At 36.6% G+C, this 72089-nt stretch overlaps 1 long non-coding RNA gene across 1 annotated transcript; it reads left to right on the forward strand.

Annotated features, from left to right (window-relative positions):
- Window positions 1–19474: 19474 nt before the first annotated feature.
- LOC136290525 (uncharacterized) lies at window positions 19475–35929 on the forward strand. The gene is made up of 3 exons (XR_010721176.1): window positions 19475–19524; window positions 19692–19755; window positions 35827–35929. It is a non-coding gene; the product is annotated as an uncharacterized lncRNA (long non-coding RNA).
- Window positions 35930–72089: the final 36160 nt, after the last annotated feature.

Raw genomic sequence — 72089 nt, forward strand, 5'->3', positions numbered from 1 at the left:
CTCCTCCTGATTCTTTATATTGTGAAAGTATGCTGTATTGAGCATATGTATTTTCTCTCACTCCTTTTTCTGTATGTTTCCTTTCTTGAGGTTTTCCTGTCCTCAGATTTTCTGATGCTAAATATTTGAATGCACTTTAAAAGATCACAGGACTTCTCTTCTTGCTTCATTCGATGATTTAGTCTTCTTAGGTTAAATAAAAATTACGGTGTGGGGGGTGATAATCAAAAAGAATAAGTGATGAGGAAAAAATAGAAAAAAAATTAAAAACTTGTATATAATGGAATGGATCTGTTGAGCAACATCTTTTCTGCAATGTCCAGGGAATCTGGCTGTGAAAATGACTGCGTTCAGTCTGTCCCTTCTCCTAATCGCCTGATTCAGAATACTTTAAAGAAACATGGTAAAAAATGGTCTTTGAACCCATTGATCTCTTTCCTCCTTTTATGAGTGAATGTTGTGTTCTGCAGAGCTGGGTTTATTACTCTTCTCCATTCTGTATTCCTGTTTATCTAAGAGGCTCTTTTCTTCATGCTGGATAATCCAGTTGGACTTCAGAGGCATCCTACTTTCACAATGGTTAACTTTTAAAACATACCACTCAGGAAGCAAAAGACAAAACCAGAAAAAAAACCAAACAAACAAAAAACAAACAAACAAAAAAACCCCACAAAACCAAAATCTGGAGTACTTGATTCTTTGCTTTAATTGCACATTAGAAGTTGTAATTTTAAATTCCCAGAAAAGTTATCTTTACCGTTTAGCTTAAGTGTTTCTCCCAGATTAATATCTAATTTAGGAGCAGCTATCATTTTCCCTTTGTTGAATTTTTTTTTTTCATAATAACAGCCTTCAAAGTAGCTAAAAATATCCTTGTGATACAGCGCAATAAATGTTTGCAGAGATGAATCCCATTATAGTTTATGGTGATTAAAACATGAAATAGGACTAGGTATTTGGTCTTTGAGAGTTCTGCTGTAATTTGAAGCACACAGACTTAACAGCAAATAATTGTATTTGTGTCTTTTTTACCACAGGTCTTCAAACTGTGATGGGGATGACTATCATTTTTTCAAAAGGATACTTAGAAGATATCAGATATTAGGTTTGCTGTTATCATCCTCATTACTGTGAGTTTCACTAACTGTTCTGACCAACACACCAGCAAAGAAGGGGCTGAGATAGTGGATGCTGATGCATTTCCAGGAGAAGAGGAAACATGAGAGCATCTGTCTTTCACAGGGTATCTATTTTTTTTTCTCTGCAGCAGCATAAACACAAAAACATTAAATGTATTGTTTAAATTATAAAGACTGCAACAAGCATCAGACTCCTATAAATCAGATTTCTTAGTTTATCTTTTGGTCTTTTTTGTTTGATTTGTTGTGGTGTTTTTTAATTTTTTGTTGTTGTTGTTTGGTTGGATTTTGGTTGGGGTTTTTTTTTGGTTGGTTTTTGCTGTTGTTTTGGGGTTTTTTTAATGGAAAAAATCCATATACATACCTCAAAGAAGAACCCAAAGGATCTGTGCCAGCTGTGATCTCAGGAGAGCCTTAAGCATGTCCATCAATATGTATCTATTCCAGGCTGTAACCAGATATAAAATACACTGTACAAAGAAGGTCTTTCTGTTGCTAAGCCATTCTTAAACACTCCCACAGAAGCCTAATTAGAAGATTTCTTCCATAAATGTTCTGAGATAAAAAGTGATTTCATTATTCATTTATGCAACTTTTATTTTGTACTGGGATGGAGTAGAACACCTTGCAGAGACAGACAATTAAATGTGATTATCCTAAAATTCTTGATAAATGACTTTCAGATTTTTCAATTGACCATGACTGTGGAAATTTATATCTTGGTTAGCAGGTCCGTTTTGAACATATATTTAGTATTTTGTGGAACAAACCATAATTTCAGGCAGAGGGGTTCAGGCAGGCGCACCTGAACTTATCTCTTCTTTCCGACAGTGTAGTGATAAGTGGATAGGGGCTTTATGAGGAGGAATTTAAAACAAACAAACAAACAAACAAACAGAAAAAACCCCAAGAGTAAACCCTTTGCTAGCTGCACAGTCACCACATGAAGCAGCTTCTTGTGCTAAGGGCTCCATGCCATGAATTCTCACTGGAAGGAGGTGGGAGTTTTTCAGGCACTGCCAGACAGTGTTGGCATGGCCCCAAAACCCCACACTTGTGGCGCTTAAAAATACCTTGAACAAGGAGAGGATTATGGCAGCAGCTCTTTTAGACTCAGTCCAACCGACTCAAGCTGTGATAAAGGAATCAGTTATTTCCTTCATCCAAATTCATGCACTCAGGATAAAGAGAGAGAGAGGGACAACCCTAGGATGGCTAAGTGGGAAAGTTTTAATTCTCCATGAAACACTAAAATGGGTAATTTTTAATTCTCTATGAATTCTTCACTTCACACTATTTCACAGAGAGCTCCAGTCAATGCCAGCACTTACTTGTGACTTTCCATCTATTTTTATTGGAACATAAAATTGATACCAACATTTTAATACAAAGTTCAAACAAAGTTATTGACCTTTTTAAATATAAATAGCTTAAACCAAAGGGAAGGAGTTTCAATAGGTTGAGGAGGATTTTTTGGTTTTTTGGGGGGTTTTTTTGGTTCTGTTTGTTTGTGGGTTTTTTTTTTTTTGTTTTATGGTTTTTGGTTTTTTGGGGGTTTTTTTTTAATGAAGCCAACATGGATTTGAAGTAATTTTCAGTAATGCTGAATTTCTTTAAAAACCATGTTATAATCAAAAATTTCAATTTCAATGACATTACTTTTTCCAAAAGACAACTGTACACCCAAAGGAAAGCAATATGAACATGTTTAAGGACATGGTCTTTTAGTGAACATGGCAGTGTTGATTCAATGATTTAAAAGATCTTTTCCAACCTGAAAGATTCTCTGGTTTTATATCTTTGTACAAGTAAGATACTTCAATGAGAGGATGCAGAGTATTAAACTATTTCTTACTGTGCTCTCAGAACTTTCTTAATGAATTCTTCAGCTTTCTTTCTCTCAGTTTTATCAAGGGTTATAAAATCACATTGACAGTGGTGTTTATTTTAATGGACACCCACACAGAACAAAACTGTCCCAAGTTCTCTGGGTATGGCTTATCAGTGTCTTCAAAATCACCGGAGGAAAATAGCCTCTATAAGGAAAAGGAAAAATTCTCATTCATTTAAGAGTCTCTGTTCATCATGACAGTGAGAAAAAGTACATTAAAAGCTACAGTATCAGCATTCAAGACATTGTCATTAGAAACAGGTAAACTGCATTTTGATGGATGGACTTATTTTTGGGTAACTGGTCAAGAAAACAAAATCCTACAAGATGAAGTTGATTTTTCATGTGCCAATTTGGCTGCAGAACATCAGCATCTGGAAAGTTTTTTATGGGGCTTGTTGGAATTCTTTTCTCTCAGGAGGTCCTCTTGCAGCTAATCTGGAATCTGGTTTGGGAGACAGGCTGAGATTTTTAAAATATAAATATTTCATAGTTGTTGTCTTTATTGTGTTGGATTTTTTTTGGTTTTTTTTTTTTTTTTTTTTTTTTTTTTTTTTTTTTTTTTGTGAGGGGGGGAGGTTATATTTATTTCTGATAACCTTTTATCCAAGCAATTGCAGCAGACAGTGATCAATATGCATGATGATTATTAAACGGCAGTTGTTGCTACCAGGTCATATCTTCTCCTATACAAAATCCCATTAAATTTTAGTGCAAAAGTATGCCAGATTTTTTGGTAGGGTAGATTCTCTCCATTCTCATAGAAACAAATGACTTTTATTTTAAGTTAATTAGTTCAAGTCTGAGATGCATTGAGTGATTTTAGGATGCATCACTGTGGTTCTCTGTGCTATCAGATCCATTGTGGAAAAGGCTGTGTGTAGGCAGATAAATCAAGGAAGGAGTTTTTATTATAAATCTTATAAATTTACCACTTCATCAACATGTTGAAAGGAATATCTGCAAAAACTGACAATATTTAACAATATTTCAGTTTATGTTGTTGGCTCATTCACACCCTGCCATGTTCAATACTTCAGTTTTGGAAGTTCAGGTTGTCAGAAACAGATAAAGTCCACGTTGAATCTGCACATCCTTGCTTATTGGCTTACAAAAAAAATCCTATTGTTAAATCCAGAACTAGTATTTTTGCCAAAAGTGTAAGTGAATAATCTGAGATGGAGAAGACAAAGAATTCTGAAATTTAAAGTTCCTATGGCAACACTGACTTGGACAACCTGCCGCAAAAAACTAATGCTTTCTCTTTTCCTTTATGGTAGGAGGTGCAGGTAGGGAGAACCCTGCTGGAATAAACATGGTCAAACACCCCCAGCCTTTCTGATTAAGTATGTTTTGAAATCAAATACAAGCCCATCAAGCCCGTGTTTTTAAATATGTTCAGAAAACATGTGAATAAGAGGCACAGAGTACTAATGCACAAATTCTGGGTGTTATCCTCTCATGGAGTATAAATCTGTTCATACACAACCAGCTTAATGCATTTACTTGCCATTCAATTCCTACACTGTTTTTATTACAATTATACAGATGCTTTTGAAATCAGATATAGAGTTTGCACTCTTCTTTTAATCATATCTGAAAGCCTGTAGGATCTGTAAACCTCCTCATTTGCCCGCATGCTTTTTATCCCTAAACTCTACAGAATTTGGGGAATACTCTGACCTTGAAATTTAAGATGAAACCTCACAGCCCATATAAGACCTTGAGACCAAGCCACAGATGTGATACAAATCCACACAAACTTTGTCCATTTTAACTGACCCGTTATGATATACATCTAAATATTGATTTTGTAAGATCCCTTTTCCAAAGGCTTGTTTGCTCCCAGAGCCAATATTCTCCACTTAAACTGTTCAAACAACTTGGCATTGTCTCCCAGTAGAAAATCATCTTTGCAGGATTTATCACAATCCGTTAATTTGAGACTAGTGAGAAACTGTGTAATCCAACAGGAAAACGAGTTGTGAAACATTGTACCTGGGATTTTTACACCTTCTCCAAAGGATTATTTCTGCAGGATTAAACTAAGGCTACTGAAGTGCAGCAGTACAGAAGCTCGAATTCTTGTGTCATCTGAGGACCTGGATCTTTTGCCTGAAGTTTTTGCTCTCCTTCCCAGAAGTCTCAGCTGAAATGAACTGACAATTCCAAGGGCACCACTGACTTACCAAATGAACAAAAGCCCAGCACTGTAACTCCTGCCCGTGACTGCCAAGAAGACCAACCTAGGTTTTCTTGTATTTCAGTAAATCCTGAGATCTATGGGCAGCTGACCTTCAATGAAAACTGTCCCTGCATGGATGGAAGATCTACATTTACCTCCATGTTATTTCTGGATGTGAGAGAGTCAGTTTAAGAGCAAACTAACCTTCCTTCACTGTTTCTCTGCAATGGCCCTTGTGGTGTCTTCTAGAGCAATCTCATGGCATTTGCCAGGAGGGGGAAAATATTAAAATTTTACAAGTGGAATTCATTTGAGAGTGTCCTCAGAAGTGTATTCATATTATCTCAACATAACTCATCTTTTGCAGACAGAGAGTTCTTTCCTGATAGACCACAGTCACAAAAAATCATCCTGACACAAACATACAGGATTTGTGGACAGCTGCAACACAAGCAGTTTGAACTGCATATGGAGACAGGCTTGGAGGTACAGGGCTTTAAAGTTGTTCTCAGAACCAGGCTACACCACAAGCACTGCTTCCAAAACTTCAGGTCACTTCAGGCAAGAAAATAAGACCTATACCTGTTTTCAAACGTCTTTCTCGCATAGAAGAGTCAATTTCCCTTGCTCTAAAGGATTACAATCTGCAAGGCAAAGTTTGAAGAGGCAATCCTTAAAAACACCGGGTACTTGAGAGAGTCAACACAGGAAATACGAAACGAGGAAGAGAGGAAGAAAGCACGTCCTTCTTGGTGAGACAAGTGGTTTTCTGAAAAGCAAATAAAAATTTTCAAAGCATTTTCTTGCCTGAAGTGTCTTTTCGACTGCTCAAATGGTAAAATCTCCTACCACTCCTTTAAATGTTCGAGGTACTAAGCCTCAGATATACAGATCACATTAGATATACAGATCCAGCTACCTTAAAGTGTCAGATCTTGAAACAACTTTTGCCTTTAATATGCTAATATTCTTCAGCAACATGAGCATGGACATAATCCCAGTTTCCTTTATACCTCTCCTCTTTTCCTGTGCTTTATTGGTTTCATGAGTTTTGGATGGAGAATGTAATACAAATAATCATTTCAAAGAAAATCTGCTCCGGCCACTTCCAGTTGATGCAGAGGTGTTTTGAGGTACAATGTGTGGCTTCAAAAGCAATCTGTATTGTAGGACGGGACCTTTTAGAGGGACCTGTAAACCCAGCTTTACAATTGCCCTGCAATGTCATTTAGCTTCTCAGTACCTCTCCAAGTCCTTGTAGAAATAGAAGGCTGATCAAAGGTACAGGATTATATCAGCATGATGAGTGTATAATAGACCAGCTCTTTTCAGCCTGGAAAAAAAAGAAAAAAAAAAAAAGAGGAGGGAAGAAGTACACGACAGATGCCATCAGTGGCACAGAAAAGATAAAAAGATAACAAGTCGTTCATTGTCTCTTTCAATGGAATGAAATATAAAGCAGGCAGGTCCAAAATAAGCATGCATTTTCAAAGTGAAGAGCTAAAAGAGTACTCCTTGCCACAGGGAGTTGTGCATCAAACTTTTAGAAGTATTGAAAAGGAAATTGATGAAGTTGAAGATAATAAAATAAATAATTCACTCTGGGCTATTAAGTAAAGGCACTTCTGCTGGTTAAAGGGACTCTAAACAGAAATTTCATCAAACTGGGAGAAAACATTCCAGAAAAGGATCATAGCTGATTTCTCTCACTCCTATATTTTTTTTCCATTTACTAAATATTGGTCATATCAATCATGTATTGTGTGACAGAATACAAGGTTAGATGCATATTTCCTCTGGTACACTAAAGCCATTTTCTTAGTGTAACGGTGTGGAAAAGTACCATATTCTACCTGGAAAATATAAGGAAAAAAACCCCCATATTTTCATGTCAGGAATAGATTTTTCTGAACGCTTTGCAAACACATTTGAAGTATGAAATATTACTACTGCTTGCTCATTGATAAAGAAGCGCACACTCCTCTTCCCATTTTGTCCTTGTGTATTTTCTGTATGAAACAACCTCACCAGAAAAATTTGCACAGTTAAGACTGTTCAGGATTTGGAAATAGAGTGTCTTAATCCAGGAAAGAGATTATTTCAAGATCTTTGTGATAGCCTTGTTGTAAACTGGTTAGGAGTTTCTTTTCAATATTAATGATATGCAATTCCTAATTCCAGAGGGTGGCAGAACCAACATTAACTTCCTAATTTCTACCTTTAAACCTGACAGGTGTTTGTAAGGTCCCAGAGACCTCCAACAAGGGGATCCATCAGGTGTTGCTATAACATTTAACAAGTTTGTTGTCATACTCTACTGGTACCAGTCAGAAACCAGAACAGCAGGTTGAACTAATACTTTTGGTCCTGTCACCAGGTCTTGCTAGAAAAGAATTGCAAAGGAACTCCCAAAATAAGACTGAAGAGGTATGATGTTGAAAACTGAAAGCACAGAATGAAACACCATCCCTACTTTCACGAGTGTGTCACTTTTTTCTCAAGAGATAGAATACACTTGGAAATTCAATCAGAATTTGCAGGCATTCAACAAAGTTACAGTTAACTGAGATCAAGAAAATCTCATTTCCAAGTGAGAAGAACCCAAGATCTTGTATTTCTCCTTTATAGGAACCCAGAATTTTTTAGATCTGCCTCAGGACTGTCTAAATTACATGAGATGAAAAGTACAGGGTAATACCAGTACCTATTGTCCTTTTTGCTTCTTTTGATTGTTCTTTTCCCCAGTTCTCTAAGTGGCTTTATCTAGAATAGGTCGATATTGGGTTAGATTACACATAAGTAATTTTCTAAAAATTTTTATTATTAAATAACTTTTTCTTCATATTTCCTGGCCCAGCAACTGCTCATGACTTTTGGTTTCTTGCAGGGCAGGTGGAATTCAAATAATGGCTAAGCTGGAGACACAGTCACTGCATGTTAATATGCTTTTTCTTGTGAATGTAAGTTAAAAAACTATCACCTCTATCACACATAACAAACTCTAGGTAGAGCCATTGCTCAGTGATGGAACTGAAAGTCCTCTACGTGGTTAATCTTTAAAATTTTATATATATATATATAAATATAGATGCATATATATAACTGGTAAAATTGTAGTCATCTTGTAAATAAAATTGGGTCATAAGTAAAAATATCCCTTATGTCTTAAAAAGTCCTCTATTCATATGGTAACTGTGCACAGACTAAATTTATCCTGCTGAAAAAAGGATACCAGGACCCTGGGAACTTTAACTAAAGGATTTTGTCATTACAGAATACAGCAGTGCTGATATCAACCTTAATATGTCTTCTTGTTATTTGAAAATATCTGAGAAAAATTTCCCCAAATTGGATAAAAGAAGAATTTCATATATCTCCATTTTTCTGTGCAGAAGGTTATTCAAATAGGTGTCCAGCTACAGAAAGTGCTAACAAATTATTTAACAAATAGCTGTGACTGTGCATCTGAAGTTTTCCCAATGCCACATACTCAGCTCATGAACCAGTAAGTGATAAAATTATTGGACCTAATAAAGAAGCATTAGTTGAATTTCCAGGAGCCAAACTGCAGAGAACAATAAATCATCATGAGGTACCCTTTGGCTTGAAGAACATGTTTAAATTTATGAACTGTCCAGATAACAACTCAAAGCTAGCTCTTCAGGCTACTGTAATTTGGATATTGGAAATGATAGACCTGCTCTTTAAAAATGACTCCATTTGCATGTACATGACTTAAAACACCTCAAAGAATTCTGATGAGAAGGAGGGAGTTTATTCTTTACAATACCTTGTATTGTAAGAATAGAGCTTGAGCCCAAATGGCTGCCTGAAACATTTTTCAGTATTACAGTATTGACAGAAACTACCAGAATCTAACTTGTGTTGTTACTATGAAGGCCAAAAGCTTCAGAGCCCTTGGAATAATTTCTCATATCTTTACTCCCTCTTCTCTTTTAATTTTCCTACCATTTCTCCTCTTGCTCTTTTAATGAATCTTTAATAGTTGAGGAGTGAGCAGAGCCCCATTCAAGGTTTAAATTTCTGCATAAAAATACAAAAAAAAAAAAAAAAAAAAGGTCATAATACCAGTTCTGTGCTCCCTGACCAAAACCCAAAATAGCAACCTTCAGCCTAGTCTGTCCCTGGACAAAAACTAGATCTTTTCACGTTCATACATTGTGCATGGATCAGTTTTATTTTTTAGCAGACAGGTAGATTCTTGCATTACAGTTGAAGTGACAATTCCCTTAGCATTCAAAGCAGATACTTATGGAATTAGCTGACAATAGAGCTCATGTTTATATGCATGGGATGCATTTACACTTATAACTATGTCATGATCTACAACATCAGTTAATGTGAAAATTATGCATTTAGGTTTAACACTGTGTAAATGCCAGACAGGCAGAATGTAAAAGTCCATTTAGCTTTTTAAGTACAGCCTCCAAAGGCAGTTTAGAATTTTTAGCTAGCAACTATATTAACAATTTTTTTGTTCTTTTATTATAGAAATGGGTAGGAAAAGCCATTTGATACTTGGAATACACAGAACAATTCCACCTGATCTCCACTCTTCGCTTTTATTGCAAAAGGCCGTGCTTTTATTGCAAAGCTATTTACTGCATATTGCCTTACTATAACATCCTATGTTAGTGTCTTTGCTATAATAACTAAGGATGTTCATGTCACTACATTAAGCACCATTCCCTGACCCTGAAGGGTTGAAAGTCTCTCCAAGACGATGTATTTTTCTTTGTACAGAAATGATAAGTATAGTTCTGCCTTGCAAGAAAGAAAACATATTCCTCTGGGCTAACTTGCCTCATCATAGTATCCTAAAAAAACCACCAGTCAAGCAGTTTCTATCCCGATCTTAAAGCATAACTGGTTTTAGGAGTTTACCTATAGGAGAATTGACAGAGAATGAGGTTTAGATAATTCTTTTAACCCATTCTGTCAGCTGTAGAAGCATAAGTGAAGGAGCCAAGATGGCACACTCCCAGGTTTGGCAGCTGCTAATAAACCAGTGGGATTTCCATTATTCAGGTGAGTACCGGCACAGGTAACCACAATTGTGATGCAGCATCTCTCACGCATTAAAATCTGTGTGCAAAGGGAACAAAATGTCGATGTCTAAACCAGTCTGTAAGACAAAATTTAAAATGGATATTGTAAGAATATTTCTGAAATACTAAGCTACAGTAGAAGTGTCTACTGCAGGATTAATAGTAAAGAGGACTCTACTGGACATGAGTGAAGCTGCAATACAAGTGAAAATGTTTCCAGGAAGAGAAACAACAAGTACCAAGCATTCTGGCTAATTCACCTCCTACAAAAAGGAAGGGTCAGGGGAAGCTAATCTGCCACCTGTGCCAGTCTCAGCCATTGTGCTAACCGGTCACCTGCAGAGTAAGATTGTTTAACTCTTAAATAAGTCTTAGCTTGCTTATGCTGAATAATTTTTTGTATCAATGTATCAAAATAATTTAATGCAGAATGTCTTGGTATTTCACCATGATTCCCTCTGATGGCCACATCCCTTTAGGGACCCTACAATAATCTGCTGCTGCTACCACCACTTGTTTTACCTCTACCATTTACAGAAGTAAAAGTGGGTTTGGGTATTTAAGCAAAAATCATGACTGTATAATCTAAGTACTGAATTTCTCATCTGGAGGGGAAAGTCCTGGGAACCCAGTCCTCTACCAGTGTTATTTACCTGATCATTACTTCACGGAACATGGATGTTTATGGAAAAAAAGACCTTTCTAGTAAAAAATGAAAAAAAAAATCTGAGCTAGTACCTTAACTTCTAATTCATATAAATATTAATTTCAATACCTACAAATGAATAGTTTTTGCAATGTTTCTTGCAAAAACTCTACAATTCCCTGTTTGCATGCACACATGCATGGGCATCCTCAAGACAAATAAAACATTCTGTTTCATTTATTTATATATTTTATGTAATCTCACATCTTTTATTTTCAGTTAATGGATAGTAAATCCACATCTTTTTGTACTTATGTTAGCGCATAAATAAACAAAATAGTTCCTACTTAGAATTCCAATTCCTAGAGATTTAAAGAATTCCCTTCACAAATAACCTTGATTTCAAGGCAGTTAAATTTAACCAAAGGTTGCAAAACATGCATTATTTATTTTCCCTACGAGTGCTAAAAGTGATTTAATCTGTTTATAAAGGGGGCGTTCAATTTTATTTAACTTTTCTTAACAAAGATCCCTCTGCTGCAGAATGTTTTACCTTGAAATTGTCACCCTTGCCTCTTAGACAGAATCCAGAGAGAAAAAAACTCTCCTCAGATATAACAGCAGTCATATATCATTTATTGTTGGGCTTTATAATCATATTTTCTACCCATTATTAATTCATAATTAAGAAGCAATGAGCAAAAATTATTACAAGGTTTCATTTCTGCCCCAATTAACATTTTGGATTTTGCTTTGGGGTCTTCATTACAAACAAGTTGTCAAGCTAAATGATGTGGCAAGTTATCTATATTTAGCAACCCATAATTTTAGCTTGTGTTTTACTGGTTGAAAACACGAGCAACTGACATCACTGCAGACAACAAGAAAGAAGAATGAACTAATATTAAAATCCCCAATAGCATTCATTAATCTTCTGTGACTAAAACCCTCTGCCTGGCCTTTCTTTGAAAAGACAAAGATTTCCAAACTGATTAAACCTAGAGGCAAGGCCGTTTTGCATATATCTTGTAACAAGCTCCAAGCTACCCTAAACTTTAGTCTAAAATTTAGCTGCAATCAAATTTTTCTTAGATAGTCATGTACCAGCTTGGAATTCTTCCAATTTTATTCCTCAAAATCTGCTAAACTTGGAGTCCGGTTTTTATAAATCAAAAGTATACTTGGATTTTACCTGATCTCATCAGATGTTCTAAAATTGTTCTAGAAAACAGGGTTCTGTTTATGCTACTGAGTTCAGTGAGCTTTGCTGTTAGAAAAAAGCCATGGTACATGTCTGCTCTGAGTGGACAATGTTACACCAGGAGTACATTCTAACAATAACTGGCAATTCATTAAGCTTAGCTATGCCATCAATTAAGTTTTATTTTAGCTAGGTATCCTCCAATGTACTCACAGGCACAACCACATATCTCATTGCTTTAAGCCTTATTCCTACAACTTCTGAAGTACCAAAGAGCTCACAAATACATGGTGGGTAAAATGCAGGCAGAAACAATCACAAGCAACTTTGATGCCAAGGGAGCTCGAAAATCTCGGCAGAGGTTAAAAGCAACTGTTTAGATCTGGAGAAATCAGTTCTAGTCTGATTAATCTGGAGTCACTGCAAGCTCCACTCCCACCTTCAACACCACAAACACTGAATTAAAGACTACATCTGTACTCAACCTTTTCCCAAGCTGCTGGAAGGCCTTTACATGGCCAATACAATTCCCATCATAATTTTTCCTCAGAACTAAATAAATCTGGAAGTTGGTTTGAAGCCTCATTTCTGAGAACAGGGACCATACTTTAGGTCAAGGGTTGCACTATAATTATTCCAAATGGGAAGAAATCATTCAATTTAAGACACTAACAAGAGTCCGAAATCCTCATTGGGTCAATAGCAGGACATGGCACTACTCAGTGTGGCTTACTGAACACAAAAACGTCTTATTATTAAGTGACTGATTAGCATAAAAAAAGAATTAAAATTATTACTGGTTGGTATATTTTTGAGGTGGATTCTGACTTTTCTTTCCATCTGGAGCCAGAATATATCCACCCTTGATATCAAAGAATATTACAAAAAACCCTGCTAAATATAGAATTAACATTGAAACTGTTTTTTTCCCATTATTACTTGCAACTAGTATAAGTTGACAGACACATGGGAGATATCCAGTGTTTTTCCAAATACTAGCTTTAATACTTTGTAATAAAACTGTTTATGTGAGATGTTGACATAATTGCTTGCAGATACAAATTAAGAAGTTATTTCCTAAGCTGTGCTAAACTGAAATCCTATGGCATAAAAGTAGGAAGTAAATAAATACTGCAATACATTTTGTAGAACATATTAATGCACTCTGTGTCCCATAAATCAGAAGAAATGCACTACTTTCCTTCTCTGGATTTAGTCCTACAGAAGATAGGGCCCCCTAAACTTCAATAATGCCCTGAACTTAATCCTTTGTATTTTATCTCTAAAGGTCTCCCCAAGTGTATGAAATAAGACATTGAATCATCCTGGGGATGATGGGGAAAAAAAGAGCTTAAAAGCTAGAACTGGATAAAGCTAAATCAAGCCAATGAGCACCATAAAATCTGCTTGAAGTCAAAGTGCTTTTGCCAACCTTTTTGGCAGCTTAATATTCCAACTACTCAAAGTTGGACCCTTTGAAATACATAGAAAATGTCGCCTGTCCATAGCCAGATTTCATAGAGAAAAGTTGTTTCTTTTTCATGCTGGTAATGCTTAACTCTCTTGATCTACCTAGCTGCAAAGATCTGAACTTCTCTTCAGAAGAGGTTTGTGAGACTTTCATGAGTACAATACTGTGTTACTGAGTGGTTGTTCCCACAAGGTTCCCATTGCCCCTGAAGAGCCCCTTTCAAAAAGCAGGTCTGGCTTGCTGAACGGTTGTGGATTTATATTTAATAACAGACATTTTGCAAAGCAATATAAAATTCCAAACAAATCAGACGAGAATGAGTGTTTGACTTTGAATCAAAGCACCCTAACAGAGTTTCTGTCCACACACCCAAACTCTTTTTTTCCTCGGAACTGTCAGAATAGATTTTCTTTCCCTTTTGAACCAGTAATAGTGCTTGGCAGTAACTCTAAGCTGCAATTCTATGCAGGATAGAGCCTCTCTAGAACTCAGTCTCTCTAGGAAGCCTCTTTTAAGCTCGAGAATGAGCTGGTCATTCAAAATTTCTGTCATAAAGATACTTCCAGGCTTTTTCTGTAGATACAATGGCCAAAAGAGCAGTGCTGAAGGTCTCATTACACTCAAAGACTTCTAATTCTAGCAATGGAGCAATATCCAACCTGTATCAACTATCACAGTTAAGTTCTACATACCGTATATTTCCAGCGTTTGGACCATCAACTTGGCTGCTCACAGACCTCAAGATAATGAGAAATAAATTGTATCCTGATATTCCAAGTGCTGTTCCTCAGGAGCAGCACATTTATACAAACTTCTCATAAAAAATAAGTTATTTCTTCATAAGGAAGCTGCTTTGCTAGTGTAGAAGAGAACAAAAAAGTACTGAAATATCCATTGTCTGCTATTTAATGAAGAAAAAGCAGTTAAAAACCAGATATATTTACCTACACGTCGTTGTAACCATGTGCTAGAACAGCAAGGAGATGCAGAGATTGAGTTACAATTTCCACTTAAAACATTGGAAACCAATCTGGCAGGAAAACTGGGTTTTCTCTATTTTGTAGTTCTGACTATGCCCAAATCAGACTAAAGAAAAGAAAATAATTGCTAGTAACTGAAAAATAAAAAAAAAATCTTTTTTTCCTAGAATATTAACATCACCTTTCAGAGTCCTTGAACTGCACTTTAGTCCCCCAGACCAGGTTTTTGAAATGATCTGGATAACCTGACCAAACTGCCCATTAGATGGTGATTCACAATAGACATATGTTACTAGGAGTGATGAAAACTTTATTTATGTAAAAAATTTAAAGGAGGTTAGGACACTGACCTGGGTGAAAAAAAAAATAAATGACATTACTATGAACTTGCTTCACCCTAATACAATCAGGAGAGGTATCTCCAAATACCATTTCACAGAGAAAATTATGACATTCCACATATTCAACAATGCCACCTGCAACTCTAAATTTCTTATTTTGGTTGCCCAAACTAACAATTCAAATAAGCTATTTATGGAAATAAGCTTCAACTAAATTAGGTTTTTGTAGTTATTTGATGTTTCCTAATTAATACAGTAAACCAGGACAAAAAAATTAATCAAATACATTATCTTATAGAGGCTATTTTACTCAGATCATAAAAAAAAAATTAACCCAATTACCATGAATTAAGCATTAGATGCACTTTTCCTTTTGATTATGCATCTGCTATCCAGTTTGATAAGACAAGAATCATCAGATACAAAGGCGTTATGTGGAAAATAATTATAATTAAGTTTAACATAGCCAGAAGCCAACTCTTCATTACAACACTGAAGAAATTTCATGTTAATGAGAAGGCACATCTAAACAGACAGTTTCACAGCTTTGGAAAATAAGAACTCCACTTCCTTCTAGGCAAACAAACAACAATGACAAAGTAATTTTCCAAGTTGAGGTCCTGCCAGGACCTGCCTACAACTACTATATCTGAATTACCAGATCACTTCCCTTGCTTAAGATTTGGATTTCAGACTTAATTCACTTGTAGGCACACATTAAGAATCTTGTTGTTCCAAATGCTAGTTGCCACTTCATTCTGCAGTCTTATTTCTTATTTGGATATTGCTTAAAAGACATCTGCAAACTAGGAGTAAATATAGCATGCGATGGATTATTACTATATGCCTTTTCTTGGTTCTTTGGTGGTAGAATATATAAAATCATAGTGTTTAATATGAATTATTCTTCTCATGATATTTTCACTATTCCCACATTCAGCTGCAATACATTGTTACCCAAACAGCATATGAAATTTTCTTCATAACTTGGTTGTGGATTTTTGTTTGGTGGGTTTTTCTTTTGCCTTTATTCCTGTTTTGCCGGTTTAGAGGGGTTGTTTTTTCTTTAGATTATAGGCAAAAAGAATGCTATGGAAGAACATACTGAAAATTTAATGAAGTCAAGGTAGATGGCATCCTAAAAACAACCCCAAATAATTTTACCTACAACTTAGACTTAAATCCACATTTCCCATTGGCAGTCACCTTCCTTTTGCTCATGCACCTGATTTTGACTTTCAAGAACACTAATTACATGCTTTTCCAAGGAATTGAAATTTAAAAGATTTATATAATTTTCACGTCCTTTTTCTGGCACCTCACTCGTTAACAAGGTGAGTGCAACAACTGCCGTTTTTCAGTCATTAAAATCCTCCTTATCTCCATCTCTTGGTTCCAAACCTTATTAAATAGTGGCAGACCCAGTCATACCCGAGAGATTTAAGTTTTATACAGGAGTATCTCTCTCATTAAAAGAAATCTCTCAGAGTTGTTGCCCTTTATCCAGTTGGTCTGCAGATAGACTGCATAACAATAAGGTTAAAAATTCCTACCTGTAGAATCAGAGAATGGTTTGGGTTGGAAGGGACCTTAAAGATCATTTCCTTCCAACCCCCTGCCATGGGCAGGGGCACTTTCCACTAGATCAGGATGCCCAGAGCATCATCCAACCCAGATCTGAACACTTCCAGGAATTCACTGCTGTTCAATAATACAGCCTTTTCTGACCTGCACCACTCACATAAATTTTTTGGGGGAATGATAAAGAACAGCTGGACCTCAGTAAATTGCTTTTACTAAATAAACACAGAACTCACAATATGAGACCACACTGCCATTTCTAGACAGGGAATACCTCTGCTGTTATTGCCTACAAAAATAGCTAATTATTCTCAGAAAAAATTCAAAAGACTAAAGAAGCTGGTGAAATTCTCTTAGTTAATTTTTTTTATCCTTTTTCATAGCCCTGATAAACAATTTAGTACAACAGGAAATATCACATAGGCACCTATTAAGATCTCACATGTGAAAGAGATTAGATTTAGATAAATGAAGATTAAAGCACATTTTGCAGACACTGATCTACTTTATATTTTGAAAGGAGCTATAGATCATAAATACCCAGGCAACACAGAAATATCTCAGGATTAGTATACTACTACCATTCTCAGTTATTGAACTAAATTTCAAAAAATGCCAACTATAACAAATTACAACTTCCTGAATAACTACCATTGAAACTAAGAGGAAAAAAAAGGGAAAAAGTAAATCTCATAAACTTCAGGCAGAGATTAAGGCAGTTAGATTTCTACACCTGACTTCTTTAGATATTAATCTTTAACCTTTTTCTACTAACAGAACAAGACTTTCTAAGGAAATACAGACTTTTGAAAAGAAAACACCTACAGGAATACACAATAACTTCTATGTTTTATCTCTTTTCTTCTCCCCTCTGCTAGTTTCCCTAAGTGCTTAAAAAAAGCTTTAGTGAGCTGCTCTGTATTATATAGGGACATCGACTTCTCCCACTTGCAGCAAGCTCTACTTGCTAATTAGCCCTTAATTAAAATGAGTTGCAGCTGGTTTGAGACACTCCCCTCTCCCCAACCTCAGTGCCCTGTTTCTAATTTCAGATGTAATAAAAATTCCCACAAGCCAGTCTGGTCTGAGTACTTTACTTGAGAGAGTATATTCAGCATTTCTTTAGTGCTCTTTCCTCTTCCTCTCCTCTGTTTGTCGTCTAAGTATATAATTTTAAGAATAGATTTTGCTTCTTGTTTTTTTAAATTTATTTTTTTAATTATTTTATTTTTATTTTTACTTCCCTAGTGGTTCTCTGCTGTTTAGGAAGTATTGTAGTAGTGAATTATGTATTTTTTTTCTTTTTCCTAACTTTGAAACTTGTTTCAGTTGTTGATTTAATAAGGCTTTAGGTTTGAATAGACTGAAAGCCTGGCAATAAAATCTTGCTAAGGGGCAGTGCAGATGTCTTACAAGGTTCCCAGATACTGCTGCCAACACATTTAAACTGAGGCTTGTGATGTCTGTTATTCCTGCCTTTCCACCCAATTGAATTAAATTCCATTTGGATTTTGTGATGAGGACAAACATCCACAAAGGATGAAACCAAAGCTCGCAAACTTGATTTGACCTTCCCTGGATGTGCAAAAGTCCACAAGGATGAAAGGGCTGCGCAGCCTCTTTTCTTTCTGTTGTGACTATGTCCCCATGTTCCTGAATAAATATCACTGAACAAACCTCATTTTAGCTTCCTTGTTATGTTCTGACTCACCCTTCTGAAAGTTAATCTGATATAAGCCAAGAGACACATTAGAGTCTCCAGGAAATGCTCTGAAATGGTTATTGTACCAGACAAATAGAGATGTGGGCAGCGTTTTAAAGAAAAAAAAAATCTGGAAGGGAAAGTAGGGGGGAAAGGAAGTTTCTGGGAAAAAAATAAAGAAAACTTCCTTCTGAAAATATACGAATGCAACAACAACAACAGTAATCCATCTTTATTAAACCCTGATAAATACTTCCTTCCCCATGTGTATTTCTATCTATGAATCTCCTATGAGTTCAAAAAGTCAGAATAAAAATCCTAAATAAAAAAGATTATTTTAAAATGTTTTTTGAAAAGAACCTAACTTTGAAAAACTGCAGGTTGAGGGATGCCTTCACATCAGGTTTAATTTACAGGTAACGTTTCATGAGGCAGCACCAAAGGCTTCTAAGTTTCCAATTAGCTTGCTAAATAAGTGCAATGTATTTTAGTATTTGTCATGCAGAGAACCCTTTTTATCAGCATTTAATGTTCAAAATCCCAGATTTCACCCTTACTGATGATCATCAGCTGTGGTTATTTACTGCTGTTAATCTCCATACCTCATGAGATTTTGAGTCTGAAGTAAAAGTGTTTAAAGTTGCATCTAGAGCCAGTTTGGTGTTGCCAGTGGTAGTTCTAACGCAATTTCCCCTTATCAGGAGGTGTTCAAAGGTTGTTTCAATTTAAAATGTCCTCAGAAAAGGAAATCCCAGATTTCTCTGTGACAGGGCACACTCCAGAAGTGTCAAACCCTATGCAGTTGTGTGCTGACTTTTCTCTATAATACCTTTCTCTTCTTCTACAGCAACTGATACTTTTGGTAAATTAACTGAGATATTGTAATATCCTCTAAAGATACTCATGTCAGATGATATTGAACCCTGGGTGTGCAGTTGACAATGCACTCCCTGCCTCACATCCAAATATCCATTGGGCTGAGGAATGTGCTTTCCTGCTTTTCCTTCCCAGAGACTTCTTTACAAACACATCCACTGGATGAAAGATCCTGCTGGGCTGCAGGGAAAAGTTTTACTGAGAAAACTTTGAGCAAAGACTCTGCTTTCACATTCCAGAAGACTCTTTCCAGAAGTTAATCCTAAACTTTGCACTGTTAAAGATAAATTCTCTGTAGGAAGTTGACAGGTTTTAGACATGCTCTGTCTATCTGAAGAAAATTATACGAGGAAAAACACTCATGAATTTAGATCTTTATTAGAAACATAGAAGAAGAACTTTGAATAGAAGACCTTTGTGCTTCTGAGAAAAAGCAGAACTTGTAAGAAACAGAAATGTCTCATTCTGCAGATGATTAAGCTTCCCATTGGATGGGAATGAAGAAAGATGTTACAATCAATGTTAGGATTTGCAGTGAATACACAGCTGAGATAAAAATGTGTAATGGGAAAATAATATTTTTTTGTTTCTTATTTTTTTTTTCCCCAGCACTCTGAACTTCAGGCAGTGAGCTAGAAAACACAAAAAGATGTAAGACTGCCCTACAGCTCCGGTAAGTTTAGTCTCAAGTTACTTTGCTGTAAATGTCCCTGAAGGTACAAGGCAGCGAGCAATCAATTCAGAAAATTACTAGATTCACTTTGTGTCGCTAGAGGGGCATACTTGGTTAAAAGACAATGAGAAATAGAAAGTGCAATGAGATCCTATGCTCCTATTTTAGCCATGCATGTGATGGGAAAATATTAGTACAGTGTGAAGGAAATAGAGAAAGAAAATCACTGTAAATATCGATGCAAAAATAGCTTGGGTGAGCTGATTTATGTCCAAGGGCAGTCATCATAAAATCCATGAGAGAATTCATTGTAAAATCCATGGAAAAGAAGAAAGAGGAAAACATTAATTTCTTTATGTACAGGCAGCAGTTTTTTATTTTTTTTCTTACTTGTACTTGGCATATTCTGTACTATTTTCATACATTTTACCAAAAAAATGGGATTTAGAAGTGAGTTAATAGAACAATATTCTGTCTATAAGGAATTTGTATATTTCAATATATTGCAAAATTCTGAATACCTTTTGGATGGAAACCAGGATGTGTTACGGCCTTGTTTATAGAGTGAAATTAGTTATTAAGTGGTAAAAAAATACACAGGAGGAAAACTTCTTGACTTGGACTGAAGTAACAATTTATTTTAGAAGAGTGTTGACATTGTGAAGTAATGTGGTGTCACAGGAAAGGCAAGATGTGGTTTGTGATTCAAATGTTTTCAGGTTTGTTCTCACCTCAGATTTGGGGATCAAAATGCATTTTACACATTAGATCTGGAGACGCGAGTCATCACACTTTCTGTAGAGGACAGGTCCAGCACATGATGAGAAATACAACTTTTTTTTCCAGTCACATGAGAAGTGTGGCACACTTTTTAATTGACTTAGAGTCAAGTTTAATTGGCTCAGGATAAAGTTCCAAGTGAGTTAAAAAGCAGTACTGCTTTAATATGGGTTCAAAACAATATAAAAGAAAGGTATATTATTCTATTTTCCAAAGAAAATATGGTATAATCTTAAGGAAAGAGAATGAACGTGGCTGAATAATCTTTCCTGCAGTTATGGGTGGGTTTATCTGAGGAGATTTCTTTGCTTTTTCTTTACCCAAGCCTTTCCTCTTTACCTACTTTCTAACCAAAATTATTCTGCCAAAAAGGTCTTTTTAAAATGTCTATTTCTGCATTCAAACCAAGGCTGGTGTGCAACACAGATTCAAATAAATCTTAGAGAAAGTGTTCATGTTCCTGGAAGCTGATAACTGTGTTCACTTCTTGTGTGTTCCTCAATGGTCAGTCTGCAACAAATTGCCAGTTGAAAAACTGGAAATTGGAAGGTTTCCCTTTCTTAAAGGATATCATTAGGCAAGTCCCTTTAGTATTTTTAGGCACTCAGATGCACACAACCACTCATTTGGAGCCTGCTGTATTTCCAGTACAGCACTTGTGCACTTAACTAGAGTTTGGATGGAAATCACCTGCCATTTGGCATAGAAAAGATACTAAATGAGAAAAAAATCTTTTCTGATGCTAAGTCAGGTCACTAGGGAAAAGTTGACATCCCACTTAAAAAGATCAGAGAAAATATGATCAAGGTCAGGGTGATAACATTTAAAAGTCTTTTTCCCTGTAAGGGATGTAAAGAACACAGGGAAAGATGGGAAGGACAGGCGGAGATGGTTTAAGTGGTGGCATTTAACAAAAGGATGTCAGGCAGAAAGCTGACATCTGTTTTCAAGCCCAGTGTTATATTTACCACATAAATGTTTAGATGCACATAGAACAAAAGAGAATTTCTAGAAGAGTTGGCTTGATGGGTCTCCTTTCATGCCTCTTAAAAGGATAATCAGGCTAAGAAAAGAGTTAATCCCTAGAAAACAGTTAATCCCTAGGAATACAGCGCATCTGGAAAGATCAGAGCCATACCACAAGCCAGATGTTGCAATAATTTTATTTAGATTGAGACAACAAGAACAACAAAAGAAAATGGGAGAAAAACACACAGTCATAATGGATAGAAAGGTAAACTTGAAAGACCAGGAACATTTTTAATTTATGTTTTTATGAAGGCTAAAGCATTGATTATTCTGGAAATATTTTAAGTTCTGAAACATTCTGGAAGAAAAAGCAAAAAAACGTTGTTTGAACAGCTGGCTGCCAAAGCCATGGCCTCAAAAGTGGGTGCAGATTTGGCTTCACAAGCAGCCAGAAGTTCTCCCTGTGATTAACCCTGGATCAATTGCAAATTTTTTTTGTTTTGTTTTAAGAAGGGAAAAAAGTCTAATATATGAGATATTCCATAAGGAAGGGAACAGGTTCTAGTGAAAACACCATGTATTGGAGGAGGAAAGATTCCTTCTTTTAGGAACTCTGCAAATGTGACTCCAGCAACTAATCTCATCTCTCAATTTCACTTATTTATGTCTTGGCGTGCTTTGTTTCCATTCTAATAAATATTTCAAAGCTCAGATTTACAAAAGACTTTTTTTCCCATTAGCTTTAATTATTAAATCAAGTAAGGAAAATGAGTAAGGGAGAAAAGATAAATTTCATATAGAGTAATCTTCACAGAATTGCACATGGACATTTTCCTACTATGTGGTTCTAATAAATACCTGAGTATCTATACTTTTTTCTCATTGAATTATGCATGCATCAGCTGCAGAGTGTATAAGCATAAAGAAAACTTACTTCCTGGAATATTTATGACATGTCTAAAATATTAATAGCAACAATAATTTAATTCAAATCAAAAATAAACATACGTGCAGTATGGTCTTTTTCCTGATTCCGAACTGATTTGATTAAGACATTGGAGTTATTGAGAAAAACATGATCCTTATGTTGTATTTGCTATGCAGGAAGTCTATATACTGATTTTTAACTAAATTTAAAACAATGACAATATTTTCCCGTGCCTCAGAAAGTATGAATCATTAAAAAAAGCTCAAGTATATTTGAATGAAATTGTCTCCTTATATTTGGTGTCATAATCTTGTTGGCATAATCAGATGAAGTAATAAAATTATTAAATTTGTTAAGCAGCACTAGAAAAACATAATATATATATATGTGTGTGTGTGTAAGTAAAAAATATGTGTCTGTTCCAGGGAGGGTCCATCCCTGGAAATGTGTTCAAGGCCAGGCTGGAAGGGGCTTTGAGCAACCTGGTCTAATGAAAAGTGTCCCTGCCCATGGCAGGGGGTTGGAACACAATGATCTTTAAGATTCCATCTCAAACATTCTGTGATTCTGTGAAAAAAATTTGAGGTGAATGTCGAACATACTCAATGTTCTTTCTAACATAGTATAATCGTGTTAAACAGGATGTAGAACTTGCTGTAAATTATTAAAAATGTAGTATAAATTTTCAGCATAACTTTTGAAAATGAAGAAGAAGTAAAAATGCTGTAGGGCTGCAGCAGGGAGTAAAAATCACTTTTGTTCTTTAGACATCTTTAATCACTACACAGGAAAGCAAAGTATATTCCCATCATTTCATGGAGGATGTATGTATTGTTAAACAAATATTCAGGGGATTTTTAGTTCAAATTGTAGGAACAAGATACTTAGAAACAAGTAGGAAATGGCCAGGAAGATCCCAGAAAAGTTTAAATGGATTAGAAAAGGATTCTGCAAATTCATGTAAAATTGGTCTATCCTTTTGAGTGTTAAACACAATCAGATGCATAAACTGAAAGTCCATAAACTGCTGACTGCAAAGACAATGTCCCCAGAGAAAAATCTGTCTACATAATGACTATTCCATTTTCAATCCTGTTGTATCCTGTTGGCAAGCAGGATGCTGGAATAGGAAAAAGCTGTAGCCTGTCTCTTTTCTTTGTCTCAATTCTTTGCTTGCCAGGGGGAGAGAAAGAGATTTAAGTACCTCAGCATTTAATTATGTTTGTAAATGTGCCCCAGACTTAAGGTTGAACATGCAATTAATTTATTTGCTGATTTGGTGGGTTTGGATTTCATTCTGCAAATTATTTATTGCAGAACTCTAAGAGCTTCCAATGATCCCAGCACAGACAGTTCACAAGAGTGTACCCTTATCTTGCCCTGTTCCACCACTTCTGGCAGGTGAACTTTCATATCTTTAAATTAAGAAATGGCTGCTTAAAACTTTGAGGTGAAGTGTGAAGAGCAGTAAGATCACATCCAATTAAAAAATAATTCTCCAACAATGTTAACTTACAGGTCACTCATCTTTTTAAGAAGCCATAAATAATTTATTCATTACTAATTAGCTGCATCTACTTTACCATCACATCTCCTATTTAATGAGCATCATGAGAGCATTATGTTAATTTAAAACTATACGACTTGTCAAAAAGGAGTCAATTAAAAGGATTCTCTTCAGGAGGCTCTAATAGAATTCAGGACAGGATTACATCAGAAACAAAATTGAACTTTCTGTCCTGTGGGGATTTTTGAGAGCTCAAACTTCTGCCCCAAACTGAAACAAATAGAATGGATCTGTTTATTTGTAAGGAAGGCAAAGGCACGTCAGTTTGAATCAGTCACTCTGTATATCCTGATTGCTTATATTTCATGCTTATATTTCAACTCTATTCTGCAACGTGCTGTCAGGAGATTGGATTAGGAAGAACCTTTATTGTAGCAATTCTTAGGATGCTGGAAGTGAAAATTAGATTTGTTTTCTTTTCTGAAAAGTTTTGAAGGGTTAGACTCCCCATGGTCCCACGATGTGGCTCCTGTTGGCACAAACAGTGCAGAAGGACTTTTAGCTCTGCTCCCAAGCACCTATGCAGGGCAGAAGCTCCCTTATTTTCCATATGAAAAGACAGCTCCAGGGGAGTATTAAAAACTTAAACTTAGTTCAGTGAAGGAAAGGATTAATCTGACACAGTCTTAGCTAATTGGGTTTGGTCAGTTGCATTGATATAGCAGGGATGTGGGCAGAGAGCTCACAGCGGGACCTCTGCAATGCAGGTTCTCAAACAAGCCAAGAAGACTCCTGCCACAAAGGGTTTGAGCTAAATATCATATACAAGTTTTATGTACCTCTCACTCCTTCAGGGCAGCAAATTTTTATCTAATTTCTCAAGACTTCTTACAAATTTTGTACTTGTTTACAAAATTAGGACAACAATTTCTAGGCACTGGGAATGTAGGGATTATTTTATCTATGTGTATGGATATGCTCTTAAAAACAAAAAATTATACACCTTATCGATTAAAACCATTGACTAGCTCACCAAACCTTAGATTTCCAAAACAAAGCTTCTAATTATAGGTGAAATATTATCTACAGTTAATAGGAAAAGAGGGAGAACCCCAGAACCCTAAATAAGTTTCTTTGGAAACCTAATTTAGGATTCCCACTGGAGAAAATCACCTTTCTGAAGACATCAAGCTTGTACAAAACATGTGTTATGGACAGGGAGACAGAGCTGTTAACATGAGAATTATTCTGACCTGTGGAACTCAGAATACAGGAGTGTGAAATGAGAGAGATCACAAAGGTACAAAAGATCATGGAGCACCACCTTGGCTTATTTAATGGTTACTTTAAATTTTCATGACTATTTAAATTGGATTAGCTTCAGTTCTCAAATGGTCTGCCTGAAAAAACAATCCTCTCATCTCTAAGGAAAGGATAAATCCAGAGAATTAAGAGTGCCCGGAGCAAGCCTACAAGAGCAGGGGAATAGTCTAGCAGTCTTTAGTAGGTCTTTACTTTCACTATTTTACATTGACAGACTTTCTCTTGCTCAAACAAAACATTTCCCACCAAAAGCCTATGAACACGATGTTATCTTTGCACCAGGAGCACTCAAGGTTGGACTTGCCAGAGATTAGATGGAAATCTCTTGAGTTTTAGACCCCATTTATCTTCCAGTCCCCAGACACTTGACTCTTTTCCAGTTGATGATTAATTAATTGACTGTGAAGCTCTTAGCACAGCTTTCCCTTACACATCTCTTGGTTTTATCACACCTCCAGAGTTTTGGGCTGCACAGGGCTGTCTCTGAGCCCCTCTGCAACATTCACTGATGTCAAAGGGAGCTGGAAGTCTGCAACCAGGAAATAAAACATCATCATGTGGCATTTTAAACAGTTTGTCTTCGAGTAGATTTTAAAAGTTGCTTTCTTATTTTTTTTTTTATCTAGCCTTTCTCAGTAATCTAGAAATTGCAGCATTGTCAGGACCAATAAAACATACATAATAAATAATAAAAAAATACATAATTCTGGATGGTCGGAATGAATTTTCACTACAATTAAACCGATTTCCAGCAGTGCTCAGTTTGTGTATTTCTCTCTCCAAATACTAAATATCAGTATTTAAAAATAAAAGCAGGACCTTGATGGTTTTAAAATAGCTCTGATACCACACAACTCTTTCAGGGTATTAACTCTTTGAGAATTCAGCTTGCCAGATAAATCTGTTCTGATTTTTGTCCCATTCTGTGTTTATCCCAGTTCCTTAGAGACAGTTCTACAGTTTTGTCGTTAGGTACTTCCAGCTTAATAATCTCATATAAGTTAATAAGAAAAAAATCTGAAGCACACCTTTTTATTTTTTTAATACGAAAAGGCACATTAAATTATGAAACTATTTTAGAGTCCCACTGTTGCTGGAAGTAAATACAAAGAAGTGCAAAGTCACCATGCAGTGGCACAAATGCCAATTCTGAAAAGAAATATTCATTTATTCATGTTGTCAAGAGGAGAGGCATTTTCAATAAATTCACAATAATACATGTACATCTGGATTCTACCATTATGGGAAAGAGTTAAGATTGTTTAAAAACTTTAATACTAATTCATTTCTTTTAAATCACAGGTGTTCAACATTTTCAAAGTTGAGCTACCCTAATTTAATTTTTTTTTCTGACTCATCGTGTAATGGAATTTTGGTGACACACTATAGACTTCTTTTTGTTTCCTGCTTCTTGTAGGGTCATTCAGAATAATCCACTAATTTTTAAGGGTGATTAGGAGTTAGGCTTTAGATAACCGGATTTCATTATCTCCAGCCCTAACTACATTTCTTGATTTATCTCTTCCCTGGTTCATCTTATCTGTAAAGAAAATGCTGCATGAAATTATCTTTAGAAGAACAATTTTGTTCAATGTCTGCTGAAGAAATTTTGATTTATGAAAAATAATGTAGGTAGAAATGCCTATCAGTCCTGAAAGTGCACTTTTCAGTCATACCCAATGCCCCAGTCAGCAAGTTGAAGGCCTCCATCTACAGCACAGGCAATAAAAATGCCATAAGAAGTATAGAATTACCTTCATAAGTTAAATGGAGAATTAACTGAAAAGTTAGAAAAAGGAATAAATGAAAAAGAAAAGATGTCTGAAAAAGTCCTGGAAAATCACAAAATAATGTAATTCCACAAAATATAAGCCTTTTTATTCCATTATTGTAAAAACCCTAAAAAATAAATTATGTCTACTTTCAGCTGGTGGTGATAGGTAAATTTCCAAGTAAAAATGTTTTTAACAATAGTAATGTGAGAGTAGCTATGAAAACACAAAGGCCCTGTCCTGATTCTAAAGGAGTTAAAAACAGAAAAGCAAAAGCACAGAGAAAACATATTGACACAAAAAAATTAATAATTGTTTCACATTCTTAAAAAAAAACCAACCAAACAAATTCAACCATTTTATCAAAATTTGAAAACATAGCATGTACAGGTATGGTCGGGTTTTTAAACTTTCTCAGACTGCTCTTCCTTTCTTTCCCTTAAGTAAATATATGTCAAGAGAATTCAACAATATCTGATATGTCTTGATTTCAGTGGAATTGGGTGTTACTGACCTTTTTGTGGGCGGTTTCAGAAGGAAAGTCATCCATGCCTCAATGTTATTGATATGAGGTGACATTGGAAAAGGGACTTGTCCCCAGTGCCACCCCAAGGCGGTGTCTGGGACAGAGCAGGGAATCTCTGAGAGCTCATCTGGTGCCAGTGACTTGGATTTCTTCAGCACAAGAAGAAATTTTTCACTGCTGTGAACTCCTTACTGCCGCTCTGGTTGTTCATTTCAGTGCATTATCCAACCTTCAGATCTCCCACTGCTCGTTTTTTCGTGTTCTTAGCAGTGCTGAAATAGCTGAAGTGATCTATCACTCGTGGCATTTTGTTACCTCTCAGATCCAGACTGATGATGCCCTTATCTACATGACGTGGAGAACTCACATTTGATGTACTGTGCTGGTTTTACAGCACTATGGACAACTTGGTGTGAATCTCCACAACATGAAAGTAATAGTGAACAATTGATCTATATTTTCACTAGTTCACTGAAAAAATTCCTCAGGGGTTAGTGGTTAGCTTTAACACTGTGTGAACCTCATGCCCTTCTTTAAAAATCTGATTTGTATCATGATGTCACTGTGTGAGTTGTGTTCTCGTCTAGCACTTCCGGGTTAAAGGTTACTCTTCTTCTCCATAAACTTCTTAAATTTTGAAGTAAATTGCTGAATTATGATAAATCTTCAGAATCATACAAAAAAAACCCCCAAAACCCCAACCAACCAAAAAAACAAAACAAAACAACAACAACAACCCCACAAATACCAAAAAAAAACCGCCAAAAAATGACACCCTGCCAAAAAAAAAAAACAACAAACCAACCAACAAAAGCTCAGCATATTATCTTGTAAGTTATTGACCTTTCAGAAGCCAATGTGGAGAATTGGAAATGGGGCTCCCAGGAAAAAAAGAGCATTTTTTTGAGCATAGAATTATTGGGTTCATCTATTTCCACACCAGCAATAGCACACAACATTGAATTTGTCCTCAGCAGTGATCCCAACCACTGTTGGGATGCCTGATTATCTCATAGAGTATAAGGTTTATGATGACTTTAGATTTTTCCATTAAGAATTTTCAGGAAAAAAAAAATCTGAGTCCATAACTGGAATATCTCAAATAGAAAAAAAAAAAAAAAAAAAAAAAAAAAAAAAAAAAAAAAAGAGTATGTAAAGAAAGAAGACTATTATAAAGAAGGGAATTGAACACACAATATGCATGTGTTTGTGTGTAAATGTATACAAATGTGAAGATCTATTTATATTCTCAATTGTACAAGTGTGCAGCTTTACACAGATACACACACAAAAAAGTTTGCTACAAAGTTGAGAGAACAAAACCAAGGACATTGGATTCTTTATTATTTTTTAAGGATGAAATGTTTTTCTTCAGAACACCATTTTTTTTGTCTTTTTCTGGGCTTCAATAATTTCTGTTTCTGGCTTCTTATAATAACAATTCTGATACAACCGCATCCACCTACAATTTATATCAATAGCAGACTTCTTCATTAGCTCTCCAACTGCAAATTATTTTGAAAGGGAAACATCTGTACATATTGCTATTCTGATTGTAAAGTCTGTGGAAACATTTTTCTCCCTGAGCTCTTTGCTTGTTTTTAATATTGGAATAAAAGTAAAACTTAGCTGGGCTGAAAAAATACTTGATCAAAATGTTGAAAGCAGAGATGTTTGGTGTAACATTGTCTGCACAACCAGAAGTGAAGCTGCTCAGATGGTTACTAAAATCCCAGCTTAAAATAGTCTTTACTTTCTATTTGATGGTAACTTCTGGCACTGACGAATTATTATTTTGAACTGTCACCACATTTCCCAACAGAAGATGCTGAATTTAGTTTGTGGAAGAGAGGTGTTATAAGAGAAGTTGTTTCCTCTGCTTTTGTAGTGTCTGTTAAAATGTGGAGCTGATACAAAAGACCTCAATCACTCAACCCTCAGGAAGAACAAATCCAAAATATCCACACTTTAGGCTTCCAGTAGAACAAAAATGAAGAACCAGAAAATCATTATTCATTGTGTTGCACCGTTTCCCCACATTTGCAAATCCTTTGAGCACTTTTTGAGAATTAAGTATTCTCAAAGTACTTTTTTTCCTGATTGGAAAACTTATTTTTTTCCTGCACCTATATTCACAACCCCCACCGTCATATTTTAGAAAATCTTTTGCAGATCTGTACAGAAAGATGTTAATGGATAACAAAATACAGTTAAGTTTGTAATGAAATGTAAACCCAAAACACACATGGAAAGACTTTTTCACACTTGTCCAGTTGTAGGTACATCTCACTGACGGGAATATGAACCATTTGATTGCAATATATATGTTGTTATATCATTACCCCTTTGATTAAAAAAGCCATGAAAATAATCCCCAGATATATAGGATAATTTTTACCACCATGCTGTTAAGGTCAAGAGTCATTTCTCCATAAATAGGCACATCATTTTATCCACACAGAGCAGTCAGTTTAAATTACAGTTAGAGAAAAAATCATGAATATTGTCTCTGTGAAAATTGGTGCCTTTTTTACTATTGTTTGACTGGCATTCCTATAAGTTATTACTTTTTGACTAAATAAGCATTAGTTTAAAATATCTGTTTTGAAGAATTCTTTCAAAGTAAAGGAAAACGAACAGCATAAAATGGTGTCAGTAATTCTGGGCTTAATTAAAAATTACTATTGAAAATTTTTGTTCTGAACCATACAGCCAAACTCATAGAGATAATTATATACAGAAATGCACACATCTTTCCATATTGTAATTACTTAAATATGTCATAGTGCACTTTACAGGGACCATTTTACTCTTTATTCCAAATTAGCTCATCTGCATTGCTTTTTGTAAACATACATTTTTCTACCCTGATCCTATCTTTTAGTTTTTTAGGTCTGTACAATAGATAGAACTTAATTTGTATTTTATTTCCTAAGAATCCAATTTTACTGAGTTAGAGACTGCTACCACAGCCTTTTCATTGCAATTTATCACATTTGATTTCACATATTGGTTTGGTTTTCTGGGCTCCTGATATTGCATTCACCTTAAATAAACCTCATGTTCTTAAGGTCCTGATATTAGGAATCAGAGAGAGGGAAAAAAAGAATCACCTCACGGTAGCAGAAAGTTGGCTAAAGGAGCCAATAACAATTTCTGTCTCTCAGCTGTACTTGACTGAATTAAATGCAGTGGAATGTGATGCTATTGTGACTTTCATTAGTGTTTTGGGGAATAATAGTGTGTGTGAGAAATCCCTATGTTTAAAAGGACAGTTTTATAAATCCAGAAACAGGACTATCTGTGATCTCAGGATTACCTTCACCTTATTGGAATTGGCTTTCCTTTAGCCAATTTTCCAGTTAAAAAAACATCCACAGGAAATATAAATCTTTGGACGAATCTCAGCTGATATCCAACTCTCTCTGTTCAAAATCCACCAAGATAAGATGAAGGAGTTGCAATGCAGGTACTTCACAAAATCCTTCTTCTAGACAAGGTTCTCACTGAATTATCTATCCCAAAATTTACCACAGTCTCACCTCTAAGTCCATGGAAATGATTTCTCATGGCAGCCAGACGTCTATAATGCATGACAACAGCAGTCAGCCTGAGGGCCTCTGGCTGGAGAAGCAAAAGTCATATCCCAGGCTCAGTACAAGTCTTGTGGAACACCAGGGAGAAATATGAGGACCAGAATAATCTAGTTTTTATTGTGATTAAGGCAATAAATATGAAGTCTCACATTTTAAAAATACTAGATGTACAAATACCACCTCAATGTTGTTGTTCTTTTTTTCACCCAACATTAAGAAAATGTTTTGACCAGAATTTCTTAGCCAACCTGCCTAGCATCAAGAGAAAAAAAACACAATATAACCCATGAACAAGAATTCAACCTCAATATATCCTTATGCAGTCTGGGTCATCATTTTTATTCAAGAAGAATATATGTTAAGTCTTCTCAAAGTAAGCAGAATCTTCATTCATCTATTATATCTGAAAATCACAGCCTAGAAAAAAGGCAGAAAAGAGTAACAAGTCAAAGCAACACCTTATGTACTCACTCATGTTTCTCAGCATATTTGTAGGTTTTACAAACCTCTGAAAACATGAGATCATCCATAATCCCATCCACATATGCAGAGCTAAACTGAAATGTAATTTCTTTTTGAAAAATTTGAAAGGACTGAGTTTCTAAAACAAAAATTCCAGTGCATTTTTGAGTGCCTGTAAATCTTCATAAGAAAAAGCAGAAAGTTCCACAGTTTTAAATACAAGTAGAATGAAGACTAACTTCTCACATCTGCACTGCCCACCTCCAAGTTTTACTTCACGCCTTTGTTGTTGTTTCAGAAAAAAACATGCTCAGTTGTTATTTATTCCCTTTCTTCAAGCCTTTGTCATATGTCACGTTGTTCTTTTTGCCTCCATCATCCATATTTCACATCTTTGCCAAATCTCATGTCCTTTCCCTCAGCTGAAAAGTTCCAGTCTGTTTGGGTGAGTTTCAAGTCAGACAAGAAGTATCACAGAACTGCATCTTTCAAATATTATATACCTTTATTTCTAGAAAACACACTCAAGAAGTAACATCCTGTTAACCTCAATAAAGACATATTTACAGAACCTAAATGTTTACACCCTTTCACATTTACAACCTCAAGTTAATCTTTGATGACCATAGTCTGTCGTGCGTACAAATTTCTTTTCAGAGGTGTTCTAGGAGGAGTGTGAGGTTCCTCACACAAAGTCCCAAGCAAGTAATAACTCAGACCAAGGTGTAGTAAACTTTGATCTATCTCTGCTTCTGCTGGTTGAGAAAATTTTCCTTTAAGGGAGTCAAGTTAGAATAAGTAACAAGGGTTGTGCCCATGGAGATCAGTGCTGTAGTTTCAGTCATGTTAAGGCAGCACGAGCCAACAACATCCATGAAAAATGAATGCACTAGGAAAAAAACCCTAAGAACAAGTATTATGAAACAGTAATTTCAAAGTAAAAAACCATAATAATAATAATAATAATAATAATAATAATAATAATAATAATAAGCCTAGCACAAGACAGAAGCAAAAGAATAAAATAAATTAATTATTCAGACTGTTAGTTTGTCCTGCTGAAAATCCATACTAATGATATAAAAATTCATTTCAAATTTGAGGTTGCATCTAGAAATTCGAATACAGTATTCAAAAAAAAGAGAGAGAGGATTAAATGCTGGCACCACAGAAGTCAATGGATGTCTTGAAGTCAATAACAAAATTCTCCTGAATACAATGAGCCTAGTATTTTAAAATCAGAAAATCCAAGAGGCCATGAACTCCCATCTGGAACTCATGCCTCTCCACAGAGCATGGGGAAGGAGTGTAAACATGAAATATCCTATTTTCTAGTGATCTGGACATTTCAAGAGCGGGTAGACCACAAAATACTATCATGAGAGGTCAGTGCAAATTTTGAGTGGATACAATCTTAAATTCATTTTTCTGGAAAAGATACTGAAGAAGCTAATTTTGCACCTCAGGCCCAGTAAAGGAAGCATCAAACGAATCTCCCTGAGTTTTTCCATTCTATATTTGGACTAGACAACAATGTGCCCCCCTAGGTGTATCAAGATCATTGAAAATACACAAGTCCAAGCCCTAGGCATTGCTGTAGCCAGAGTTTACACAAACTGTTCGGAAAATAAACCTTTAGCCACAAAGACCTCATGTGGATTTGAAAGTTCATATTCTATATTGCTTGTCAATATTATTATCTGCAGGAAAGAAATAGAGTCTATGAAAAATAAAAATTGGTGCATAAACAAAAGTGTATTTTGCGGGGGTCATAGTTAAGTATAGGGTTTTTTTTTGTTATAACTACTTCCCCATGAATATACATAAGCCTAAATATCCCATTACTGTTTAATTATACAGCTATTAGAGGAAGAAAATTGCCAGTGAAAGCAGCTATGAAAAATGTATACCATTTACAAAACCGTACATAATACACCACAGATATTTTCAATATCATAAGAAAAAAATGACTCTGAGGATATCAGCATTGCATTTAATCGCTTTTATACATTATCAAATCTTTCATTATGTAGAATTATGAGGGTGCTGGAAATGAAATCTCATCTGGGTCCCATTTTAAATCAGACATTGGGCTTATTATAAGATGTGAGGTGGGTTCATTCCTTCACCTGAGCTGTTGGTTTACCATCTGGACTTTTTAGTCATAAACTTCAAAAAAATTTCATTAACATGTGACATTAACCTTCAGCATAAGGTTTTCACATTCTAGTCTGACTTTGCTATGTTGGCAAACTGCCTCATTGTCTTTAGCTTTTTGCTGTCATTTCTTGTAATGACTGTTTGCACTTTGAAACCACAACAATTCATCGGTATGTGAATTAATAATTCAGGAAAACACCTTTTATATCTGTGCCCAAACTGCAGTTCTTCTGGCATGTCCATTTCTGACTTTGAACAGCAGACCCTAGAAAGTACATAAACCACTGTTAATTTTTTTTCCCACAAATGAGAAAATACTGTTTCTCTCCAGGCTCTAAGTGAACAGAAAATTACTTCTGTTTCCCTCAGGGATCTTATGGGCTACTGTATTTCCCAGATATCCATTATTAGGAAATAGCAGTGTTGTTTTCTTTTCATAGAAAGTGGATATAGAACAGTCTATATATCTAAAAGAAACGAACTAAAAAAGTTAAAAAAATTTTGTGCATCTCAGCACATAAAAGCCCTCAGCATGCCCAAACTTACTCTCTTATCTGATGATGTCAGTTGGTAGCAAAAGAAATTCTATGTTTAAATTGTTATTTCATAAACAACAAAAGAGGGAGGTAAGAAACTATCACATTCATATGAAACTTTGAGGTAAAAGGGTAGGAAAAGACAATTGGGGAAGTATTAAAAATAGTTCTCCTATGTTCTTTCATAAGTCTGAGGAAGAAATGTATTAAAAAGAAATAGAAAATTATAGTTGACTAGACATAAAGGAAAATATTATACTGATTTTAATTATGCTATAGGATAAAAAATATGGAACCAGTTCACAATAATTTGGGTAGCAGAGACGACACAATGTTATGTCTGATTCTCTATTTTGCATATGCATACATATAAAATAAGCAATCAGTCAAGACAAAAATAATTATTTTTCATTTCGTTATGAATAACAAGTGTATGAACTTACTTTCTTCCTGGATATTTTTGCTGATTATCTGACTGAAAATTTGCAGCAACACTAATTTCCACTGGTCAGCTACAGTGAGCAATAATCAATCCCATGACAGGGAGCTGTAAAATGGGGACTAAAAACTAAGCCTATAAATACTGAATTACCCATCAGCTTTTAAAATATTCTGATTAATCATTACTGTAAAACACAAGTGACTGCTTTAAAGAGCCCTGAGCAACTGATTCCAGACATCAAAAATTACATGATCATGTTTGAAATCAGTCTTTTCTTCTTGTTTGGCCTTATTGGGGACTAAGGGATACTTTGTGAATAGCAAACTAACTGCATTTGTTGTACAAAGTGTTTATTTGATCCATTCCCCAACCATTTCAAGAAAGTGAGTTATCTGCCTAAGACAGGGTAAAACATCACACAATTTATAGCACACAAAGATCACAAACAACATTTCCAGACTTAGTGTACAGTGCAGGGGAAATCCATGCTCAGGCTTGGGGCATCTTACACTAGATTTTACAAGTCTGGTAATGGCTGGATTTGATTTCCCACCCATACAGAAAGCCTGCTTTGGGAAATAAGTTTTCTAAGCAGGCCAAATATCAGCTTTCACCTGTTTCTGCTGGATTGCCAGGTCTATTGGCACTGGCCTTCCCCAGTCTCCCATCTGGTCTAAAACGCCTACTTAAATTTTTGAATGTTTCTTGAAGTCCCAACTTCGTCTTTTTCTGTACATGCTCCATCAGCTTTAATTAAAATCTTAATAGGTGCATTTGGCTGAAAAGTGGTACAAGAGTTTTATTTACAAGCATGGTGTTCAAACTCTTCAGAAAGGTTATAAAAGTCTTTCTTCCCTTCTACCCTTTTTTTACCATACTCAACATGTTTGTCCCTGGTTTTTCTGAGCTCAGCTGATGAGGTGTGTGGCCGCTCCACCACGAGTGGTCATGGATTTTTGCCACTTGGATAGAACCATGGTAACAGGTAGAGACACTGAGGATGAGCTGTGCACTCATTTGTTCTCTCTCCTTTTAATAAAATGAGCCTTTTACTGAAATTTCTTCTACAGGTACAAAGGTTGTGTTTTTCCTGCAGCATATCCAGACTGGCATCTGAGGTCTGCGGCTGGCTCTGAGGGCAACATCTTCTTCATACCAACCAAGACCTTGATCTCTCAGGTAAAAAATCAGTTTTAAAATATAAGTATCACCTTTTTGGCCAGAGTAACTTTGCTGAACTATAGACGAGTATAAACCCCATCAAGAGCTCTTTAATCAATGTACTGCATCATCAATGTTCTTAATCAAAGGCTTTGCCAGTGGACTTTGTACACTCTAATCAATTTTCTGATGAGAATGTTAGACTCATTATTATTTACAAAGCTAAAAGTAAGGATACAACAAACAAAGCTGATACTACTCTGACTTTAAACCTGCTGTTGATACCTCATTACCCGAGCTCATCAGTATCTTGTTATACCGAAAGTTTTCTTATGGCCAAAAGAGAGCAAACCATATATATGGAGCTACGAATTTATTGTGAGTACAATTAAAGTTTTAACAGTCTAGCTAATTTGGGCTGTGTAATAACAGATATAATGACAGTTAAGCCTAATTAATAATACAGTTAAAATTGTATAAGTTCCTTCTCAATCTGGACAACCCCTTACTCTGCTGTTATCCTCAGTTTCCTATTTTATTTGTACTTGTTATCATTGCAAACTTAAGCTAAACTAGAACACAGTTCCTCATTAAAGGGATTCCTTGATATTTGTTACTAGAGAGAAACAACCACAAATCAGAGCAAGCCAAGGTGATCTCAGACAAGTTCTGAGACCCTGCAGAGTCAGGTTAAAGATTTCAGAGCTTGACATCTTTTACCACCAAGAGTAAAAGATGTGCCTGAGTTTATTGGTCTGTGATCTTCATCAAATTTTTATTTTTATTCATGTCAGGCTCCTGCATTTTAGGTATGCCCACCAGTTGAAATCTGCATTAATTTACACTGCCTGTGTTCAGACATGTTCCTGCTACCACTAGAAGGTGAGGACAGTTAACCAGACATTTCTAAGCTCCTTGCACAGCCAACACAATAATTACGTTCCTATGTTCCATTGGTTTCAGACAGCCACAGACAACAGAACAACACACCATTGAATGGAGATAATGTGACACCATTGCAAACATTGCTCACAGACACTCAGAGATGCTCAGTCTATGTCCCAGTGACATTGGCTAAATATAAACATCTCAAATAGGCCAGATGATTTCTCTAAAAATGCCTGTGTCTCTCACATGACAATATACAGAGCTGAATGGCTCAGCTGTAGACATCCACATTGTGGAGATGGGGCCTAGAACGTGATCAGTCCCTCCCTAAATCTCTAATTCCAGCCTTCCTTTTGGTGGAGATTAAATTCTACTTTTGATTACAATTTAATATCTCCCAACAACATGCTGCTACAAAAAGAAACAGACAGCTGACTATAGTAACTCCTTGTATTTCTCTGATTACTTCCAAAAATCTTTCTGTCTGTCTATAAGGGAAAAAATAATAATAAGGCAAAACCCCCCAAACCCTAAGTTTACCCAAAAGCAGTCAAGATTTAGTGAAATATCAAAGCAGAAGTCTATTTTATCCCATGCAGAACAAGTGAATATGCTGTCATTGCTGGTTGTTTGCAGAGCTGGTTGTTTGCAAAATTCATCCCTGGATGCAGTTTTAATTTTCCTGGGAGACAGCTGATTGTGCATGCCTGCACACCCCTGCACAGAGACAGAGCACCCATAAAATACTTTCCACGCATGGCATCATTTATCTTAATAGTTGTTAGTGCTGCAGTTTCCACTTTAACAGTAATCATGACACATTTGTTACTTGATTTATTTGAATAGCACTGTCAAACACTGCATAAACAATACTGTTCTGGGACCTGGCCAGAAATTTCAAATTACATTTTAATATTTATGTGCCTTCAGACTCCATGAGGAAAAATACTGATGCTGGCTTGTGATTTGAACTGCTGTAACAGCAAAGCCAGAATAAGTCTGCTTTTTTCTGTAACTGGTGTAATCTATCATGATATTTCTTTAGCTGATACAAGTAAAAAGAACATTAGTTTATGCTTGCAATAACTGGAAGTAACTAAAAAAATATTTAGGTGGAATTACAGGATGCTTGCAGCTTCATGGATTAACTTTCTAAACAGCTGCCAATCATCTCTATGACTTCACAGCACTGACTATGTCTGCTATGGCTTTAGAGCAGCATGAGCAGAGCTTGCTTTCTGAGATGTAAAACCTCCCTTTGAGTCCCTACTTTCTATTTTCCACTTAGCACCATCCATTAACTGCAAAATGTTCGTTATAGCTGTGAGCTGATCATAAATTATCATTAGGACCATTATGTTTATTAGTGGTATAGTTTTGATTAGCTGTCTCTAAGGGCAGCATTTTTTTTCTGCAGTTAAATTGTCCCAGCATCAGAATTACAATCACTGTAAGATAAATGCTGTGGCAGGATTCTGACCATTAGTTTCCTGCTGCTAATGATAAATGATAAGGATATTGACAATTCCTCTTTCCAGTGCTCCATGAGCATCCAGAAATCAAGGGCTTAATTCACGTTGCCATGCAAGTGAGGTTGGGCTTTTCCTGGCTGTATTTAGAACCTTCTCTTTTTCAGTGGCCATCTGGATGTGAGTCTGTTATGTTCTATTGTGTGTCAAATTATATCGCTGTGTCTATGATATCACTTAGTGTGCATTGCTTTCTGTGACGAACCAGCAATAATAATTACTCCTTATCCTTTGGGTTAATGCTGATACGTACGTGGAGGGAGTGTAGGGCTTGGTGCCATTGTCTCTCTGGCAAGACTGCCACTTGTGAGATGGCAGAGTTCATGCAGAAATGGGTTCCCTTCTCTGAATCGTGTCCTGCTCTCTTGCTGGGGGCAGTGGGATGGACCCTAATGGGCCAAAGTGCCCCTGAATTCCCCAGTACCTTGCCCCCAGACCTCCTGACAATTATTTCATTTTCCTTTGCCAAAATCTGTGTTTTCCATAATATTTCACAAAATAAGAAACACAGAACACAAATGGAAACTTCTCTTTTTCAAGTGGCTTTCATGAAAATCTGTAGTGCCAAGGAGTCCAAGGAAAATCTAAGGAAAACACAGTCAGATGAACACCATTAAGCTTGAGGAATAGACAGACAGGACCATCATGAGGTTCATTTTAAAAAGAGAAAATCCTGGGACTGACACCATCCAGGCAGGGAGCTCACTGTGTATTAGGCCTTCCTGAGCACCAGGTTGAATTAATGACCACTTGAGGTCCCTCACAATAATTCAGATTTTAGAATTGCAGATATCATCAAGAGCACATGTACTTAACAGCAGAGGAAATTAGCGGATATGCTCAAAACCAGATGAGGCAACACACAGTGAATTAAAGGCCAAAGAATTAGGATCTGGGAGAAAAACAAGAGGCAAAATTATTCTCCAACGTATTAACACACTTGGATAAACAAGGTCTGTACCCCAAAGTGGAGCTATGTCATACTAATACATTAGTCAGAAAGGGAAGACAGAAGAGGTTGTACCTCCACCTCCCAGTAAATCAGCACCACAACATTCACCACCAAACCACATTCCCATATGCCACACATGTGCCTTTTGAACATTTCCAGGGGTGGTGATCCCACCACTTCTCTGGGCAGCCTGTTCCACTGACTGACCATATATCACAATCACTTTTAAAAGGGTTAAAAGAAGGAGCCTGGGAATTATACACCAGTCAGCCTCACCTCTCTGCCTGATAAGATCCTGGAATGGATGAACCTGGAAGATATGCGAAGGTGTGTGGATGACAGAGAGGTGATTAGAGACAGCCAAAGTGGTTTCATGAAGGGCAAACCATGTCTGAATAACCTGGTGGCTTTCTGTTCCCACCTCAGTTTCCCCTCACAGAATTTGTGTGATTAAGGAGTTAAATGGGATTTCAGGAGTGTATTCTGCTGACTACTTTTCTGTTTCTGTATCCAACTGAGTTGAATGCAGAGGTGTCAGGGAGACTGCTGTGATTCAGAAAGGGAGCCGAGTGAAAGCAATTCTAATGGTACATCTGATGTACACACGTGTATTTGTTCTTAAGCTTCTGCAGTCTTGGTGCTGCAGATGAGCTGATATAATATTGCAGTTGCTAATTTGCCATGAGAGGTTTTATTATCACTCTTGTCACCTTGAGTGCCTTACACAATCAGATTGCTCTCTGCTGGGACAAAATATCTCATTTCCTGTGATACACAGCAATTGTTATAATACAAAAATTCTCTCTATCTTTGTATTCTGGAAATGCTCATTTCATGCTATCTCCAACAGCCTCAGCTGATTTTCACAAGTCACTTTCACAACTGTTACTTAAGTGAAATGAAAACTCATTTTTTTCTCGTCCTACCTCCACTAAATCACAAAAATTTGTGGAGGGAAAGTGAACCTATTTTTTAGAGTTGCTGTGTTTTGTGATTTTTATTGTGAATCTGGCAATTAACAGCCATAGGTTCTGAAATCATGTTATTAAGCAGTTTAAATAAAACCTTGAAATTGTTATGCTTTAGGGCTTGAGAAGCCAGAAGGGGGGAAAAAAACCCAACAAAAATCAACAAAACCTCAGTTTCCTTTTTAAGCTTCATACTTTTCTTTTTTCAGGGTCTGCCTCCTGACTGAAAGGGCAATATTTCAGTTCTATGCCTCCTTCCTTCAAAAGCTGGAATGACTGTGACAAAAAAATGCAGTCCATAAATCAGAGTACTAATGCCACAGATGAAGGGGAAACCAGGTTCAGGAATTAGTTGCCAGGAGAACCAGCAGAGCACACACATGTTTAATCAAAGAGCATGCTTTGTAGAGTTAAGGGTCAAAGTCTAAATGGGATATTCCATGGCTGCTCCTTTTGGTCTGAACCTTTTTTCAGGAGCATGGGATACATCGGAGTCTGAATTATCTCTTAATAAATTACCCGCAGGAAAAAATTTTGATGATGTTGTCTTAATAAAATTGTAAAGAGTGGATCAGATTATTCATCCTCAGAATCATTGTATTTGGAAAAAAATCTCTGGAAAACCACCCTTTTTGCAGAGCCCTTGGCATTTTACCTTGAACTTATACTTAGCAGGGAATGCAGCAAAGACATTGATGCAATAATCTCCATGTTAGCTCCAAAAGGGAGTCATGGCAGGGTGTGGTAAGGTCTGTATCTTGCTTCCTTCAGCGGGGAATTCTGGTTTTCCTTACTGCTTTATCCCTCTGTCTGACCCTGAATGTCCCTTTGTGCTTCCTTCTTCAGATTGGTTCCCACACTGAAGTACTTCAGCACTAAAGCCCAGGAGAAATTGAGTGTTTTCCTCAAAATTTCCTTTCCTGGGAATTTACTGGAATATTATCTTTACTTATTTTTGACTGTCTAGACTATTAAAATGTAATAGACTCCCCTGCTTTCCGGAGAGGTTGGTTTTTGAACTGGATATGGTCTACAGAAACTCTTCTTTCATTTTCCTTGTAAAGGCGTATAGAGGGAATTCTTGGATGATCCCATTTCTATAATTAATTACTCTCTGAGCTGTGTTTGTTCTTTAGGTTCTTGCTAAAATAGATGCTTTCAGACTTCTTTCTGTGTTAAGGGACAAGAGTTTTTGTTCAATATTCTTGGTATTACAGTCTTGGAACAGAGCTGACATTTTATATTCACAGCAGCTAATCCACCTGTGAGTATGCACATCTAATCCTTTTAAAGACTTTCCCTTTGGAAACGTTAATCTGTGTATGTTCTTATGAAAATCCACTAATTTTTCTTTCCACTATAATTTAAAAAAAAAAAGTTGTTTATCTTTTGTAATTGACTTGTTATATTTTTTACAATTTATCTTTTACTTTATGAAGTCATTTATCATTATCTTTTTATCATTAACCTAAATCTTTTCATCCTCCTGTGTTCGCTGGTAGATTTCAGGCAGCATGTAGTTAAAAGAAGAAATAAAAAAAACCACAAAAAACAAAACCAACAACAACAAAAAAAAAAAAAATAAAAAATAAAAAAAAAAAAATAAAAAAGACTTTCACACAGTAAAAAGATTTGTACTGATCTGGGTCTTTTAAAGTTTTGTGGTAGCGTTTTATTTGTTTGTGTTGTGGATTCTTAACACTAAACTCAAATAATGCTTTTACATTTGGGGATAAGTCCAGAGTTTAAAAAAAAATTTGATCTTTTTATCAGCAGAAAGTTCTTGGCAACACTAGGCAACATAAGCCAATTAAAATTTATGTGTTGAAGACCTGGAGCCTAAGGAGTCACGGCTCATATAGAGAACTCCCTTAGTGCCATTTGATTTCTTTCATAAATAGTGTTTCATCTAAGTAACTATGCTTTTTTGAGTAGGAAAATAGCATATCTGGAGACAAATCTAAAATATCTTTAATGACAGACCAGATTTATAAGTATTGTTCAGTGGCTGGCGGGGAATATTGCACATATACTACCCAGAAAAAGTGAAAATCTGCCTGAGATAATCCTCAGGACCTGAACAAAACCTATTATTCTTCACATTGGTTAACTTATGCATGGCTTAAACTCTAAACAATTCAGGGATGTAACCAGCCTTTGCTTCATAAACCAAAAATAATCCCCAAAACAGAGTAAACTTGGCATTTAGTACAATAGGATTTTGTAGTACAACTCACTCTGATTTTTATCTCACATTCTCCTATCTCAATGACATCATTTGCCACAAAGGAAGTAGAAATTATCCCAGTTTTTTGTTTGCAGCAAACTTTGCTAACAAAGCTTAGAGACCAGTGCATTGTGCTCAGCTTAGATGATTATTTTTGTAACAAGTCAGAAAAGAATATTTCATGTGTATAAACACGGGAGTTGCCTCAGGTGTGAGATTTTGAATCCTCGTGCCCTGACTGAAGGAAGGTCCCTGGTTAAAGGTTGGGGGAGTGGAAGTCATGGAGTTGGTATGTTCACGTGAGGTCGAAAAGCAAACCAGGTTAGGGGTATTCAGTCAGCACCAGAGGCTGACTGAGATACTTGGACTGAGGAGAAAGTAGGAAGAGAGTTGTAATTATCAGTACAAAATATTTCTTGGAAAATGTTTGCTAACCCATAAATTGCATTCAGTAGATTTTCAGAGACACAACTAGGAAGAAGCTGCAGCTATTGGAGAAATAACCATCAGAGTTGAAATTATTTTAAAAAGTAATTCAATTCTTAAATATTAAAATTATTTTTTGGGTCACAATTTGAAGCCTTGTCTGTCCAGAGCTGATTAGAAAATTGCATGGTTATGCATACAAGCATATATTGCGCTTTTTCATACACATCAGAACATGAGGTAGTGACAAATTGCAGTATTTTTGCAGACCATGGAAATAGGAGTCAGGATTCTTAAACACTAAGAATAGAAATAAAAATAAATAAATGATTCATCCCCAAAAATTCAGTGTCCCAGCTACTCTTTAGTGGAGATTACTTTTCTAATTCAGGATCACACAATGGTATTGAGAGAGACAGGAGAAGATCCATGGCAGTTAACACAGGAATGTTTGCTTTCCCATGGAATTTTCAGCTCTTTCATTTCCTACAGAGAAAGCCATGAGCAATGAGATGATCAGGTCATGAGCTTGGAGTTAAGTGGGATTAATTCAGAGCAGATCTCTGAAAACTTTTCCTGTTTTCTCCTAAATGGGCAAACAGGCATATGAGGGTATTTGGAGAGACTCTTGAATTTTAAGGTAGTGATGGACTGTTGGGGAACTCTGACCTGACATCCTGCAGAGCCCTGGCCTGATCAATGGGACAAACGGACAGAAGCCAGCAGAAGACACATAAAAGCAGAAAGGCCTCCTGGCAGCTGTGTTATAGACATGTGAGTACTCAAGTCTTGACAAGTATTTTTAAAACATATGCCTGCAGTCCACTCAGCAGAGAAAATGAGGTTAACAAAGCAGCCTCTTCCCCATCTCTCTGTCCCCAGCAGACACCAGGTGAAATGCCTACGAACACTTGACAAATACAAATTTCTGTACACTCTGGTCCCTGTTTGTTTCCATTATCTCAGGAAATAGCAACCTTAGTCACGAGTTAAGGGCTGACAGTTACCCTGGAGAAAGAATAACAATTAACTCTGCTTCCAGCCAGTTCCAGGGAGGAAGAAAATACTTGTGGAGCTTCTGTTATTTTTCTCATTAGCCTGTGCAGCATGCCAGGAGCTGGACTGTGCAAAAAGAGGGGTTTGCAGCCTCAGTTTTCTTCTACACTTAATCGGGATAACTGCGCAGCTTGTACGTTGCTTAAAGGTTTAAAATAAAAATAATCCAAATTTCAGCACGTCTTCAACTAGATGTGAAAGAAAAACTAATCTCTCTCCTTGTAGCACATGCCATCATGTGTACTGATCCTTCCAAGACAAGTTAATGATAAATACTCTCAGAAAGAATGGACGATTTTCCTTTGCTCCTACTGTGTAACTACCCTCTGTGCCTGACTCGGAGAGTGGGGTCAGAGCTATCACACCCTGAATAAAGACTGGGTGTCTGAGGTTTGAGCAACCTGGACCACACAGGCCCTTCTTTATTTCACACACCTGCATTCCAGATACATCACATAAGTATTTCAAGTTGATGCACACTTAAAGAAGGAGGACCAGTTTGACCCACAACATGAAAACTTTTCCTGGAGATAACTGCTGTGAGTGAAGAGGTGAGGAACTTAGGAGAAATTGCTTCTCAGGGGTTATAACCCAAAACCCGTTTTCCATCTTTTACTCCATGGCAATTCAGAAAATACCATTACTTGGCTGAAGTTTAGTTCATTAAGTTAATGACCTGACATCCAAGACCTTGATCAAAGAGAAAAAAACCCACAAGCACTGTGCTGATCTGGTATTTTAGTTTCATTTGATAGTGAAAACAAAAAAGATATTTCAGCCTAAACCAAAGTTGGATTACAAAAAGTGGTTTTTAATGTTTTGTAATTGATAAAAGAACACTGGAAAAGTCAAAAATTAACATTTCAAAGGGGGTGTTTTTCTCCTTCTTTAATTTTTGCATGCTTTTACATTTCTCAAAATATTATAGATTTAAACAAATGTAGGCTGCAAAATAGTCACATAGAAAAAAAGGCAAAATATTCCCCCTTTACTTATGCTCTCTCCATTTCTTAAGATACTCAAAATAGTTAATTAATCAGATATTGTCTTACAGATTCTTTTGGATTTACCTTTCCCTCAAATGTGTATTTACAGTGTGAAGTGTACAAACAGCTTTGGTGAGCTCCAGGTTACCAACATGGTGTGCAATTTAAAAACTGTGAGACAACTCCTTTAATATCTGACCTTAAATAAAAGTCCTGTCTTTCTCCTTATTTGGTTCTCTGAATTTTCATGTTTTGTTTCGATTGAATCTGTCCAGTTCAATATATAACATATATATATATATATATATATATATATATATTTGTATATAAATAGCACCCATGATCCAGCCTTTCTGAACGTACACCTTCTACTACCACTTAACAGTACTGTGCCATTTTAAACTTTAATTTCTATTTCAGGTGCTTTCAGATTTCAAAAACCTTTTCAAAGGTTTTTTGATGTTTTGACACATTTCCCTGTTAAGATTTTTTAAAGATTTAGTTTATGGTTTTTAGCTTTCAATGGAAACAGAGAAAGGGAAACAAAAGAGACATTAGCATAAAAACACACAAGGGGATGAAAATGGCCTTTGAAGAGTAACTTTACTGATTCTTTATTTTACTTAGTCTTAGATCTATTCATTTACAACCATATTCCCTGAAGAAAGATGGTCTGAAATGAATTAAGAAGTTGCTTCAATTAGTTTATTCATTCATTACGAATACACTTCTGGGCCAGCAGGACTATGAAAAGAGGGGTTTCAAAGAGGAAGGATACTTTTATAACATAACCCATACATTAGAATAACTTTACTCATCATCTGATGCTTCATGAAAGACTATAAAAGGGCAATACTTTCTTAGCTTACTGAGAATAATCTTCATGAATTTTAGCCTTTAAGTGTGACTAGTTTCAAAATATCAGTCAAAACCACACTGATAAATTTTCCTGGCTGGGTCAGATGGAGTTTCAGTTAATACAGTAGAGAAAAAAAAAAAAAAAAAAAAAAAAAAAAAAAAAAAAGTCTGACTGGTTTCACAGGATTCCACACACTCTGAAGAGCTACAGCTAATAGAGACCATACAGTATTACAAAAAATATTTTTGTGTTTCCTTACCTCTCTGTAACCTCATAACTGATAGATAAAATACAGGTCAAAGCTAAAAGTCTGATTTAAGTCTTTATCCATCCAATTAAGCCCTGTAAGTTTTATTATAAGAATAAGCAACGCTGGAAAAAATAGCACAGAAAATAAAAACAAAAAACCCAAGCATCAAACATTTCCAGAAACCTATTTGAGGGGAAAAATATATTCTTTATCTATTTAAATCAAAGTTTACTAAACTGTGTCTCTTAAAAACATTAGTTATTAATCAACTTATTTTATGTCTAGTCAAAATTGCTTAGTTCCCATTACAATAAAGAAATTAGAAAACTCCAAATAATTCTGTGGGATCAAATTTAGAGAAGTTCATCACAAATTAAAATAGGATATTAGAGTTTTTTGACCATTATGGAAGGAAAGAAAAAAAAAAATAATTCCAGATGTCAATGTGGAGCAACTATGTCTACTGGGAGAAAAAAGAAAAACCTTCCCTGTATTTTTCTCTGTGGTGAGATACTGTTCACTGGAGAAAAAAAGAAAAGAAAGCAAAACAACCAAAATAAAACCCCAAGCCCAACAAAAAATATTTTCAACCATTGCTTAAATTTGAAGATCCTTTGTAAAACAAGGAAAATTATACCTAGATTCGACTGATGTATTTTTCTACAAACATTTTTAGTAACAGCTCACAGCCACAGTCTGCTGCCTTCCTACCATAAGTAAAGTACTGTAAGAGTCTCGAGTGTACTTCATCTTTTCTGGACTGTGAAGCTTTTTTTAATTAAGTTGAACTGAGTATTTTACAAGAAATCTTGCAAAGTAATAAACCTAAGAGCACGTGGATGTTCGGAATTTGGAAGCACAGCTATCATACAGAATCAGAGTGATGAAAAAACATAATTTTACTAACATAATTCTATAGAAGTAGAGATGAGGCTGTTGAAGGTGAGTCCATGAGGGACCAGCAGAAAATACACTCCTACCTGCACAACAAAGAAGCTTCTCCTTGCCTTGGCATGGCCTCCAAGCAACTGGCAAGGAGCATTCTCCACAGATGGATCAGCAGCAGCTCACAGAACATTAATCCATCGTCCATTCGTCATGCCAGATGAATCCATCTGGCACCAAAGTGTTGGATATGGTTTTGGTTAGCTGTTTACAACGTTTTTTTCCCCACTCTACATAAAAGCAGGGAAAGTGTTTTTCATGTCCACCGGCCGTATCCTGTAAACTTCTATTACAGCCAAGAGGGTGTTTGAGAAAACTGCTCCCATGCTGCCTCCTTACCCTCCTGCTCCTGAGTCACTTTGAGATGCTCTTCTGTGGGAATTTCAGGCACAGAAAATTCTCAAAACCCTGTGCATGCAGGCCCAAATATCGAAATGAATACAGGATTCAACCTGAGACCTTGGAAAAGGCTTCCAGATCTAGAGACCATAAGCAAAAATGTGGATTTGTAATAGAGACATATTAAACCAGGTAGTGGAAAGTTTTAGAGTTTAAAGTTTAAGACATAGAAGTAGTTATAAAGGCAATAAGAAGTTTTAAGGTGTAGTTCTGTAAGTTTGTGTGCCATTAGATGATTGGTTAAAAAGGTCCGCATTAAATTAATTAGGAGTTAGTGTGATAGTAAAAACATTCTCTGTAGCAGTAATTTATTGGCTAGTTTACCTTTAAAAGACCTTGTAAGCTGTGGTCTTGTGACCACTGAGGACCAGTGACCACAAACTCCTGGCATATGCAGTCAAGATGTTCTCACTCTTTGAGACTGATGGAATAAATCATGTTTTATCTCCCAGTGGTCCCATCACTCTTAATATCCCCATACTCTTCAACATGGTCCCCACTGTAAATGGATGGCAGATTATTTGGGCTGTGATTAAATTAGGCAGGCACAGGTGGCATCATCTACTGTAAATTTTTCTACTTTTACATCTACAGCAGCATCTGCTCTTCTTTCTCTTTTAATAACGAAGAGGAGGGGGAAAGGATGCTGAGCCCTCAAGATGGATCACATGGAAGAGTCCCACAGGTTTCAGAGTGTCATGATGTTCCCCATGCCGTTATTCAGTGACAGATATCTCTCTGCCCTGGTCCCCGCAAGGAAATTTTGGGATGGAAAGGGCATTAAATCAGCAGCAGGGAAGAAATGATGTACAGTGTTCACTTTGCCTTCGGTTTAAATTTGGTTAATGACATAGGAAAGTTTACAAAGCTCTGTAACACAGTGTGCTGGTTCAGGGAAGACACAGGTCCCTTAGACAAGGTATTACCCAGTGCTTTGGAAGCAATAATCCTTAGATTTCAATCACTACTTTAGTTAACCCAGAAATTAATCACCTCCAGCTCTTATTCTAGCCTTTTCACAGCATCACACCAGTATAATCTACATCATATTTCTGAATTTTTTATTATATTAGTTCTTTTCTAAGTGGTCAGCATTCTAGCTTCATTTATTCTTCAAAAGTTACTATTATCAACAAACATTTTACCAGGTGATACAAAATTTTTAAAATTGTATAATATGTGTATTTTGTAAAATTTGTCTTAACGACATAGCAAAGGTAAACCTGCCTCTGCAAAAGGACTCACACTACTTGGTAAAGTTCTCATTCTTTACAGTTATTTGACATTGAGTTGTTTTCTGATCTCGTTGAAATAATGCTATTTTCATTTTAGGTTCCATTAACAAATTATGGTTTTAGTTCCGTTTCCACTTCCTATTAACAATAACATAGTTGTCCCCCTTTTGACCCTCAAACACATTCATTGCACAAAAGATGCTTTTCAAAATTCAGGCGAAAGTTTGATATAATAATATGAGGCTACAATACTGCCCACCAATATGCTTTGTAGGCTTACCTATTACTTAGTCATCAATTGCTATACCGTGTTTTAAATTTTCTGAAAAATTTTTAGCAGTGCAAAGAAGAGATGCAGCAGAACTAAGGAAGGACCCACATGTCTAAAATCTCATCTTTTTCTTCAAGTTATACCAGGTGGTTTAACAAAAGATGTTATCTCTGACTATAAATATCCTTATCCCTTGAAAGGGACCAGAAATGTTGTTTCTTTCTACTGGTTTTGAAACACTTTTTTGGGTTTACCCAAGCATCTAGATTGAGGCAGTATTTAAAGCACAAACTAAGACAAAATTTCAAATATTTTATTGTGAAAAAAAATAAAGAGTAATGGCAAGGAACTGACCACAAAAAAACCAAAGAAGGTATTTGCAACCGATCTAAGAAAAACTTCCCAGCAGAAGAAATACACAAATAAACTCACTGGGAGTCGCTCTTGAGTTCAGTGCTACTAAATAATTGGATATCAGATTAAAAACTGAACAGCATTTTACTTGAGGTCTATAAAGTGGATGGAGCATTGGTTTCATGTGATGATGATGAGAATGATGGTGATGATGACGAGGAGGATCCTTATGGATATCTCAAGATAAGCATGGCTTCTTTGGGTGGGAAAGCAACCTAATGTTTCTCCAAATAAATATCTCTGAAAAGATGCCACAATATTGTCAGGCAGACATTCACTTGTCACCTGTGGCAAATAAATACAGCATTTTGTCTCCATCACAAGGCAAAACTGGAGTTTGCCAAATATTAGAGTGGCGCAGACACTTGCATATAACCCCCCCAGATCCAGCAGCAAAGTGCTTAGAGAGTGAGATAAGAAAAAAAAGTGATAGATATTTTTAGAAAGGGGGATATCTACTAGATATGGGACTTAAAACTACAGGGCAGTGCAGAGATATTGACACTGACAGAAACTCAGGACCATTAATATATCACACTTGGTCTTTTGAGCAGCTCTGGGAGCTCGTGTTCCTGTGGGATCCCTATTTTGTGTCATAGGACATGGCATTTTTGATCCAGCCACAGGAATTCAAGACATACATTTGCTCTGCTCGGCCTTTGCACAGCCAAGCGCCCAAGGAAATGCACGAGTGCCTGATTATTACCTTTACACGCAAGGGCATATGATAGAGGCCACACTGAATCCTGTGCAGACCAAGGGGGTTTTCATTTACTGCAGCTAGACAGCTGTTTTTTAGGTTTTTTAGGCTGTCAGTGTGCTGACGTTTCTGGTATTTGTCCTTTCTAGGAGTGCCATAGGTCCTACAGTCCCATAATGACATTAATAGTTCTGATTTCCTTGCGCACAGGGGAAAGAAGTTTCTTGGTTATGGACAAAAACAAAAGAGCAAACCTTCAACATCATGAGCTCTGGGAGGTCCAAATTAACTCACTGAGTCTAAATATGCCATTGGTAACTAATTTTTGTGACTTCATATAAATTCAGCTAGTCTGTTTTACAAGATATAAATAGTTCCTGGCTTGTTGGCAGAGCAAAGAGGTGCTACTCCTGATGAGAAAACACAGAGGCAGGAAATCTAAGGGTAAGTACAGATAAAAAAATAAATAGGATAAATTGGCTGGTAAATAAGGAAAGCTGGAGATCAGAAGACTCTTTCAAAATATTAGAATAATGATTATAAAATCCTCAGTCTGGAATAGCTTGCTTTGAAAACAGAGCACATTTTTGGTTTTGGATAATGCTGTACAACCCATTGACTGTGATAGCACAAAAGTTGAATAATCCAAGAAGTCTCTTTTAAAATTCCTGTTTCAACATTGTCCCACAATAAAATTTCTGATATGCCATAGTTTTCATTTACTCAGAGATTTTAACTGAACTGTTCTGATTTAAAAATGCAATGTAGCAGACCAAATTCATTTCACAAAAAATGTACCAGGGCATTAGGTTTTATTCCAGTGCAGATCGAATATAAACATTTATATCTGGAAAGCTGTTGCAAAGTCAAATTATCCTCTGGCCAGCTTTAGCTGAATATAATATACACAGGTGGTTCTTACCTGCTTCTTTGAAAGCAGGAACAAATGACAGAAAAATCACCAAAACTAACACTGACTGCAATTACAGGCACAAGTTGGAACCATGTGCACTGAGAATTTCCATGCCAGCCGGTGGTCTCAGCTTGATTTCCTGTTTCTTTCATTTAATTTTATATTACTCAGACATTTTTAATTTCTACCTGTAACCAGCTATGTTAAGAGATGTTTTGTTGTATGTTTTTTCCCTACCTGCAAAGCTATCAGGGAATCGACACCAAAGCTCATGGATTCTGTGTCCCCATTCAACTGACATCCTCAGTTTCTGCTGTTTATCCATATATTTCATTCTCTCACTTTTTTTCCCTCTTTGCTGTCATCCATCCAGCACAATGCTTTCTAAGCAGTGATGGATCATCACACAGACAACTGCTTCATTGATATTACCTCTGTGGCTGGTATTTGGAAGCTTTCAGTCTGCACTTTAAAAGTCCCAGCGTTAATTAGGCTCCCTGCCTCTCCAGGGTTTACAGGTCTTTTTCCATTCCCATAAAAGACTTCAGAAGTAATTTGGAAAAAAAAAAAAAAGGGTGCAATTTTTCAAGGTCAACGTTGATCCAGTTTCTTTCCTTGTTAGTATCAATCAGTGCTCCCAGTCTAGTGTCACTTTTTGATTTGTACGCTTTTCTTAGTGTTCCCACCTCTTGGTCATCATGTCAATACAAAATGTGGACAAGATTAGACTTGGCACTTCACTTCCATTTTTTGCACTGCCTCAATCTATCCTACCCAATTTTTGGCCCATTAACTATGCCAGTGTTTAATCCAGCTGAGAATTCACCATTAGACTCATGCTTACTAGTACTGTACATTCATTGTTTGCCTTTTCCTATGCAGTGAATCCTTTGGAAAAGCCACAATATTTTTAATATCTAAGTTTTCCCACATTGAGAACTGCATTAGCACACCTGTAAGGATGGTAACCAGGACCTTAAAGGAAGGAATTTTCCCTGGAAAGACAATAAGATGTGACCTTCAATACTTCTAGTGAAGCACTCAACTGAGTAAGGGCTTCTCCTCTAGGGATGTGAGTGGACAGGACCATGACAGGAGCATCTCTGCCACAAACCAGTTCCAGAGCACAAATCTAAATGCAGCAAAAATCTGCAGCTCACATTGGTCCAGACAGGGCACTGATGGTGGCCCTCTTTGTGCTTATCAATAAAGAGGAGCCAGTACAAAAAAATACAAATGCTGACCACACAGTTTATTTCCTCATCTGATGTGACCTGGGTCAGCTGTACTTGTTCTGTTCTCTCCTTGACTGCTTTGATTCTCTGGCAATCACAACAGCTCTGTAACATAGCTTTGCCATCCCTGTTGAGAGCTGCAGCTTAGCAATCTGCTCACATGTTTGTTTGGATGCTGTTGATGGGGAAATTTCTATTTTATATCCCTGAGATAAAGTGACAAATTCAATTTTTGGAAAGATGAGAAGGACCTCTTCATCTAAATATTTCTGAAAGCAACAAGTAAGTCCAAGGTGTACACACTAACTGTAACTGTACCACACTAACTAACTAAACAAAATTTGTTGAAAGGACAGTTGAAAGGGGTACAGCATTTGCACCCATATTCTCCAGATCCAAGAACATTTTGCAGTGTTACTGCCATTATTCAAAAAAATGCATAATATGAAGTATATATTATCAAACACAGATGGGCTGAGCAGAGTTGAAGTCAGAAGTTTTAAGTAGAAGAGGTCTATCCATATATTTCTCAGAGGTATATTTCACAGACCCTGAAATATTGAAAAAAACCCCATAGGATTGGATAATAAATGCTTAAAAATAATCTCATTTTATTAAATAAATCTGCAAGTACTGACAGGCAATGTGGAGTATACATGTGTAGGCAAGGCTACAAATATCAACAGAGAGGAAACTCTTAATCCAAAAATTAAATCAGATAAAAATAGTGAGATGGAAACAAACCATCATCTTTACAATTCCCATTTTACATCTGTAGTTTGAAGGCCAGAAGCAGTTACATGGTGTCTGAAGCTGGCAGTCTGAGGTGGTGCTGAAAGTTGAGCCCACATATTGAGGGTGTAAACCTTGTACTTTGTCATTCAAATTTGCCCTTGACTGAAGCCAGAGAAGCTGCAGCCTTCTCAGCACCTTCAGGCTCTGACTTCCTTGAGTTTTGCATGGAGCTCTTCCTTACTGTCCAGTGGAACTTGTTCAGTAAATGCACAGAAACAGATGGAGAATCTCATCAGCTCAGCTCGAGGTAACTCGTTCAAGTAATGAAAAAATTATTTCTAGGAATACAGATTCGGCTAAGACCTCTCAGTCTTCTCCCATCCACAGAGACACCCCCAACAGATGCACTTATAATATCTTTGTCTCCATTGTAAAAGCAGTTAAAAATCGAGCTAACACATGATATAGTTGCTGCAAAATTGCATTATGAATAATTAAATTGAGATCGCTTTTACTCCACTGCAGTCCATTATACGGTTTTTACTTTTCTTTGATAAAGATAAAATCAGAAATGGAAAAAAAATCAGAATGGGGGATCCTTCTGCTGTGGGATCATATTGCTAGAGCAGATTGGTGGCAAATCTCCAGCAGAGTGCTATAAAAGTCTTACTCGGGGGTTTCCTCTTGATAAGTTGTCTGCAATAAGAGATTTTTTTGCAGCAGAACATTGGGCAGTGGCATAAATTCCCTTGCAGTGCTCTCAGGCAAAAAACACAGGAGGATCACATCCACACATGCTCCCAGTGTGATACTATATTATGTAAGAAGGCACTTTGTGAAAAATAGAAATAATCTTTCAGGATCTAAGCTTGCCTGCCTATACATTAACTTTCCCAGGGAAACTGAGAGCTCGTGACATTAATTTTAACCATTTAAGATCAAAAAATTGACAACTGAGAAGGTTGGTATAGGTAAATATTAACTCTTTCTGTTGAGCTTTGCTGAACTTTCATCTTTCCTAAAATTTAGTGTCTAGTCAAAAGTAGACATAGGCTCCCTGCTTTTCATTGGAGACAGAAAATCAGTTCCAGAGAGTGATTAATCCAGTGCAGAGTCAGATGTCTAAGAAAACTATGACCTCTTTTGGAGATTACTTTCTCTACTGTTCCAAGGACTGCATACCAGCCTGTTAGTCTGATGACTGTGCAAAAGAGTTCCTGTCCCATAAATCAGAATGAATTCATACTCCATAGTTCTATAGTATCAGCTGGCAGCATTTCAAAACAGGGATTTGTTTTTACTTTTCTCATTTTTCCTTCATTATTTTAGTAGCAACCTGTGTACCACCTCCCCTTCAATGTTCCTCACTCTCTTCATGACTGCATCAGTGGCAGAATAAATTTCAGTCTGTGTACGTAAAGAGATTACTGGCCATAACAAGAACAACATGACGATAAAAAATATTCTGTACATGGTGCTTAAATTTTGTATTGTCTCTTCACTAGTGAAGCAAACCCTCCAGGCTTCTTGTCCCATAATTAAATACCCAATTAAGCAGGATGTTTAAAAGCACACGTATGTTCAGGTGCACCCTACAAAGTTGTCTTTTGGAATACAAAATAACAGTAATGGAAAAGGAAGAAGAATCATTCAGGAAAAACGTGGAAGATGAAAAAAAAATGATGATATCCAACCTTTGGAAGGAAGAATTTCTAGTGACATTGAGTCAGAATAGTGAGAGGACTCCAGCCTGGTTTTAAGCTGATGTTTGAAAAAAACACAGCTGGACAGCAGGATTTCCTGCAATAACAGGTGATTTTTACCATTGGAGTCAGGAAATATTCTGCTCTGGCATTCCAGCAGGTGACAGTAACACTTGGATGCACTCTGACAGCCTCTGAGAAGCAATTTGGAAAACTTCCTATCAAAAGATTTTCAGTGTACTGCTCACTGCGCAAATCCAAGAGCCTTTGGATTGCTGGCAGGTTTCTGGGTTGGGGTTTTTTTTCCCCACAAACAAGCATTTCATTTTCTTAAAAAGGGATACATATCCTAAAAAGTATGAATATCAGCACTTCTGCTCACAGTAAGTTGTTCAACCCAGGCCCATCACAGATGTAAGTTGTTTTGCTCAGTAACACAAAAAAGCCTCCAGCTTCCAATCTGTTCCTTTTCTTTTGAGTACCCTCTGCCTGTTTATCAGATCTGCCAGGCATAAAAAAGTCACTGGATGCCGCAATATTGGCTGCTTTAACAAAAGGTCATGTGTAGGCTGTAAAACCCTTCTGAGATACTGTCTTGGGCCAGAGTCTCACACTGATTTAGGAAGGTGACCAGAGGGAAACCATTCTCAGAAAGTCACCAGAGTCAAAGAATGAAAAAGCCCAAATGAATCACCCAGTCCATTGCTCTGAAAGCACAGGATTGCTTGTGGAATACATTTAAGCCTCATCTAGTTTGAAGAATCACCAAGGCTGACACTCTTCCCAGGGCTCACAAAGATGAGCAAATTCTCTCAGCTTAGCCATTCCTGGGCTAGGTGAGCCACGGTGGCTGCCCATTTGTGTCCTATTAGTCAGACTATCATGGGCTAATTAAATTTAGCTTTAGTCCAATTATCTCAGGTTAGCTATGACCTAAAAACACGCACAGACATTAAAGTGCCTCCAGCGATGTGCAATACTTTGACAGTGGATTCAAACCCTTGCAAGGCTAAATTGTAAATTATAATATTGGATTTTATAAACTATATATAATTATAAACTGGATTTTCCTAATGATCTTTCATTTTCTTACCTTTGTTTTACAAAGTACATTTAGGTAGCTGGTTGTGAAGGTTTACAATTCCCTTCTCTCGACCAGGTACAAATCAGCTCTAGTCAAAGCTGAATTAACTTGCTCTTGCAGTGCCGCTTGTCAGCCTGGGAGCACATTATTTCCTGCAGGGTATTTTTGTTACTGGGGAGTCCTGATGAAGCTGGAGAACTTCCACACAGACTTAACTTCTCTCCCAATAGTAAAGAGAAGGAGCAGAACAAACCCAAAACTTGAGCACCTCTAAATGTGGACATATTTATTGACTGTATTAAGTACATTAATTCCTTTGCAAATATAAGCAGGTAGTTATCCCCATTTGATAGAGTTTTCATGGGTTAAATCTATTTTACCTGTCTAGATATGTATTGTAAAATACCATAACAAAAGTCCCTCTTTTCTGATTAATTTAGAAGTATTGACCCAGTGCTTTCTGGGAAAAAATATTTCCATTTTAAAAAGTATTTTTCTACAGGATGTACAGTTCCTGTTGGAGTATTCAATGTCACAGGTATTTCATATATTTATCTGGAGAATATTGAAAATTTTCAAAGATTATGGTATTATTTTTATTGAATGTTAGTTATCATGACTAAGACTTTTCCATCTCTATCAAAAAGACATTATTTGCTCCACCTGAAAATTCAAGAAATAATATTATTTCAATAAAAATTTAATTTAAAAATTTGACTACCTGAAAAAGAACAAAAGTGAGTTTTGAAAAAAAAATACAAATACTATTTTTTTCTTTGTTCTCTCAGAAGACAGTAGTTCATCACAACAAGAAAAAAATGCTGTCACTAGGAGATAATATAGTGTAGGTAGATTCCTCCTGAGAGGAAATCTTCAAAGTGTTCAGCACATGGTCATGTAAATCTGGCAAAATATGAATAAATGGATGGTGAAGTGAGTAAAAATTCAATATAAAAAAAAGAGAAGATCTAAAAGATTCTCCAAATATTGAAAAAATATGAGTCTATAGGATGACACAGTTTAATGATTTTGGGGATAAGACAAGAGTTCACCAGGTCATTTATTTTGCTGCTTGTCTTTCTCTTTTTTTTATATATAATACCTCAGCTATTCTTAGGAGGTCATTAAAATACCATACCAGTATGTAGCAGAAGATCAAGCTTGCCAGAAAAGTGTAAAAAACAGGATGTAGGACCAGTGTACAAATTTTAGAGGATGGAAGTGTATAACAAATCATCATGAGGGACATACGTTTTATTGTTCAGGTTTTTAAACAGCACCAATACCCCATCAATAGTGTTGCCAGCTGTAGGAGAAGGGAATACAAGGGACCTTGTCCCAGATAAGTGACAGCTGTGTTAATTACCCAATACAGCCTCATCCCTGATGGGTCACAGCTATATCCAATAAAGATAACTGTGATAAATGGGAGTGGGTTAGCCGGTGAGAGGATTATCATGAAGGGGAAAGGATGAAGAAGAAGGCTCCTGGGGAGAGTCTCATTGCTGTGAGGTCACTCTGGTGCTGCAGTTAGAGCCTGTTGTTGGAACCTGCAGTCACAGTCTAACTGTGTGTCCAGCCTGCAGTCAGAGGCTGCAAGGGAAACCCACAGCAGGAGCTTGCTGCAGCTGGAGTCAGTGAATAGTTGGGAGTCAGGATGGCTGAAGTGTAAAGAGGAATAAACCAGGACCCTTTTCATGCTGTGATGAACAAGAAGTCTGTGTCTGGGCTCATTTCTACCCTCTAACAAGAGCACTGCTGTAACAGCAAACAGGAAGAGAAAATACTACAGGGAGGTGTTTACCCTGGAGAAGAGGAGGCCTGGGGGTGAACTTACTGCTCCCCACAAACACCTGAGCAGAGGTTGTAGCCAGGTGGGGGTCAGGCTCTTCTCCCAGGTAACAGGTGACAGGACTAGAGGAATAAGACTCAAGTTGTGCTAGGGGAGGTTTAGATTTGATATTAGGGAAAATTTCTTCCCTGAAAGTGTGGTCAAGCATTGGAACAGGCTGCTCAGGGCAGTGTTGGAGTTGTTGTCCCTGGAAGTGTTCAGAGAAAGTGTAGATGTTGCACCTGGGGGCATGGTTTAGTGGAGGACCAGGCAATGTTATTTCAGTGGTTGGACCTGACACTTTGACAGGTCTTTTCCAGCTTTAATTATTCTATTAATGCAATTAATTCCTCTTCTATGTATTGTTTTGAAATACTCTCCAAAAATGGTTATTTTGCTTACCTTCACCTTTGTTAATTTGAAATATTTGTGGCAATATCTTCTCAAAATGAAGACCTTCTCCAGGAGCGCTTGATTTACAGATTGAGACAATGAAACCATTGGGTGCTTTGGAAGAATGCAATGGATCCAGAGGAAGGAACTTTCTGGCACCTGGACAGCAAAGGGCCAGATGAAGTGACAAGCTGTTGTCATTGATATAGTTCAAATCCTTACCATTGGGCAGATGGGGTAATATATTTATTACCCCACGGCCTTAAATCAGTTTTTATTAGAGCATGCTGAAGCATTTGCTTTCAGGACCTCATTGTTATTTCATGTGTTTTGGAGCCTCAGCACCATCTAACTGGATCTGAACCTATTAGAACTTAGCCCAGGAGCTACAATGCTCGTGAAGTGGCAGATGTTCCCTGAAGTCCTTAGAGACGGCAGGTGTGGAGTAATCTCTCTCCTCTCCTGGTCTCAGCCTGCTCTGTAATATCAGCAAAAAACTGACCTATGGCAGCAAACAAGTATTAATTATTTTCCTCCAGTGCTGATTTTTTGGTTTTGGGTTTGTTGGTTTGTTGTTTTTTTTTTTTTTTTTTTGCCTGGGATGAGCTATTTGATGCTAGGTATCTTTGCCAACAATACAGAAATGTAACTGTCTCCTGAATTTCTGTATTTTGTTTTACTGCAGTATAGGGAAATTTGTTTTGTGTTTTATTAGGGCCTTGTGTCAAGTGTTCCTTCTTTTCATCAGCTCCAAACCTGTCACCTTTGAAATTCACTGGTTGTGATTCTCTTTGTGATTGTATTATGGAACTTGGGAGTTCAATCACCAAATCCCAATCACAAATATTTTTATGAAATTCCCAGCTGCTAAACTGCTTGCAAAGGTAACTAATGGCAATTTAACATTTCCTTTTCTATAGGAGAAGATTTCTATAAATATTTTTATTGCTCTGTGATAGGTGCTCTCTCTGGGCTTGTGGTTTTTTTTTTTTTTTTTTTTTTTTTTTTTTTTTTTTTTTTTTTTTTTTTTTGTTTTGTTTTTTGTTTTTTGTTTTTTGTTTTTGTTTTTTTGAAGTGGGACCAGTAGATCAGAAGAGGCTGGACTTCTTGACCTGTATAATGAATTCCAATTATGTCATGTTGTTTTCTGGCTGGCTGGCCATGCATTTAACATCCTGTGTTCTCTTGGGACCAATACAACATCCATTGAACATGAACAGCCTCTAGTGGTGCCCAGGGATCTTGCCTGAATGAAGCTGTCACTTTCACTCCCTTTCCAACATGCATAACTTATGCTTTTTTGCCATCAAACTTCATTAGTATTGAGAAATTGAGTCTGGAGAAGATACCTCCAGACTTCTCCCTCTTTAGATTTGATTGCTATGAGTAGTTTCTTTTCTCATGTGCAGGTCTTAGCGTCCTGCTGTTCACTCTAATTTCCATGTCTTCTGTAGAGAAACTATTTCTTTTGGGGGTGTGTGACACTGTGAGATATGCTTCAACAAACATGTGAATTTCAAAAGGGAATTTGCATGCATTCTCTTGTTCCATCTGGGTGGTTTTTTTAATATGATAAATACACATCTCTCATCTGAGACTTTATTCTTAGCCCACAGTGCTTTCTAAGCATCTGATGTATATCTTGTGTGAGATACTTGTTTTATTCTTATTTCTCCAGCTTTCATAGTTATTTTATCAACAGCTGATATGCTACACGGACACAAACACACATGGTGGAACTGCAAATTCCATAACCAGGGGAATTCCAAGCAGAGGGATTTTCTGTGATCTAGGTTTCATTTGATGCTGTGTCACTTGCCCACAGTGCTGCCTTCCCTGGAGATGTGTCAAACCAATAACATGTCCACATGATGACAAGTAAATGTTGTTCCAAACTCATCAGTCCAAACTCGAAAGACCTGATCCAATGCAATCAGTGATAATTCTCATTCATTTCAGTGCACAATGAATTTGTAGCTCTAATTAAACTGCACCACATTTTCACCTCTTTTAGTGTGTGAGAATATTGTAACAGCAAAGCTGGATCATCAGTCCAGATCTCAGTCCCTTCTAAGCACAGAAAAGGTTCATCTGAGTACCCAGTGCTATAGTTTGCCACTGAGATAATAACAATTGGCAATAAGAGCAGGATGCACTTTGCAGAACTCTTGATTCTATTAGTAGATTTCTCTGTGAAAGAGAGGTACAGAAAGCAGAGAGGTACAGAGAAGTAGTGAGAATAATCACTTGGGGAAAGAAACTTTCAGTGTTTGTGCACAAGCAGAGAAAGAATCCCTGTCCTACCCTATCCAAAATATTCAACATCCCCATGCAGCTACATTAAACAACAACAACAACAAAAAAGCGTATGTTTTGTGTGGTTGGCCTGCCTTAAAGCCTGTATAATTAACCAGTTTAACAAAATAAATAATTAATTTGATCCATAGGCACTCATTAACAACCTGAGGCTGATTTAACTTTTTTTGGTTTGCAAATGGTTTTTGATGAAGGGATGATAATATCCTAATTCTGTTAAGGAATAAGAGCTCTCAAGGAATGCCTGTCCACTCAGTGTTACAAAAGTAACCCAAACAAGTGAGTACATTGCAAAAAGGCTAATCCTCCCCCTGATACAGATAGCTAAGTGGCCAGTAAAGTACAGCTCTTCCCTCTTGCTTTCTGCATGAGAACCAGGACAAATAACAGAAAAAGCCACAGATATTACTTCTGCCCTCCATAACCAAAACTGTGCCAGTCCACGGATGCTGCCTTCCAACTGACTCAAATTCCAGCTCAGACCTCTCACCTTCCAGAAAAGTCCTTCCCCAACATGCCCACCAACACCAATCCCTCCAAATACCTGCACAGAAGCCCTCAACACCCTGCCAGGACCCCCAACTGTCCCCATCCTTCCACAGACCTTTCCCACCCTCCAGCAGACCCCCTGGTTCCCTGCACGTGCCATGGGATAAAGCATTTTTGGGATTGAGGGTTCTGAAGTGCCAGAATTTTAAGACATCAAAGCCTTTCTGAAAAAGACACAGACCCTTCTAATATGTCTTTTGAGTTCCCTTCAGCCAGAAACTTTTACTCAACAGACGTTTTCCAGAGACCACATTTCACCATGGCTTCATTGCACTGCTTGAGAATGCAGGACCATAATTATGGGAAACTGTTGAATATTTTGTAGGGGTGCCTCCCTAGCCTATCCTTTCCCTTCAAAATTATGATTATTATATAAAACATGATAAAACTTACTTGTCTCGTTAGACAAAAAAGAATGTGAGAGTTCTTTGGTTTTGCAGGCCTCTATATGTTACGTTAAAATTAAATATTAAAGTTTACATGATTTAAAGCTCTGCAAGTTAAAACAAAGGAAACAAAGAAGCAGAAATAACATTTTGGCTCATGTAGCAAACAGCAGAAACAAATAACGTGCAGTGCACCAGCTTTGCCATCCCTCCAAGAAACAGATCAATAATGAAAATGTGCTTTGTTTTTATGAATCATTATTGCTGCAATTTATTTGGATATAAAATTCGTATTTCAGTCAGGCAATGAGGCAAGGGTGCTTCTAATGGTCAGCACATGACGGGGTGAGGTGATGTGGGTCTGATCACAGAAATGCAATTTTATGTTGATGCACGCTACAATGGGCCATGCCTCTCTTTCATCCAGTGCTCCTTAGGGGAGGCATCAGCACTAACAGTAAAAGGCAGGCAGACCAGCAACAACTCACACCAATGTTTCTCCAAGGTACTTGGTGAACAGCAGAGACCTCTGGGAAGCAGAAATTCAGTGACCCATTGCATAATTCGGTCCTGAGATGCTTTTCCAATCCTTTACTCCTCTTCCTCTGCCACTGTTTTTCTTCTGGTGATTTGTTTATAATTTCTCCTATTCCCAAAATTTGTAGCACCCGTCTCAAGATCAACCTACTACATAGATTTTTAAAAATAAAAAGCTCCACAATTTATAACCCTTGAAATGGTGCATACTATTACTAAGACAAAAACAAGATCCTTGAATTCTAATTGATATAAAAGAATTTAACATAATCCTTGTCATAATCTTTCCCTGGGCATCTTTCTGGAATTAAAAAAATGGCTAACACCATTAATACTACTTTTATATACCATGGCTGTAGTTAAAGAGCTGCAGAGAGATCGTTAAAATAGTTATCCAAGCGGACCAGGACAGGCACAAAGCTGACAGTTCTGCAGCTACTTTATTATTTATGCCAGCACTTCATTATGTTTCTTAGGAAATAATCTCATTTTCAGCAACCAAATTCCACCTTGGGAGACCTGACCACTTCTGAAATTCTATGAGATTCAGCAAAGTCGCAGCAGATGTTGCTGCACTAAGTTTAAAACAAACTCTCTGAATGTATTTACGCATTAGGCTTCAAAGCAAGAAGCAACTACTATGAGTAGTTAACATTAAACTTACCCAGTTGAGTGCTTTATTACATCTTTTTTTACACATTTTTCAGAAGATTATGGGCTTCACCACCAATGGAAACAGGAAAATGACGGGCACCAGCCTCAATAGTTACCTGCTTCAGATACTCTGTTGTTTTTTGGTTGCTTTGCTTTGTTTTGTTTTTCTGCTGTCCCAAAGCTCAGTACCTTCAAAATGAGGGTTTAATATTGCTCCTATCTCACTATTTTTCTGGGCTGCTTAACATGAACTGCTGTTGTGGAAACTCAAAATATAGTAACAGTTTTGTCACAAGTTCAGCTGCAGGAGCTCTGAAAACAGAACCCATATGGGGCCATCAAAGGAAAGGCTGGCAGACAGAATTCAATATCACTTCTACATCTTGGTTCTTCAGAAACATAATCAAAGACCTTTCCTCTAATTTCTTGAAAAAAAGTATTTTTATTAGTGGTCACTGAGTCCAGCTATGTTTGTTATCACATAGTATTTTGCTGCTTACATTTGTTGATTGGTTGGTTAGATTCTATAAGCAATATCTTACCTTTTTATGCAACAAAATCCTTCACAGAAACTCTTCACTTTCCACAGATGTTTAGTTTTTCTTCTGCTTTTAAAGGTAACTTTATTAAGCCTGGTAATGCAGTCCAGCTCAGTACATGAAACAATTAGGCATTTTTCATCTGCTGAAAGCTAGCTGTTTGGTTAAAAAGATTAACATAGAATTTTCTAAAAGAACTTTTTAAGTTCCTTTCCTTTTGAAAGCAATTTTCATTTTTAAAGAGAATGAAAAAAAATCAACTTTTAGTGTTTGCTTAGTAATATCTGAGTTCCTCTTCTCCTTCTTGATGGTTTTCCCTGAATTTGCAAGCAGTGCTATTCTACCTTTTGTAGGTAGAAGTCATGCCTAGTGCCTATGTTGCTGAAAAGATACCAATAAACATGATAACACCTCTTGAAATTGCTCCCAGAAACACAAAAAAATGTTTAAATGGTATGTGGGGATGCTAAAGCTCTGATTCCACAGTGGCATTCCTGTTTTTCCTTTGTCTAAGTACCAGGAAGTATTGAAGGGATACTGTCCCTCCTCTACTTCTCCCTATATTCTTGCTTTCACACCACTCCATGCTATTTTTACGCCAGCAGGAAAAACTGTACAGCTTGAGGAAAAAATGGAGGTCCTGAAAGTTGTTATGTCAAGCATAGGGTTAGTTTTCAACAGGTCAGGATTTTATTTGACCACAAAATAATTTGTCTAGTCAAGGATGTTTTACAGATTTAATAAAGAGCATACCTTGCCTAAGTCTAGATGGTTTTCCAGTTCTTTCTGTGGAACAGCACTGCTTACATCCAAGTAATTCGCTGGGACTAATAAATAGATGGTCCTATATACACATTAATATTTATCTTTCCATGTTCAGGCCCACAGCTAATGCTGAGGCTCTTTGGTAACATCCCATTTCCTTGTATCAACACTACTTTCAGACCCCTGCTTGACTCTACTTTCATAAGTTTATTGGAATGTCAGTCAACAGAAATGCAAGAAACAGTGTTTGAACTGTCTTCATGTATTCAGATCTGCAAACTTAGTCTTGAAACTCATCCCAGAGTGCAATTTGGTCCTTCTTTCAAGAGCTCCCTAAGACATCAAAAGACTGAAAGAACTTTACATCTTTTGCTGCATGGTTTTAATTTTTGACAGATCAAAAATAAGAACAGTTTCCCCTAAACTTTTGAGCAATTCTTCCACTTAGTGCTTGACAAGTTGTGGTATTTTTTTTTTTCCCTTGACTAACAAGTATTTGTCTTTCTAAAGCAACCTAGAAAACAATGTGTCAAATATAAATGAGCAGTCATAAATCTGATCAGAAAAGCCAGAGAACTCAAATTAAGTAGTGGATTTCCGTTGATGAGACACCACCGCCTAATTGCAGACAATGAAGGTTTGCACAGGCAGTGGGCATATTCGGGCCCTGAAAGACAACAAAAGCTTCACAGAGGATCAAGTTACAAATTGCACTACAGAACTGATGGATAGAGCTAAGTCAGCTTCTTCACAAACATCTCTTCACACGAATTTATTGAGGTTTTTTCTCCCATTATGTCTTGGTATTTCTCTTTTTGCAGAAAGTGAAATCATTAGCATTAATTGGTAAATTAACATGACTTCCTCATTGTCTGTTTTGTTTTGTGTGCAGTCTCTCTTGAATGCAGAAAACGCTTTAATTTTTCTCTGTTAAATTACTGATTTGTGCCTAAAGTGTTCCTTTGTCATTTGAATTGAATGCTGAAAACAACTTGAAGTAGTAAGGTTGAAAGTAACCAGGAAAAACAGGATAAGGGATTTCAGACTTTATCTTTGCTCTGACACTGACTCACCAGGAGTCATTTCCCCTCTCAGCTATTTACACCTCTAAAGAACATGAGCACAGTTTTGCTATTTCTTGTGGACATTTTTAGAAGTATAAGCCAATATAAACAGCATTTTGAACACAAAAAACCTGACTGCTTTTACTATTTACATAGCAGGGTTTGGTTTGGTCTTACTTTGTTCCCTACTTCTATTCCACATATATGAACTGACTTGTTAAACTGTCATAAACAGTTTACATCTATTTATCCTCATGATTTTGGAAATACTGCATGGACGTGGGCTGTGATCTAAAGCTAATTGAGACCTGTAGAGAAATTCTTGCTGACAAAAAAGCAGTGGGATGGATCAGGCTCTCAGGGAGTCAACATAACTCTCTTGTGAAATATTTCTTGTAAAATAATGTTATCCACCCATTCTTTCACAAGCCTTCCTGGCCACAGCATGGGGAATCTGTAGACTACTGAGATAAGAGCAGACACCAACCAGTGTGAAATTTTAATCCTGAAATGTGAAAAATGAAAGCAGAGCCAGCAAAGAAACCAAACCCAAATGGGATAAGAAATGACAGAAAGAAGTTCACAGCCAGAATAATAAAAAATACAAGTACAATTAGTCTTAAACCACAAAGCTTTAGTCTATAGTTATCTGACCTTTCAAAATTCAAGGCAAAGATGGAAAAAACAGAAGGTAACACTGGACAGAGAAGAAATTGAAAAGATATGGAGGCAAAAATTTAATTCCCTTTTTTCCTAGCTGATATTCACTTGAATAATCCTCCTTACTGTTTTTTCATGTTCCATCATCTTATATATATTTCTACATATTTCTGGTTAGGGCACACTATTTGGCAAGAAGAAAATTATTACTATGAATTCCCATTTAGTTGTTTCTTCTTTTAATAAAAGAAAAAGAAACAAAAACACTCCTTCCTTTGAATATTCCAGTTACTTAAATGCACGTTTCTGTATTGACAAAGACTGATTGCTTTCCACTACATTATAGAGAGCTTAGAGTTTTCATATTCCCCAGCTTCACTGAATTTTGAACTTCTTGACTGTGTTTTGCCAAGGCAATTTCTGTGCAGTGGGTCTGTTTTAATCAGACCAGGCATTTTGCCATTCACCATTCACACACATTTTTCTATTACTTTGTACATCTCCAAAGACAAAATTAAGCTCTTCAAAAATGCAGTAAACTGGTTCTCCAGATGTGACAGATCCAATTCAGATTGGGCAAAACCACGAAGTTTATTTATTGTTACATGCTCTACAGAAGGAGAAATTTAGATAATGGAATAGATTACATCTGTAGATAAGGAAAAGAAATGCCATATAAGAGTTACAGAAAACACAAATATGAAATAGGCAGATAAAAAACAGCCTTTTCTCTGACATCACTGCCCTGTGGGGGGTTGTGGGGAGAGGAGGAAAGCAAATCCACCCCTGATAAAACCTTTGATCCTCAGTGGTGTTCTCCAAGGCTCAGGAAATCATTTCCAAAAGCCTTGTGGCTGCAGGAGCCCTGGTACAGCCTCACTCTTGCTAAAAGTTGTCCATGCAGATGGAGATGGTACAAAACTCACTGCAAGACCAAAGCCAGGTTTAAATCTTCACAAGGCAGGTGCACCTCCCATGGAAGGTATTAAGCCAAATGCAGAGGCAATGTGGGCAGGGAGAAAATCACTCCTGCAGTTATTTTGCTGTGGAATTTAGCCCAGAAGTTAATGGGGAAGCAGCACCTGCCCAAATCTGCTCTGAAAACTCCACAAGATGCACACAGAAAAACAACCTTACTTGATATGGGAAATTATTTCTACTGCTGCTGTTTCACTGGCCACCTTCCAGAACAGGGCTTTGCCTAGGCAAGAGGAGTTAGGACAGTGACAGCAGATTTGGGTCCTACTTAATTCTATTTCATGCTAGTATTTCATATAAGCTTGTGAAACCTTTGGAGTTTTTGGCCTTGAAATGTCTGTCATGCTCAATACAGAGCCTGAAGGGAGGGGAGAATGCAGCAAAACCCATCCCACCATCTGTTAGTACAAGTCATTTTCCTAGCAAAGTGTTGGTTTGGTAAGTTCTCTAAATAAAATCTACTTCTAAGCAATCTCAAATATTGTGAACAGACAAGCCTATTAGCACTTGTCATATTTGATATAGAAAATATTGGAATTAATTTCCTCTTCTACACTGATAGAGTAGTTGCAAAGAAGTCTGGAAATACGGCAGAAATTTGTGTCCTACAAAGGGAAGTTGTACTTCAGTTGTGTAATTTCTCTGGAAATCTCCACTGCCATGCAGAAAGAACCTGTAGTGGGTATGGAAAACATACAATTCCCATCTTGTAGTCCTCTGGAGCAAAGTGCAGATCTCTCTTCTGTACTTAGTGTTTTAGAAAGTCAGAAATTAGGAATATGGTTTCAATATTTTATATAACATTATACAGCATAAAATAATTCAAATAGCCTGATCTGGTACAGGACACTGTGTAAATGGGATTAAATGCTTCAGTATATTAGATAAATGGCCATGACCAGAAATAAGAGAGTGCAAGATTAATTCTCTGTCTGAAAGTTCAGAAGTCATGTTAGACCAGGTCTATCTTAACTGAATTTAGCTTCCATAGTTTCCATTCCCTTCTTTGATTGAAGTCACATCCAGTATTTTTAATGCTACTTTTTACTGAATTTCATCAAGACTAAAATTCTTCACAGAGCTGATTATTCCATCACTTATGTATTTCATATGTTTAGCTACAGAATTGTGGAGTTTTACTTTGGGTTTTTTTTTTTGTTTGTTTGTTTTGTTTTGTTTTGTTTTTTGGTTTTTTTAGGCATTTGTCTCTGACAGACACCATTGCCTCTGAAATTCTCACATTTTGTTCGATATTTCCTCTACTGGTAAAGTGCAGAGAACAGCTACACCATGATGAACTTCACATTTTACAGCCCGAGAGATTGTCCTGCAATAAAATTCTATGGAGTATGAGCCATCCTCCTTTTTCCAGACATCTTTGATCCTCCAAAATTTCCAGGTTGCCAAATTTAATTATGGCCCTGCAGTTGTTCACTTTGAATGTGCACACAATAAACCATGACAATTTCCCCTTGTCTGTCTAGAGAAGGACTGTGTCAGTGTTTTGCATTATAATTGCTTTCTGGAACAATAGCATAATCACCCTTTATCTACTCTACAAACTCTTTAGAAGTGTTCACTGTACTCTGCTTTTCAATAACTGCCAGAACCTAATCAGAACTCCAATTGCCACATCTAAATTCAAAAAGTTCTGCTAGCAAAGCTTTGCCATCTCAAAGCCTGACAAAGTCACACCAGCAGCTGACTATTGGGACAGGAAAACATCTTTTAGACACATTTGTGCCTTCAGAAAAGTTCTATAAAGTAACCTTGGGCTACTGAAGCAGGCAGTGCAAAAATTCGTCAGAAAACACAAAAAGAAACAAGAGCAACCAAATAAACAAAAATTCCAGAACTGTCTGCAACTGTGGTAAAAGTAAAACCAATCAGGACCTGGTTTTTAAACCAGGAGCCAAAAAACATGAAACAATTCATATCCACATGCTTCAGTCTGCCCTCCTCCCTCCCAAAATTGGATGACCATATCGAAATAGCCTGTTACGACTAGGTTTTAGTATTTGCTGCCACTCACACCCTTTGCAAATGTTGTCTGCTGGTTGCTACTGGCCATAAATGGGATGTAAACTGATAACTGAACAGTCTGGACAATTATCTGTCATTCCTTGAGCCACAATTTATTTACCAGTATAGGTATATCTAGTGACTATATCTATATATCACTATCTATTTATATCTATATATCTGTAGCAGATGTATTTGAAAATACACTCACAAAATCATCTGTGAGGATTAGGAATCTCTTCTGGACATAACACTTGAGAATAGCTATTTTATTGTCCTTATATATGCTCAGTAAATATGTTTATTTAGGATTAGACTGTACCTACTTTTTTATGGTCAATACAATTTTTTTATAGCTAGTCTGCTGTGTCATTCTCTGCTGTTATTATTCCTGTTTTCAATTCAAAGTATCACAGAGGTCAGACACCCAGATTCCTGCTCTCATTTTGTTATCAGAGAGTTCATGATATCACCACTGATGCATTTTGACCCCAAGTAAGGAGGTTTATGTCTAACTTTGATGAGGGAGGAAAAAAAAAAAAAAAAAAAAAAGGAGAAAAGAAAAAAAAAGGAGAAATGAAAAGTGATAAAAAAGGAACAAGCTGATTAATTAATTTTTAATCGAACTAATTTGCATGGAATTGTGCTTGTGGTACTTCAGGAAACAGTCACCTCTGATTAATAGATATTGCAAAATTAGAAACATTAACAAGCTTTTTTGGTATAGCCCATTAATCTAAATTGTTTCTTCTAAGTCAAGTGTGTTTTACACAGACATTTTAATTTATGGACCTACTTGGACCACTGTTTACATGTAGCAAAATTCAGCTACAAAATTTATCTAACTGATATTCCTAGTAGAATTTAACAGCTTTTAACCCTTTACATCGATGATTAGCTTTGGTCAGGTGCCATACACCCACCTAGCCTCACCTTTCTTCTCCAGGCATTGTTAATCAGGAAAACAGTTCCTCAATTTCATGACCTTTGTGTCATAATTCACGGTACATGCCTGCATCACAGATGTCTAAGAGATTTTAAAACTTTTTCCCGGGAGGAAACCAGGAAATTTTAGCATGAGCTACTATCTATTTTGTATAAATAAATCATCTAGCATAAGTTTCCATCAGGTATTGTTTTGAAGAGGAAAAGTTCCTGCTGTTCCCTTGCAAGGGTCAGGAGGGGAAAATGTGGAACCAACCTGAGAACACTTGAAGCAGAAAGAAAACAATAGGTATATGAAGAATATATGAAATGCCTGAAAAACTCTTTCTTAGGTTTAAAGTTAGTCTTCAGGTATATAGAGGGTTTTTTTTGCTTCATATTTTATGCTGGTTACTAAAGATGTATGTGTTTTAGGACTTTGAAGATTTCATACCTCTCTCCTGCACTTTGAAAGCAAATTATGAGAAACAAGTGAGCAGTGAGTGGAGGACGTGCAGCAGAAAGATGACAGATAGCCCTAAATGTGCATTGTCAAGACAAATGTCATTGTATTGTCAAGAATATGCAAAACATTGGCTAACAACAGCTACTTTCAGTGACATATTCACTGTGCTCTATTTTTCCCACCTGGACAAGAAACTTCTCTTGGCTGCGCTGCTACTTCTTGCTCTGTTACTATTGATAAGTGATTTTAATAAGCATTAAAATTCATGCCAACACCTTGAAATAATGACAAATGTAACAAAAATATCTTCAGGCACTGCGTTAGACAAGTTAACATAAATATTAGTGGATAGGTCTCGAGCCAGTGTGGATCAATGTGCCTTACTTGGAGTCAAAGCAATTATGTGTAATTACACAGCCCCAGCTCATAATTCTTTATTTTCCCTTTGAGGGATGGATTTTTTTCGAACATCTAAAAGAGGATGGGAACATCTTGTCTCCCTATAAATATTCAAGGAAAGCCAGGTACCCGATACACACAGATGTCCTTGCTAGTAGGTTCTTTGATGGTACAAGCTAGGGAGATCTGTTTGAATATCTGATTTTCTGGGAAGTAACAGGATTCTCTCACTTCTTTTCTTACTCCTACAAACCAAAACTCAATGCAAATAACTTCTGGGGACTAAGCTGAACATATGTGCAGAAACAATCTCTGAAACCTTGAAATTTTTTCAGCTACCAGTAAAACACAGGACTTTTGTCTTGTCTCTAAGTGTTAATGTACAGCCCCCATTGATATTTTTGGCAGTGGATACATATATCTGGAGGTAAGAAACTGGTGGTGTTCAGTCACACTAATTACACAGAGTGTTGTTTACACAGTGATGTATTTCCCCAGTAACATGGTATTAAGAGTGGAAACCAAAATGCTGCACACTTATGGGCCAGCTATGCTGACTCCATAAATAAATAATTGCGCAGCCAAATTGCTTGGACACTCTGTATGTACTATGCTGAACATCTTTGCAAGTATAATTAATAAATAATGAGATTTTTAACTGTGAATTATCTTTCCTGCATTTGCTGTGTCGATCTCATTCTAAAAAGCAAATAAAGCAAATAAAAAACAACAGCAGCAACAAATGTTAGCTACTTTTAAATTTAAACTGCTGGTTTTTTCTTTAGAAATAAGAATCTGAGTAGTACTGTAGTTCAATAATGCAGTAAAATTGTTTGTTTTGTAAGTTTTGTTTATTTTTATCATAGCATATTAGATCTCTTTCTCTAATACTGTGGATACAGAATGCTGAATAGATGTCTTGAAGATTAAATGGCACCTGGAATATTTCCAGGACATCTGTTACATGACTTAGGTTTGCTAATTCCTAGGAGTTACAGCATAAAATTTTTAATCAGTTTGAAAATGTGACTGTCCTTGACTTCTTATACATAAAGAAATAGAAGTTATATGGCAGTGAAAGTAATTGTCTCTCTACAGCATATCAGGTTACATCTTCAATACCTTCATCAGCCTCAGGTATTTCAGAGACTTAGGTCATACCAATAGTTCCTCATTTCCGATCCTAAAATGGGACAAAGCTTGTCCCGGAGACTGGTGCCTTCAAGAAGCTCCAAAGAGAGCCAGCACCAGCTGTTATGTCAGTCCATGCAAAAAGGATTGTGCCACAAAATGATGATTAATTAGAGTAGGAAAAATCAACGAGGTGTATTTTTATCATCTTCCCCAGCTCAGAGTTCTTACTGAGTGAGTTTACTCCTGGTGAGGCTGATTTGTGTTGTGCTTATTATAATTTCCTTTGAAAAGATTTGTTTGTCACGGTTTTGTGGTTTTGTTTTGCTGTTTTTTTTTTTTTTTTCATCTGAAAAGAGTGCACAAATGGCATTTGTCTCTTTTAAAATGCATTTACAATTTGCAAGACTTTAAAACTTTAATTGCACAACAATTCATTCTAATTGGCTGGCTGTTAGGGCTTTTCATCACCTGAAGTTTTCATCACCTGAATCTTCAGTTGCTCATTGTTTGTGTTTTACAAGGTCTCATTAGACATGTTAGCATGACAGAAATCTTGAAATGTATTGAGTGTTTATAAAGAATTGCTGTTTTTCTCATGGTTGTCTTGAGGTACAGAAACTGCTAGTGTGGAATATCCACAATTTGCTTTGTTTCACTTTTTTAAAATTTACAGGGCTTATTCTAATTAAAAATATATCTCTCTTTTCAATGTAATTTTGTCCACTTCTTCAAGTAGCTACACAATCTTAACTGTGTTTCTAACATTATTTATCAAATAAT

Source organism: Chamaea fasciata, unplaced genomic scaffold (assembly GCF_029207755.1).
Source record: "Chamaea fasciata isolate MVZ Bird 193981 ecotype frontalis unplaced genomic scaffold, bChaFas1.0.hap1 SCAF_6, whole genome shotgun sequence".
Classification (NCBI taxonomy): domain Eukaryota; kingdom Metazoa; phylum Chordata; class Aves; order Passeriformes; family Sylviidae; genus Chamaea; species Chamaea fasciata.